Source organism: Oncorhynchus kisutch, linkage group LG14 (genome assembly GCF_002021735.2).
Source record: "Oncorhynchus kisutch isolate 150728-3 linkage group LG14, Okis_V2, whole genome shotgun sequence".
Lineage (NCBI taxonomy): Eukaryota > Metazoa > Chordata > Actinopteri > Salmoniformes > Salmonidae > Oncorhynchus > Oncorhynchus kisutch.
The window spans coordinates 49910753-49982841 of record NC_034187.2 but is presented as its reverse complement, the minus strand read 5'-3'; the positions used below and the strand labels follow the sequence as shown (position 1 = coordinate 49982841).

At 42.2% G+C, this 72089-nt stretch overlaps 1 protein-coding gene across 2 annotated transcripts; it reads left to right on the top strand.

The window, feature by feature from the left end:
* The first annotated feature begins 21775 nt into the window (after positions 1-21775).
* On the top strand, positions 21776-57870 carry nudcd1 (NudC domain containing 1). Of its 2 annotated transcripts, none has more exons than XM_020500704.2 (10): positions 21776-21991; positions 24840-24994; positions 33065-33250; positions 34700-34892; positions 36055-36246; positions 37911-38118; positions 45646-45793; positions 46444-46569; positions 54084-54243; positions 57135-57870. In XM_020500704.2, the coding sequence occupies exons 1-10, from the start codon at positions 21877-21879 to the stop codon at positions 57419-57421; spliced, it is 1770 nt and encodes a 589-aa protein (XP_020356293.1). In that variant the 5' UTR covers positions 21776-21876; the 3' UTR covers positions 57422-57870. The 2 variants fall into 2 exon arrangements, with proteins under 2 accessions (XP_020356293.1, XP_020356292.1); XM_020500703.2 differs by having other exon boundaries at positions 36055-36270.
* The last annotated feature ends 14219 nt before the right edge of the window (positions 57871-72089 follow it).

Genomic DNA, 72089 nt, shown 5'->3' with positions numbered 1-72089 from the left:
TTAGCAACTGAGACTGAGGAGCTGGCCGTTTACAATGGGCACCTTTTCATCCAAGCTACTCAATACTGCCCCTGCAGCCATAAAAAGTTAATGTCTGTGAGTATAACAACTGATTTGGCAGGCGAAAACCCTAGGAAGTTGGATTTTTTGTTTGTTTTATTGTTTGTTTCTATTCAATGCCATTACAGTATCCATTGACTTAGGACTCAAATTGCAGTTCCTATGCCTTCCACTAGATCCACTAGTCAACAGTCTTTCAGGCTTGTATTCTGAAAAATGAGGGAGTAAGAGCAGTCTGAATGAGTGGACCCTGCCGTGTCACAGAGCTTTTTCATGCGTGCGACCGAGAGAGTGCCTTTCTTGTTTACCTTTTATACTGATGACGTTATTGTCCGGTTGAAATATTATCGATTATTTAGGCTAAAAACAACCTGAAGATTGAATATAAACATCATTTGACATGTTTCTATGAACTTTACGGATACAATTTTGATTTTTTTGTCTACCTGTTGTGACTGCGTTTGAGCCTGTGGGTTACTGAAGAAAACGCGTGATCAAAACGGAGGTTTTCAGATATAAAGAGAGACTTTATCGAACAAAAGGAACATTTATTGAATAAAGGAATGTCTTCTGAGTGCAATCATATGAAGATCATCAAAGGTAAGTGATTAATTTTATCTCTCTATTTCTGACTTGTGTAACTCTTCTACTTGGCTGGTTACTGTTTGTAATGATTTGTCTGCTGGGCTATGTTCTCAAATAATCGTAAGGTATGCTTTTGCCATAAAGCATTTTTGAAATCTGACATCTTGGTTGGATTCAGAAGAAGTTAATCGTTAAACCTATGTAAAATAGTTGTATCTTTTCTGAATTTTTATAATGAGTATTTCTGCATTTGAATTTGGCGCTCTGCAATCTCACTGGATGTTGGCAAGGTGGGGTGCTACGCGTCCCACATACCCTGAGAGGTTAACCTCTAGTGTTGAGCAATCCCGTATCCGGGAGCGTAATTATAGCCTCAAACTCATTAGCAACGTTAACTATTCATGAAAATCGCAAATGAAATGAAAGAAATATATTCACTCACAAGCTTAGCCTTTTGTTAACAACACTGTCATCTCAGATTTTCAAAATATGCTTTTCAACCATAGCTACACAAGCATTTGTGTAAGAGTATTGATAGCTAGCATAGGATTAAGCCTAGCATTCAGCAGGCAACATTTTCACAAAAACAAGAAAAGCATTGAAATAAAATCATTTACCTTTGAAGAACTTCGGATGTTTTCAATGAGGAGACTCTCAGTTAGAAAGCAAAGTTTCTTTTTTTCCCAAAAAGATTATTTGTGAAATCGCTCCGTTTGGCTAAGAAAAAAATCTGAAAATGCAGTCTCTACAACGCCAAACTTTTTACCAAATTAACTCCATAATATCGACAGAAACATGGAAAACGTTGTTTAGAATCAATCCTCAAGGTGTTTTTCACATATCTATTCGACGATAAATCATTCGTGGCAGCTGTGTTTCTCCTCGATGCAAACGAAAAATACACGCAGCTGGAGATTACGCAATAATTGCAACGGAGGACACCAAGCGGCCACCTGGTAGATGTAGTCTCTTAAGGTCAATCTTCCAATGATTTGCCTACAAATACGTCACAATGCTGTCGACACCTTGGGGAAACGACAGAAAGTCTAAGCTTATCCGTGACCCATACACAGCCATATAAGGAGACATTGGAACACAGCGCATTCAAAATCTGGGGCACTTCCTGTATGAAATTTCATCTTGGTTTCGCCTGTAGCATTAGTTCTGTGGCACTCACAGACAATATCTTTGCAGTTTTGGAAACGTCAGAGTGTTTTCTTTCCAATGCTGTCAATTATATGCATAGTCAAGCATCTTTCCGTGACAAAATATCTTGTTTAAAACAGGAATGTTTTTTCATCCATAAATTAAAAGAGCGCCCCCTATATCCAAGATGTTAATTACGCTTTTTTGCCAACATTAGCCATCCAACTGTAGTTGAGTGTTCGTAAAATCATCATTCTGCACTCTGGCACACTGCACTCTGGCACACTCAGATGAGAGTGCTCTGAAATCAGAGTAGATGGCCAGACTGAATTTACGAACACACCTGAAATGGTTACTTGCATAGTGGAGTCTTTTGTTAAGACATGTAGTTAGGTAAAAAATGAACCATAATCCCAACTCATTACTACCTTGCGTGAATATGCAAGTCATTAACCAACCAGGTTCAATGTTAGCTAGCTTACATTAGGCACTAATTACACTTACACTAGCCAAGCAAATGGCTCTGAGATACGAATAATAAGATCATACATGTAACATTAGCTAGCGAGCCAGCCAGCTAACATTAGCTAGCTAGCTAACAGTACACTAACCTGAAATGAAAATACTTTATGTCGAAATTAGAAATGTATAATATCTGAAAATGAAGCTAGGTGGACTATCTTACCATAGTCTGCAATTGGAGTAGATAGCCAGAACGAATTTACCATATAATTAATCTATAAACAGTTAATGCATTGGCATTCTATTGAAATGGATACTTGCATAGTGGAGTCTTTTGTTAAGACATGTTTTTTTAATCTTTATTTAACTAGGCAAGTCAGTTAAGAACAAATTCTTATTTTCAATGATGGCCTAGGAACAGTGGGTTACCTGCCTGCTCATGGGCAGAACGACAGATTTGTACCTTGTCAGCTCGGGGGTTTGAACTTGCAACCTTCAAGTTACTAGTTCAACGCTCTAACCACTAGGCTACCCTGCCGAGTTAGCTAAACAACAAACCATGTTTTTTTAAATGTTGTTTTATTTCACCTTTATTTAATAACCAGGTAGGCTAGTTGAGAACAAGTTCTCATTTGCAACTGCGACCTGGCCAAGATAAAGCGTAGCAATTCGACACATACAACAACACAGAGTTACACATGGAATAAACAAAACATACAGTTAATAATACAGTAGAACAAAATAAAACAAAAAGTCTATATACAGTGAGTGCAAATGAGGTAAGATAAGGAAATAAATAGGCCATGGTGGCGAAGTAATTACAATATAGCAATTAAACACTGGAATGGTAGATCGGTAGAAGATTAATGTGCAGGTAGAGATACTGGGGTGAAATGAGCAAAATAAATAAATAAATACCAGTATGAGGATGGGCTGTTTATGTAACAGGGTTATATTGGTGATTCCCCTTGCCACTTTATTGTTAAGCCAATGGGGTTTTGGTTCGAGTTTGTCTTGCCTTCACCTACTCAACATGGCATCTTATTGGCTGGTTTGCGTAGCTTGCTTACGAGGGGGGATGTTCCAGTTAGAATCGTCCCAGTGAACAAGCACCAAACCAGCGGTAAGTTGTTGGTTGCAAAGCACTGTACATCAAAAGTGATTTTTATACTGTCAAGTGATGATTTAAATGTACAATTTATATCAAATTGTTTGTAAATGTTATTCGAACATCACACATAAGATGCAGCGGTTTTTGGAGAGTATTTGTTGTGCATTTCGTTGTAGAGAATTCCCGCCAGTACTAGCTAGCAACTTACTGTGTCTGGTGGGGGGGGGGGGGGGGGGTTCATATATTTTGTACAGTGTGTGAATGCAGAGTTGGATGGTGAGATGTGCATTGCATGACGTACAATTTTGTGCCGTTCCTATCAGAATAAATCTACATGACTGGTGCTACATTCCGTGAGTTCCGTGTCGATGACTAATCAGTCACAACGCGAGAAGAGTACTGTTACATTTACAGATAGGCTAAGTACAGGTGCAGTGATCTGTAAACTGCTCTGACAGCTGGTGCTTAAAGCTAGTGAGGGAGATGTGAGTCTCCAACTTCAGAGATTTTTGCAATTCGTTCCAGTCATGGGCAGCAGAGAACTGGAAGGAAAGACGACCAAAGGAGGATATTGGCTTTGGGGGTGACCAGTGGAGCATGTGCTACGAGTGGGTGCTGCTATGGTGACCAGTGAGCTGAGATAAGGCGGGGCTTTACCTAACATAGACCCAACTCATGATGTTACTAACCTGCATGAATCTACAGGTAGCTAACTAACCAAGTTTAATGTTAGCTAGCTAACATCAGGCTGTAACTAGCCAAGCAAATGGCTCTCAGATACAAATAATAAGATCATACACATAACGTCAGCTAACCAACTAACAGTACACCATCACTTGAAATTAAACCACTTTCTGTCAAAATTTGAAACATGTAATATCTGAAAATGTAGCTAGCTAGACTATCTTAGACTATCCATCAAAGATGGATGCGTCTCCTGTCGGATTACATGGTTGCAATTAGTTTGAAGATGTAATCCGGAGACCGGTGTTTTCTCCATCTCCTTAGCTATCATACTCGAATTCCACTGATTTCAAAACTCGGTCCTCCAGAAAGTGGAGAGCAACACTTACGCAGTTTTACTATGCGATACGTAAAAATAAAAGCTGCTTTACACAGGATTACCTAGACATACTGACCAGTTTAACCCGTGTGTTGTCTTAACTTCTTGACAGGGGGCAGTATTTTCATGTCCGGATAGATTTGGATAGAAAACACTCTGAAGTTTCTAAAACTGTTTGAATCATGTCTGTGAGTATAACAGAACTTATTTAGCAGGCGAAACCCAGAGGACAAACCATTCAGATTTTGTTTTTTGAGGTCACTCTCTATTCAATGGGTTTTCATTGGGAATCCAGATTTCTAAGGGACCTTTTTGCAATTCCTATCGCTTCCACTGGATGTCAGCAGTCTTTAGAAATTGGTTGAGGTTTTTCCTTTGTGTAATGAAGAAGTACGGCCATCTTGAACGAGGGTAACTTGAAGTGTACTGTTAGAAAGAGGCGCATGACCAGAAAGCTAGCTACAGTTTGTTTTCCTCCTGTATTGAACACAGATCATCCCGTCTTCAATTTTATCGATTATTTACGTTAAAAATGACCTAAAGTTGTATTACAAAAGTAGTTTGAATTTTGGCAAAGTTTACAGGTAACTTTTGAGATATTTTGTAGTCACGTTGCGCAAGTTGGAACCGGTGTTTTTCTGGATCAAACGCGCCAAATAAATTGACATTTTGGATATATACCGACAGAAGTAATCGAACAAAAGGACCATTTGTGATGTTTATGGGACACATTGGAGTGCCAAAAAAAGAAGCTCGTCAAAGGTAAGGCATTCATTATTCTTTTATTTCTGTGTTTTGTGTTGCGCCTAAAGGGTTGAAATATGCTTTTCTCTCTTTGTTTACGGAGGTGCCATCCTCAGATAATAGCATCATTTGTTTTCCCCGAAAAGCCTTTTTGAAATCTGACATGTTGCCTGGATTCACAATAAGTGGAGCTTTAATTTGCTATCTTGCATGTGTGATTTAATGAACACACCTGAAATGGTTACATATCCCAGAGAGGTTAATAAGGGTCAAAAATTACCCGTCACCTATGTTTAACAGCAGATAAAAGCCCCTAAATTATAATTTTTCAACTTGAAATGTAATTACTTTGAAACAAAGCCCATGTTCATATTTCCTTGAAAGCTTACACCCCCAGGGTACAAAGATTGTATTTGGGTCATTTTTGGCAGTTATAAAATCATTTATTTATATATACAGGTGGGGCAAAAAAAGTATTTAGTCAGCCGCCAATTGTGCAATGTCTCCCTCTTAAAAAGATGAGAGGCCTGTAATTTTCATCATAGGTACACTTCAACTATGACAGACAAAATGAGAAAAAAAATCCAGAAAATCACATTGTAGGATTTTTTATGAATTTTGCAAATTATGATGGAAAATAAGTATTAATAAGTATTGGGGGGGGGGGGGGGGTGGAGCTGTTGGCCAAGGTTGGAGTAGCCAGGGGGAAGGCATGGCCAGTCGTTGAGAAATGCTTGTTGAAGTTTTCGATTATCAAGGATTTATCGGTGGTGACCGTGTTACCTAGCCTCAGTGCAGTGGGCAGCTGGGAGGAGGTGCACTTTACAGTGACCCAGAACTTTTTGGAGTTAGAGCTACAGGATGCAAATTTCTGCTTGAAAAAAATGGCCTTTGCTTTCCTGACTGACTGCGTGTATTGGTTCCTGACTTCCCTGAACAGTTGCATATCGCGGGGACTATTCAATGCTATTGCAGTCCGCAACAGGATGTTTTTGTGCTGGTCGAGGGCAGTCAGGTCTGGAGTGAAGCAAGGGCTATATCTGTTCTTAGTTCTGAATTTTTTGAATGGAGCATGCTTATCTAAGATGGTGAGGAAGTTACTTTTAAAGAATGACCAGGCATCCTCAACTGACGGGATGAGGTCTATATCCTTCCAGGATACCCGGGCCAGGTCGATTAGAAAGGCAGAAGTGTTTTAGGGAGCGTTTGACAGTGATGAGGGGTGGTCGTTTGACTGCGGACCCGTAGCGGATATAGGCAATGAGGCAGTGATCGCTGAGATCCTGGTTGAAGACAGCGGAGGTTTTATTTATTTAGGTTTTATTTTTATTTATTTGGAGGGCCAGTTGGTCAGGATAACGTCTATGAGGGTGCCGTTGTTTACAGATTTAGGGTTGTACCTGGATTGGCAAACGTACTGTAAATTAAGAAATCATGTGACTAAACTAAATAAAAATAAACTATACTATGAAACAAAGTTTAATTACATAAAGTATGAGGGTAAAAAAGCTTTGGGGCACCTTAAATAACATTTTGGGAGAAAAAGCCAACTTGGCTCCTTTATTCATTGAGTCAGATGGCTCATTCATCACAAAGCCCACTGATATTGCAAACTACTTCAATTACTTTTTCATTGGCAAGATAAGCAAACTTAGGGATGACATGCCAGCAACAAACACTGACACTACACATCCAAGTATATCAGACCAAATTATGAGAGACAAGAACTATACTTTCGAGTTCCATAATGTCAGTGTGGAAGAGGTGAAAAACATATTGTTGTCTATCAACAATGACAAGCCACCAGGGTCTGACAATCTAGATGGAAAACTTCTGAGGATAATAGCAGACGATATTGCCACTCCTATTTGCCACATCTTCAATTTAATCCTACTAGAGAGCGTGTGCCCTCAGGCCTGGAGGGAAGCTAAAGTCATTCCGCTACACAAGAATAGTAAAGCCCCTTTTACTGGCTCAAATAGTGACCAATCATCCTGTTCCCAACCCTTAGTAAACTTCTGGAAAGAATTGTGTTTGACCACATACAATGCTATTTTACAGTAAACAAACTGACAACAGAATTTCCGCATGTTTATAGGGACGGACAAATAGCAACAAGGAAATTACTGTACACCAATTATTGATCTCATCTACACTGATTCTATACTTGATAATGTCTGAGATTAATTGAGGTCATAATAAGACTCATCGACATCTGAGGGTAGACGATAAGTGATTGAGTTCCCCCAACTCCAATATTGGAGAACCCACCAAGTGTGTGTTTTTCACAGTCATTTTCTCAATGGGTGCATGCTTATTAGTAACTGGAATAACCAATTTCATAAATGTGTCAAGTGCAGCGTCTGGTTGCTCCTCATTACATGCTACAGACAAGCAAATATTCTTTACATCATCAACATATGAATCACTACAAAACTTATTGTATGACCTCTTAAACACTATATTAGGCCCAGCCTTTGGAACTTTGGTTTTCCTAGATATGGCTATTTTATTGTGATCACAACATCCTATGGATTTGGATACTGCTTTAAAGCACATTTCTGCAGCATTAGTAAAGATGTGATAAATACATGTTGATTTCATTCCTGTGCTGTTTGTAAATAGCCTGGTAGGTTGACTGACAACCTGAACCAGATTGTTTTTTCTTGAGTGGGCAGCTTGATGAGTGCCAGTCAATATTTAACAATGGCTGTGTGTTGAGTTATTTTTTGGGGAAAGCACATTTACACTGTTATAGAAGCCGTACACTCACTACTTTACATTGTAGCAAAGTGTCATTTCTTCAGTGTTGTCACATGAAAAGATATACTAAAATATTTACAAAAATGTGAGGGGTGTACTCACTTTTGTGATATACTGTATATCTCCCTCGCTAACTTTAAGCATCAGCTATCAGAGCAGCTTACCGATCGCTGCAGCAGTACAGTACACAGCCCATCTGTAAGTAGCCCATCAAACTACCTACCTCATCACCGTATTTGTTTTTGTTTTTCTGCTCTTTTGCACACCAGTATCTTTCTACTTGCACGTCCTCATCTGCACATCTATCACTCACTCATGTTAATTACTAAATTGTAATTACTTCGCCACTATGGCCTATTTATTGCCTTACCTCCTTACTCCACCCCCCCCCCCCCCCCGCAGCTACTTGCCCAAGCCTCCCCAGCTTCTCCTTTACCCAAATCCAGATAGCAGATGTTCTGAAAGAGCTGCAAAACCTGGAACCATACAAATCAGCTGGGCTTGACAATCTGGACGATCTATTTCTGAAACTATCCACCGCAATTGTCGCAACCCCTATTACCAGCCTGTTCAACCTCTCTTTCATATCGTCTGAGATCCCCAAGGATTGGAAAGCTGCCGCAGTCATCCCCCTCTTCAAAGGGGGAGACACCCTGGACCCATACTGTTACAGACCTATATCCATCCTGCCCTGCCTATCTAAGGTCTTCGAAAGCCAAGTCAACAAACAGATCACTGACCATCTCGAATCCCACCGTACCTTCTCCGCTGTGCAATCTGGTTTCCGAGCAGGTCACGGTACTGAACGATATCATAACCGCTATCAATAAAAGACAATACTGTGCAGCCTTCTTCATCGACCTGGCCAAGGCTTTCGACTCTGTCAATCACCATATTCTTATCGGCAGACTCAGTAGCCTCGGTTTTTCTAATGACTGCCTTGCCTGGTTCAACCACTACTTTGCAGACAGAGTTCAGTGTGTCAAATCGGAGGGCATGTTGTCCGGTCCTCTGGCAGTCTCTATGGGGGTGCCACAGGGTTCAATTCTCGGGCCGACTCTTTTCTCTGTATATATCAATGATGTTGCTCTTGCTGCGGGCGATTCCCTGATCCACCTCTACGCAGACGACACCATTCTGTATACTTCAGGCCCTTCCTTGGACACTGTCCTATCTAACCTCCAAACGAGCTTCAATGCCATACAACACTCCTTCCGTGGCCTCCAACTGCTCTTAAACGCTAGTAAAACCAAATGCATGCTTTTCAACCATGCTAGGTAAAGCTCCGCCTTATCTCAGTTCACTGGTCACGATGGCAACACCCACCCGTAGCACGCGCTCCAGCAAGTGTATCTCACTGATCATCCCTAAAGCCAACACCCCTTTTGGCCGCCTTTCCTTCCAGTTCTCTGCTGCCTGTGACTGGAATGAATTGCAAAAATCGCTGAAGTTGGAGACTTTTATCTCCCTCACCAACTTTAAACATCTACTATCTGAGCAGCTAACCGATCGCTGCAGCTGTACATAGTCCATCGGTAAATAGCCCATCCAATTGACCTACCTCATCCCCATACTGTTTTTATTTATTTACTTTTCTGCTCTTTTGCACACCGGTATCTCTACCTGCACATGACCATCTGATCATTTATCACTCCAGTGTTAATCTGCAAAATTGTAATTATTCGCCTACCTCCTCATGCCTTTTGCACACAATGTATATAGACTCTTTTTTTCTTTTTTTTCTACTGTGTTATTGACTTGTTTATTGTTTACTCCATGTGTAACTCTGTGTTGTTGTCTATTCACACTGCTATGCTTTATCTTGGCCAGGTCAAGTTGTAAATGAGAACTTGTTCTCAACTAGCCTACCTGGTTGAATAAAGGTGAAATAAAAAATAAAATAAAAACTTGGGCTGGCAGACTTAATTGCCAAATACCTTTTGCCTCATCCCTCTCAACCATACCATTTTTCAATTTCTCATCAATCTAAGAGGATTTAACAGTGGGATAACAGCAAGGGGATTTAACAGATGGTGTGACAAAAGCATTTCCTAACAGACCTGTTCACTTTTTTTTTTACTTTTAAGATTGGAACCAACATGCAGTACCTCCAGCAGGAAGAGGCAAGAGCCATTCTTTCGCCAGCTCATATTACAGGATACTTCAGAAAGGGCCAAGGTTATTAATTAACGTTCTGCTTATGAAGGTTCTCTCATGATCCACAGGTTACTGTTAGGGTGGGGACTGGTATTTAAATGGGTTGATGGACCTGCAAAGTTTGCGTTTGTGTGTGTGTGTGTCCGAACCAAGATGATTTAGAGTAGTCCAACCTGAGACTACTGCACCTTCTTGTCCCATGCTGGAGACCAAGACTTGATGACAACCTGTTATAATGGTGCCAACATTTTGTGGTTGATCTTTCAGTGGGGGAGTGGGTGAATGTGTCAAAGACCTGACTTGGCCCATCACTGTTTTTGTTGTTTGCGTGTTTGTGTCCTGAGGAAATTAGTTCCAGAAGTAAGACACTTTCAATTACTTTAGGTTGTGGATTTTCATCAAGGTAAGTGTTTCTTGGTGTAACGTCATCCCCAGGCTATTGCACAGCATATAAACTCAGCAAAAAAAGAAACGTCCCATTTCAGGACCCTGTTTTTCAAAGATAATTCGTAAAAATCCAAACAACTTCACAGATACTCATTGTAAAGGGTTTAAACTCTCTTTCCCATGCTTGTTCAATGAACCATAAACAATTAATGAATATGCACCTGTAGAACGGTCATTAAGACACTAACAGCTTACAGACGGTAGGTAATTAAGTTCACAGTTATGAAAACTTTGGACACTAAAGAGGCCTTTCTACTGACTCTGAAAAACACCAAAAGAAGGGTCCAGGGTCCCTGCTCATCTGCGTGAACGTGCCTTAGACATGCTGCAAGGAGGCATTAGGCCTGCAGATGTGGCCAGAACATTAAATTGCAATGTCCGTACTGTTAAACGCCTAACAGCACTACAGGGAGACAGGATGGACAGCTGATCTTCCTCGCAGTGGTAGAACACATGTAACAACTTTTGCACAGGATCGGTACATCTAAACATCACAACTGCGGGACAGGTGCAGGATGGCAACAACAACTGCCCGAGTTACACCAGAAACGCACAATCCCTCCATCAGACTGTCCGCAATAGGCTGAGAGAGGCTGGACTGAGGGCTTGTAGGCCTGTTGTAAGGCAGGTCCTCACCAGACATCACCTGCAACAACGTCACCTATGGGCACAAACCCACCATCGCTGGACCAGACAGGACTGTAAAAAAGTGCTCTTTACTGACAAGTCAGTTTTTTCTCACCAGGGGTGATGGTTAGATTTGCGTTTATCGTCAAAGGAATGAGCGTTACACCGAGGCCTGTACTCTGGAGCAGGATCGATTTGGAGGTGGAGGGTCCGTCATGGTCTGGGGCGGTGTGTCACAGCATCATCAGACTAAGCTTTTTGTCATTGCAGGCAATCTTAATGCTGTGCGTGACAGGGAAGACATCCTCCTTCCTCATGTGGTACCCTTCCTGCAGGCTCATCCTGACATGACCCTCCAGCATGATAATTCCACTAGGCATACTGCTCATTGAGCACATCTGGGACCTGTTGGATCGGAGGGTGAGGGCTAGGTCCATTCCCCCCAGAAATGCTCAATATATAAAATCAGTATCCTATAACGATGTTTATCATCAGCGCTGTTTGGCGCGTTGGTAACACATTTACCTTTTAGATTAGACGAACGGAGTTCTAATCTCACACAGTATCATGATTAATGAAATCTCATTCTAACCAATAATGGGCCGTGCTCATTATAAACACATTGAGATTTAGTTTTGGTATGAGACTAACTTTTCTTATGATTTTGTTTGCAGAGCATATAGGCTTGCAGTTTATCGCCAGTTCACCCTATAGGCACAAGAGAGAATTGGACAAGGTGTAACACCAAACCCAAACATCGTGCGCAATCGTGCATTTGTCCCTCTACACCAAACGCGATCACGACACGCAGGTTAAAAAACAAACTCTGAACCAATGACATTAATTTGGGGACAGGTCGAAAGGATTAAACATGTATGGCAATTTAGCTAGTTAGCTTGCACTTGCTAGCTAATTTGTCCTATTTAGCTAGCTTGCTGTTGCTAGCTAATTTGTCCTGGGATATAAACATTGAATTGTTATTTTACCTGAAATGCACAAGGTCTTCTACTCTGACAATCAATCCACACATAAAATGGCCAACCAAATCATTTCTAATTATCTCTCCTCCTTCCAGGCTTTTTCATCTTTGAACTTATATGGTGATCGGCATCTAAACTTTCATAATATTACCACGACAACCGTCAAAACAGTTCGTCTTTCAATCACCCACATGGGTATAGCCAATGAGGAGATGGCACGTGGGTACCTGCTTCTATAAACCAATGAGGAGATGGGAGAGGCAGGACTTGCAGCGCGATCTGCATCAGAAATAGAAATTAGTTCTATTTTAGCCCTTGGCATCACAGACGCTGGCGCACACGAGCAGTGTGGGTGAGATAATTGAATAACATGGATTTCTACATTTATTTTGTGAAGCTTGCGCACCAGACGTGTCCGGTCTGGTCAGGATGTAAGGCGTGTGTTGTTTCTTCCATAAGGCGCGAATAGCCAGAAGCAAAGACATTGAATACAAGTTTGAATAAAACAAGTTAATTTAGTAAATCTAGCCTAGCCTAAGACATAGACCTAATGCCTGCGCCTTAATTATGTAAAAAATAGTATTAGTTAGCTTGTCCACTATAACAACAGGTTCAAGCGTAGCCAGAATAACTTGCTTTGAAGATGAAACTACTTTCAGTGCGCACTAATCCCGTGCCCCTGTTGCTGGAGGAGTGACTTCAACTAGCATTGGCTGCCATGTATTGGAAAGGAATGGTAACTACACTGGGCAGATAGTTGTCAGAGTCAAAGTAGACTTAAATAATATATGTAATTTAGCAGACGTCTTCATCCAAAGAGAATTGAGTATATGGTAGTGGAAACTGTCACGCCCTGGCCATAGAGACATTTTCATTCTCTATTTTGGTTAGGCCGGGGTGTGACTAGGGTGGGCAGTCTAGTTTCTTTCCTTTGTGTATGGCCGGGTGTGGTTCTCAATCAGAGGTAGCTGTCTATCGTTGTCTCTGATTGAGAATCATACTTAGGCAGCTTTTTCCCACCTGTGTTTTGTGGGTAGTTGTTTTCTGTTTTGTGTCTGCACCAGACAGAACTGTTTCGTTTAGTTCTACTTTGTTATTTTTTTTCAGTGTTCAGTTTGAATAAATTATCATGAACACGTACCATGCTGCACTTTGGTCCTCTTCTTCAGACGGACGTTACAGAAACAGGATTACAATTTTGATATCATGGATGGTCAGTCCTTGAATCTATTGCTCTGTCTATGAATTTGAGAGTGGTTACATTTCTCCAGCCTCATCCCACATCTTTTTACCGAAAGAGGAGCAGGGAGACAATTTGCCACTTTAATTAAGAAGTTAAGATGCAGATTCAATACACACCAAAATACAGTTGAAGTCAGACGTTTACATAGACCTTAGCCGAATACATTTCAACTCAGTTTTTCACAATTCCTGACAATTCAGTTTTAGGTCAGTTAGGATGACCACACAGTCGTCCGGAACAGCTGATGCTCTCATGCATGCCTCAGTGTTGCTTGCCTCGAAGCGAGCATAGAAGTTATTTAGCTCGTCTGGTAGGCTCATGTCACTGGACATCTCTCGGTTGTGCTTCTCTTTGTATCTTTGTAGTCTGTAATAGTTTGCCACATAAGACGAGCATCGGAGCCGGTATACTATGATTCAATCTTAGCTCTGTATTGATGCTGTTTGATGGTTCGTAGCAGGATTTCTTATAAGCTTCCGGGTTAGAGCCCGCACCTTGAAAGCGGCAGCTCTACCCTTTAGCTTAGTGTGAATGTTGCCTGTAATCCATGGCTTCTGGTTGGGGTATGTACGTACAGTCACTGTGGGGACGACGTCCTCAATGCACTTATTGATAAAGCCAGTGACTGATGTGGTGTACTCCTCAATGCCATCGGAAGAATCCCGGAACATTGTTCCAGTCTGTGATAGCAAAACAGTCCTGTAGTTTAGCATCTGATTCATCTGACCACATTTTTAAAGACCGAGTCACTGGTGGTTCCTGCTTTAATTTTTGCTTGGAAGCAGGAGAGCTTTGTACGCTTCTCTGTGTGTGGAGCACAGGGGATCTAGAATTGTTTTCCTCTGGTTGCACATTTAACATGTTGATAGAAATTTGGTAGAACTGATTTAAGTTTCCCTTCATTAAAGTATCCGGCCACTAGGAGTACCGCCTCTGGGGGAGTGGTTTTCTGTTTGCTTATTTCATTATACAGCTGACTGAGTGCGGTCTTAGTGTGGTGGTAAATAAATAGCCACGAAAAGTATAGCTGAAACTCTCTGGGCAAGTAGTGTGCTCTGCAATTTATCACAATTATACTCTACTTCAGGCGAGCAAAATCTAGAGACTTCCTTAGATTTCGTGCACCAGCTGTTGTTTAAAAATATGCACAGACCGCCCCTCCCTCGTCTTACCGGAGTATGCTGTCCTATCTTGTCGGTGTAGCATATATCCAGCTAGCTGAATATCCATGTCATCATTCAGCCACGATTCCAAGAAACATAGGATATTACAGTTTTTGATGTCCCGTTGGTAGAATATTCATGATCGTACCTCGTCTAATTTATTGCACGTTGGCGAGTAGTATTGATGGTAACGGCAGCTTCCCACTCGCCTTTTCCGGGTCCTGACCAGGCATCCGATTCTTTGTCCTCTGTACCAGCGTTGCTTCTTCTTGCAAATAACTGGGATGTTGGCCCTGTGGGGTGTTTGGAGAATGTCCTCCTTCCTATAGAAAAAAATCTTTGTCTAATCCGAGGTGAGTGATCACTGTCCTCATACCCAGAAGCTCTTTTTTAGCATATGATATGGTTGTAGAAAAAACACATAATAGCACAATTGGTTGGGTGCCCGTTTTGCTAAGACAACTGAACCCAAATAAATTCAGTTAGTATTAACAAGCCACCTGTTGTATGCTTTGTCATTGTCAACACACACACACACACACACACACACACACACACAGCAAATGCAGGGACAGTTATTTTTCAGCAGACATTAGCTATGTCATCTTCAGTCCAGCTTAATGAGGTGGAGCTAACAAAACATTACAAAAACAAATCTGTCAACAAAATGTATTTGACTGAGGTGGAATCTAGCTACAGTAACTAACGTTACCCTGATAAACTGTGTTGCAATGTTAGTTGCATTTCAGTTGCTGGCTAAATTTATTTGCTTTGGGGTGTAGTGTTCACAAAACACTTCAGACGCAATTAGTAAGTTACCTTCAACTAGAGTTGCAACAAAGTTGTCCAGTATCTAACGCTAGCATAGTCAACAACAGTCATGACCAGTTAACGTTACTTCAGGCTCCATTGCATTGACTCCTTCGTTCAGTCGCTTTTGCTTGACATCAAAATCAGCGATGTTGATGATGGTCAATCGGTAACCCCTACACCATAACCCTCGAAATGTCAAATGGAGGAGCAAGGCTTCAACGTAGGCCTATGATTCCTTTCCATTCAGGAACTCCTGGTTGCTGCATCGAAAGTGCCCTTCATCGCAAAGTCTGCCTCCGCGAAATGCTGTCTGCAGATCCTGCTAGCTCGAGCTGGCACGTCCTTCGTCTTCAGGACATGGAGCCACTTCTTCAAAAGTTGTAGGTCCTGGTAGTCAACGGTAGTTTACCGAGGGATTTCTTTGGAGACAATTCATACAGCCTGGCGCTATACAGTTCATGTTTGAATTACTACTTGCTGTTGCCATCGTCGTTGTCTGCCCTAAACTCTCTTCGATTCACTCTCCAGGCGAAATCTCAATACCAAAGAGAATTTTCTGATTCCTGCCAGTCACACACTGACTGGTGTCAGTCGTTACTATGACATTTTAAAATGGCGCTGACCATAGCTCAAATAAACCTTGTCGACGATCAAAATACTAAATATAGAGATGTTTTTGTGTTAAATGCACATTTAGTATTAGTGGATTGAAATCATTTATTTGCTTCAATTTACTTCCCTAAGTGTTTCCATTCCCCTTTAAAGTAATGAAGGACTGTCATTTCTCTTTGCTTATTTGAGCTGTTCTTGCCATATTATGGACTTGGTCTTTTACCAAATAGGGCTTTCTTCTGTATACCACCCCTATCTTGTCACAACCCAACTGATTGGCTCAAACACATTAAGGAAAGAAATTCCACAAATTAACAAGGCACACCTGTTAAATGCATTCCAGGTGACTACCTCATCTACCTTTCTTGATCTACACTTGAACAGAAAATATTTAAAAGTTCAAATTAGTGCTGGTGGATGCCTTTCTCATAAACAGACTAAAGCACCTTATAGACTTACGAACCGTGTCCTTTCAAGTGTAAATGATTTCATGAGTCAAGTCAAAACAGAGGATTCTAATCTTTTAATATGTGTTTCCTTCATGTTAGCGCTCTGACCACATATAAACTGTTTTTGATACGTTTATACTATCTGTTTGGCAATTAAGTGGATTCAGTCAGTGTGGATTCATGATGAAATTCCAATGCTTCTGTGGAATGTCAGGTAGTCTGTCATTTTTTTGTCGACAGGTGTAGACAATACATTTTTATTTTCAGATTTATTAACAGTGAAGACATATTGAGACCTAGGTTCATTTTTCAAAAATGCCCTGTATAATACAACATATTATAAAAAATATGGGACATGCAAATAAAATATCACAAATCACCCAGAAAACAGTTACATTCCTCCACAAATAAGACCCCAGTCAATACTTTAATTGCTCGAACGACACCAGGACATCAAGATTAAATGTATTTTGAATTTTGTTTAAGTAATACGGTGCATTAAAACTAAAAACAGATTTATCTAGCTCAGTGGAGACCCTAGGAACCTCAAGAGTTAACCAATCCTGTGGAACGGGTTAGGCAACTCAGGTGCCTATACTTCAACAGCAAAGTTAAATAAGACTGAAGTTTTTGAAGTAGGGCCTTAATAAAAGAGAGTAATATAGAGATCTATGGGTCTTTAGCGAAGTTCAGCCAACCTTTTGATACAGGATGCAGTGATGAATATCAAAACTGTCACCTCTAACTAAACTAAGGGCACTATGGTTTGATAGCATCCAAAGGTTTAAGAAGCTAACTGCTTCAAAGACACAATGAAAACGTTGATGGACTGTCATACCTGTAAATGACCTAGATTATCCTAATAGTGATGAGCTTACTGTGCCCCTTTCAGTGGCTACGAGTAATTCAGGGTAGGCGGGGGCAGAGCCCCACCTGTTTTGAGCCCCACCTGTTTAACAAAAAAATTCAATAAAATAAAAACATTTTGGTGCCTGTTTTGCATGTTATTTTGGCATTAATACATGTCACATATCAGTTTGCAGACAATGTAAAAATATATATATTGAGTTAATAGAGCCTCATACATGTTTTTGCTTTCTTTGGTAAGGCAGCTCCAAAATGCAGGTGTTTCAGCCTAGATCAGTACTTTATGTGGTGGTGGGGCAGCCAGTGGAAATACAGAGCATGTTGGTAATGTTCTCTAGTTGTGACGTGATTGGCTCAGTGTTCATGGAGACGCAACGTCACCGCAAAATCTACAGGGAGAGCTCGAAAATTTCTACTTGCACATCAGCTTCTGCACATCTATCACTCCAGTGTAAATTTGCTAAATTGTAAATGAGAACTTGTTCTCAAATAGCCTATCTGGTTAAATAAATGTGAAATATAGATATATATTTCTAAACAATAGCATGGTATTCTTACACTGTAATAGCTAATGTAAATTGGACAGTGCAGTTAGATTAACAAGAATTTAAGCTTTCTGCCAATATCAGATATGTGTATGTCCTGGGAAATTCTCTTGTTACTTGCAACCTCATGCAAATCGCATTAGCCTACGTTAGCTCAACCATCCCTAAGGGGAACCACCAATCCTGAAGAAGTTTTAATTATAGATTAGCAATTACACTTACTTTTGCTACATATGTATATTTAAAACCAAATACTTTTAGATTTTTACTCAGGTAGTATTTTACTGGGTGAGTTTTACGTGAGTCATTTTCTATTACGGTATGTTTACTTTTACTCAAGTATTACAATTGGGTACTTTTTTCACCACTGCCTACGTCCTACCACACCATCTTCAGAGATAGCTGCGCACATGGAGATGTTTCCCCCATATTGTGTAGGCACTTGGACGGTCAGCCATTGGCCAATGAGGTTCTGCCACAGCAATGAGTTTTGGCCAGGTTGAAGCCTGCTTCATCAAAGATACGCTTGTGATGGTTCACAGCAGCATCAAGCACCATGACTCTCTAAAAATATATTTAGGTTAGTTCATGGTAAGGCCTCGGTTTGCTACGTGGTCAACAACGATGGCCCAGACTTCATTAGGCACAACTGCCGCCCTGCCGCCTGCCTCGCTCTTTCTGATCTCCACCTCTTTGATATGGCCCATGTCCAACTATATGATGGGGCCCATGCTCACCTTATAAACAGGCCCCTTGTCCATGAGCCCTATGATTTCTTCCTCTCCCTTGCCATCTATCCTGTTCCATATTGAAATAAATTGCAAGTGTTCACACACTCTTTTATATGGTAACCAGTTGTGGTTACCACTATGTGAAATCAATTATCAATAACTATTAGTCATTATGTATGGTTATCATGTATCATCCATGTAATGTAGATGTTAATACAGTGCATTCGGAAAGTATTCAAACCCCTTTTCCACATTTTGTTACAGCGTTATTCTGAAATCGATTAAATTGTTTTTTTCCCCCCTTCGTCAGTCTACACACAATATCCCATAACGACAAAGAAAAAATAGACTTATAGCTTACTTTCTCGTGTTTTTCTTCTTTCTCGTGTGCTTAACAAAACTTCTTCCACACCGATCTAGACAAACCATGTCTGTATGGACGGGAGCATTGTCATACTTAAACATAAAATAAAATAAAATGTATTTACATAGCCCTTCTTACATCAGCTGATATATCAAAGTGCTGTACAGAAACCCAGCCTAAAACCCCAAACAGCAAGCAATACAGGTGGAGAGGCACAGTGGTTAGGAAAATCTCCATAGAAAGGCAAAAACGTAGGAAGAAACCTAGAGAGGAATGAGGGATGGCCAGTCCACTTCTGGCTGTGCCGGGTGGAGATTATAACAGAACATGGCCAAGATGTTCAAATGTTCACAAATGACCAGTTCCATAGCTGCAGGCAGAACAGTTGAAACTGGAGCAGCAGCACGGCCAGGGGGACTGGGGACAGCAAGGAGTCATCATGCAAGGTAGTCCTGAGGCACGGTCCTAGGTCTCAGGTCCTCCGAGAGAGAGAAAGAAAGAGAGAAAGAGAAAATTAGAGAGAGCATACTTAAATTCACACAGGACACCGGATAAGACAGGAGAAATCTCCAGATATAACAGACTGACCCTAGCCCCCCCGACACAAACTACTGCAGCATAAATACTAGAGGCTGAGACAGGAGGGGTCAGAAGACACTGTGGCCCCATCCGACAGGACAGGGCCAAAAAGGCAGGATATAACCCCACCCACTTTGCCAGAGCACAGCCCCCACACCACTAAAGGGATAACTTCAACCACCAACTTATCATCCTGAGACAAGGCTGTGTATAGCCCACAAAAATCTCCGGCGTTGTTTCCAGAGGAAGTTTGGAACTCTGTAGTGAGTGTTACAACCGAGGACAGACAATTTTTACACGCTAAGCACTTCAGCACTCCACAGTCCAATTCTGTGAGCTTGTTTGGCCTACCACTTCACAGCTGAACTGACTTGTTGGAATGGTGGTATCCTATGTCGGTCCCATGTTGAAAGTCACTGAGCTATTCAGTAAGGCCATTCTACTGCCAATGTTTGTCTATGGAGATTGTAAAACGTGTGTGCTCGATTTTAAACACCACAGACGGCTGCTGAGGGGAGAATGGCTCATAATAATGGCCAGAACGGAGCAAATGGAATGGCATCAAACACCTGGAAACCATGTGTTTGATGTATTTGAAACCATTCCACTGATTCCGCTCCACTCATTACCTCGAGTCCGTTCTCCCCAATTAAGGTGCTACCAACTTCCTGGTCTCTAAACCTTTCAGCAAGGGGTGTGGCTGAAATAGCCAAATCCACTTATTTGAAGGGGTGTCCACATACTTTTGTAGATGTATTTGTCTTTTACATTATTATAATTTATTTTGGTAAGACAATATATGTGTCCCATGACACAGTGCTATATTTGAACCATATAGTGTTCAGGCACCCTATTTTAAGCTGTTTGACCACAGTAAAAGTCCAGCAACCCTTCCTATGACCCTACTGAGTATTTTTCACCCCACTTTAGCTGAGACAGGTAATAGACAGTCCAATACACTGTATATTGCATTAGCATGTATGGAGGGGGGCGAAATAAAAGCCAGCAACATTATGACACAGTCCCCCTGCATAACTAAACATATTTGGTTAGTAGTAATCTCTAGTGGACAGATTAATGGTTAGTGACACTTCTGCAAGAATTTTACTTCTCGGTAACTGAGATTAGGTTAGTAGAGACCGTTCGTAGTCCTTTCCACCTCACTTTAGCGCTCTACAGTTCAATATGTGTTCCATTGTTATGTTCTATGTTCTGTTGCATGGGTAAATAGTCACACACTCTGAAAGACCAAATAATTAGCATTTATTAGCAAAAGATAGTAAGACAACTGCTGGACACAGTACATAGTGTTATGGTTTCACAGAACTAGGATAAGACACAAGGCTTTAAGCCACGAGGATAAAGATAGCCACTATTATTTTATTAATTTAACCTTTGCAGAGCAAGGGGAACTACTACTTCAAGGTCTCAGAGCAAGTGACGTCACCGATTGAAACGCTATTTAGTGCGCACCACCGCTAACTAGCTAGCTATTTCACATCCGTTACATAGGCAGATCAGATAAGAACAAATTCTTATTCTCAATGACAGCCTACCAGGGAATAGTGGGCTAACTGCCTTGTTCAGGGGCAGAACTGCAGATTTGTTTTACCTTGTCAGCTCATGGATTCAATCCAGCAACCTTTGTTACTGGCCCAACGTTCTAACCACTAGGGTTCCTTCAGCCCCACCACTAGGGCCATATAATCATCCAGGAATACATCTCAAGAAAACTGGAAAGATTTAAACTGTGATAGGATCTGTAAGAACCAAGAAACACCTTGAAGCACAGAACCACTCATATACATAACTTAGCCATTTTTCAATGTGCTCCACCTTACAATATTATTTATCTTATGTAAAGTTGTCATTCTCTTTAGTGCACTATGACAATGCAAAACTGCAAAAAAATATTGATTTCTTATCATACACAGCGTTTAAACAACAGATGTTTATTTTGAAGGCAAATCGGAAAACCGGAAGTTTTAATGTTGCTGCCTTGACGCTAATAAAGACCAACGAAGCAAGCAGTCCCTACACATAAACCTTCCGGTGAAGAACACGAAAGCGCGAAGGTTCTGCCTTCGAGAGTGTTGAACCACGCATGGTTGTTTGCATTCGTTTTTTATCAGTCATGATCCATTAATAGTGTCTAAAACTCAACAGACACTTTTTATTTATTTATAAGTGAATTATTTTCATAATTTTTCACGTCCTGCAAGATTTCAATTTCCCATACCTCCCTATATGTCCGTCCGTAAAATATTCCGACTGATTCATACAGGAAGCACATTAAGTTGTGTGCAGTTCAGCTCCTATATATTTCATCTTAAACATATTGTCAATTTATCAATAATTCTGAAACATGGCTGTATCGAATTATTCATTGAAGGTCAACAGACAGCTTTTGGATCCCAGCTTTGAGAGTTACAGACTGTCTCTGGAGCCCATACCAATTTACAACGTAGAGCTAGATGCTGGTGAGAAACTGCCCGCCACGTCGCATTATCCTTAGAGCATGCTAATATTGCCATTATTTTTTATTTAGCTAGAGGGCTGCTAACTTTTGACGAAAGCTTGGCGTGAGTGTGATTTGCTATGTGAATTTCATTTCCCCTAACACAACCAATGTTTTAAATGTAATTTCCTGCAATTCAATTTATTCTTACAAAAAAAAAAAATCACAGGTCAGCAGTGTTCAGGATGCTTTCAACATTAAATGAACACTCAAAATTGGATGACTTTGTTACTTAGCGATTTTTGGGGGGATGAAATTTGCTAATAAAGTATGCTAATATTATTTCAATTGTTTAATGTGGTTTTACATTATTCAGGCAGTAATTAAATACTAAAAACCGTGGGAAGATTGGAAGCAGAGATTGATCCCTGTTCTTATGCAACACGTGTCAGGGAGTGTTACCAATACACCAAGGCTCTGCACAGGAAACATTCATGTTTAATGGCAGTGGGTAACCAAATCATAGATTGCAGTTGACTTTTCTATATACTGCTTTCAAGATAAGGATACAAACATTTTGTAATTTGGGTGAACTCTCTTGAAGAAAGGTCTCTAAGAAAATCCTGCTGCTCTCCAGGAGGGTTGGCCACCACCCCTGAACTATGTTTCCCAAGTGCCGGGTGATTGAAATGTTTTTCTTATTACAATTAATTTCTCAAAATCACCAAACCTTGAAGAAAAATCTGATGAATTTGGGTGGTTTATACCTACTAGGTGAAGATCCTTGACATCATCTTACTCTACCTAGACACAATATTATGCTTTATGAGTTGCCTAGAATGTAGACGATGAAAATAAAACCTAATATAACTCAAACGGAAAGCATTTGCATTTTTGCGCAGTCCAGGCAGTGCTGAGAGGGATAGTTTGGCCTGCTATTTGTCTGGTTCTGGTTGGATGTCTAGTAAAATGTCAAATTATATTTGATTCTTGGAGCATTTTACTATCCAATGCTTATTTGTATGACTTGTTCATGAATGGCTGCAAAAATACATGGCCTCATAATTAATTTCCAAAGACACAAGTAGGCATATGAGATTTCTTATATATGGTTACACTGGCAAAATTGGGAAGAAGTGGAATAATAAAACACGTGTGGGGAATAACAGCACTGTTCTTGCTGACAAGCACAGTAATTACCCTATATTTTAGCCCATTGTTAGGAATGCACATTTTTCCACTGATCAGACTAAATATAGTAAATGGATAATAACATCCATTGATGACAAATCTGCCCCTACACTTAACCAAATTATTTTCCTATTGTCCCCCATCTAGAATCAAATGTACACTTTTTGGTTCACAATCAGTTTAACAAAATTATTTTCATAGTTACAAATCAGGTCACCCTACCAAACCTCCCTGCTAAAACATACTGTAGGTCTGTCTGCTTCCTTTTCGTCACAGGCTAAATGCCAATCCCCAAACGAGGGGACTAATGTAAATGTGGAACAACTTTAGTACATGCTGACAAAGGGCTGCAATTCTGCAATAAGGACGGGAGTAAAAGCAACCTAATTTTGTCGACAACATTGTACATAAAACAGCGCTACCGTGCTACTCTTTTTACAGTTTTAGAAACTCAGTGGAGAACGTTCTAGCTCGCCATTCAATTTCACTCTAATCTTGAGGGGTGTTTCTTTACAACATGATTCCTTACATAACTAGACCAATCATAATGGTTCAATGTTTAAAGGAAGTAGGAGGTTGTTTCGCGAGCCAATAGAGATCAGTGGCGACTATAGGCTCCCACTCCGCCATGGCTCATTGGCCAAAGCCTATGGAAATCATGTTTTGTTGTTGTTGGATTAATGGCAAAAATAAGATCTGTGGTAAACAGCCTTAAGAGATTTTCTACGTTTTGTTCTGAGAATTTTCATCAGCTAGTCACTTTTAGCGAATGTTGAAGCATTTATATAATAAAAGCAAGCACATAAAGCACACAGGCTTAATAATTCATAAAGGCCATGTTAACTGATAATAATTTCACAAATGCAAAATATACACTTACTGTACACAGTTTTAACATTTGTGACAGTATTTTTTTTCCGTGATGACACGTTTGTGGTGTCTCTTCTATTCATACATAGGTGTTCAGAGACGCAGATATCATCCCGGTAACGGGATGTCAGCCCAAAGAGGTTATTAATAGCACAGGTAGTCGTCTCGGTCTTCCGTCTGTTTTGCATAAACAAACGTTGTAACGTGGAAATATGGCTGTGCGGGAACCCTATCCCTATGAAGATGTGTAGTAATTTAACCTTTTTTTTATATTTTTTCTCGCTGATATGAAAGATGTTTCCAAAACCGTGCTGCAAGCGATGCGTTTTAATGTTTAAATCAAATGTCGGGGCTCTTAACAAAAACTCCACCAGCCAGAAGATCGTCAATAGGAGCTAAAGGTACTTAGCAACTTCCTTCAAACTGAACGCAGAGACATTAAATGGTATCCATGAGTTCATCGGACTCTGGGGAAGTGGATAAAGGGCCTCATTGCCAAAATCCCGAACTATCCCTTTAAGTCAATGGCAAAGTATTGCTGAAACATATCTGGGCTGTAGATTTATTTCTGGGGTTTATTCACTTCAGATTGCTCACACTATTTGGCATATACTCAAAAAATAAGAAGTGTATGCAAGAAAATTATTTGTGCTTCACAGCTAAGAGTTGCAACATCATCTATGCAGAATGATTGTACCTTTTTATAGGTTATGCCATAAAAACACTAGCCTAGATAATATTCATCAATGGTATAGCACCCAGTTTTTTTAAATGACATTTCACAAATTTACATTACCTCCTCTCTATAGCTGTGGCGGAGGTGAAACTGAAGGACAGTCAATACACCCTGGACCATGTGCGTGCTTTTGGCATGTACAACTACCTGCATATAGACCCCTGGTATGAGGACAGTGTTTTCTTTGTTGACTGCAAAGGGCGAGTGCTGAATCTTACGGTTACCCTGGTAAGTATCTCTCAAAATGTCTTGTAAATTTCTTCTGAAAAATGAATGCTGCTTCACAGTGGAATTTTTTATTTATTTTTATACCAAGAGCCCAACACCTCTCAGGACATTGCTTCAGTTATACCTCCATCCAACTTGAAATTGATGCCTCCATAATGCATAGCTTTTGAGAAGTATTATAAGTGGAGCAAAGTCTATCTGATACTAATATTCTGACTTGTCCACTCAATGCACTGGTAAAACAGCACATGGGTAACCCACTTAATATGTATATACTGTATTCTAGTCAAGGCCTATCCTATATAACTAGTGTTGTACATAGCTTTTTATATTCCTATACTGCTCTTGTCTATCTATACACACCATCATATACATACAGGGCATTCGGAAAGTATTCAGACCCCTTGACTTTTTACACATTTTTTACATTACAGCCTTGTTCTAAAATTGATTAAATGTTTTTCGTCATTAATCTACACACAAAGCAAAAACTGTTTTTTTAGAGTTGGTGCATCCCGTTTCCATTGATCATCCTTGAGATGTTTCTACAACTTGATTGGAGTCCACCTGTGGTAAATTCAATTGATTGGACATGATTTGGAAAGGCACACACCTGTGTCGTGGAAATTTCCTCTATTTACCAAATCATGGGAGCAAACCACACACACAAGTCAGAGTTAGTTATAAAAGTCCATCTTTAATTATATGAGCTCTATAGCATTTTGACTTTCAACATTTCAGTGTCTCTAATGAAAAGTTGAGAGTCCCCCCACAATGACAAAATGGGATCCTTTATAGCAAAGATCACACATAGTCAGACAGCATAGACATAATTCATCGTTCAGCTTTGTCTCCTTTCCCAAACCCCAGAACCATAAACCAATCCTCCATATCAACAGGCATATATCAAATTGTCATTTAGATACAACCCACTCTAAATACAAACTCCTGGACAAACTCACGGAGAGGAGAATGAGGCTATAGGTTAAGATAGAAACAACATTAGAGGGAGCATAGAATGATCCCAGACACTGCCACCCTCCTTTCTCCACTAGAAAAAGGTAGGGAGTGAAAGATATGTTTACACATAATAACACTTTGACCTCTCCCCTCTCAGCGGCCCATGCAACTTAGTGTTGACATAGAACAGATAACTGCAACCTCGCCACAGTATTATCAAAAATACCATTCTGATGAGAAGTAACTTACACACATTTGATGAATATTAAACATCTTACAAATGTTACCAACAAATTCTGAATCTTCCCTAACACCTGTCTATAAGGTCCCACAGTTGACAGTGCAGTGCATGTCAGAGCAGAAACCAAGCCATGAGGTCGAAGGAATTGTCCATAGAGCTCCGAGACAGGATTGTGTTGAGGCACAGATTTGTGGAAGGGTACCAAAAAATGTCTGCACCATTGAAGGTCCCCAAGAACACAGCCAACCTGAGCATTCGGGGGAGAAGGGCCTTGGTCAGGGAGGTGACCAAGAACCCGATGGTCCCTCTGACAGAGCTCCAAAGTTATTTTCTGTGGTGGTAGAACCTTCCAGAAGGAGAACAATTTCTGCAGCTCTCCACCAATCAGGCCTTTATCTTAGAGCCATGAGATCGAAGGAATTGTCCGTAGAGCTCTCGAGAGCAAAGAAATTGTCCGTAGAGCTCTGATACAGGATTGTGTCGAGTCACAGATGTGGGGAAGGGTACAAAACAAATTTAGCTTCTTTGAAGATCCCCAAGAACATAGTGGCCTCCATCATTCTTAAATGGAAGAAGTTTGGAACCACTAAGACTCTTATTTAGAGCAGGCCCCCCGACCAAACTGAGCAATCGGGGGAGAAGGGCCTTGGTCAGGGAGGTGACCAAGAACCTGATGGTCACTCTGACAGGTGTGGCTTTGGTACAAGTCTCTGAATGTCCTTGAGTGGCCCAGCCAGAGCCCGGACTTGAACCCTATCGAACATCTCTGGAGAGACCTGAAAATAGCTGTGCAACAACGCTCCACATCCAACCTGACAGAGCTTGAGAGGGTCTGCAGAGAAGAATGGGAGAAACTCCCCAAATACAGTGTGCCAAGCTTGTAGCGTCATACCCAGAAGACTCAAAGCTGTAGTCGCTGCCAAACGTGTTTCAACAAAGTACTGAGTTAAGGGTCTGAATACTTATTTAAATGTGGTATTTCCGTTTAGAATTTGTTTTACAGTTGCAAACAATTTTAAAAACTGTTTTTTGTTTTGCTATTATAGGATGTTGTATTATAGGATATTTGATTAGGAGAAAAAACTGTTTATTACATTTTAAAATAAGGCTGTAACATAATAATGTGGAGAAAGTGGAGGTCTGAATACTTTCCAAATGCACTGTATATATTTATATTCCGGACTCTGACATTGCTCGTTCTAATATTTCTATATTTTAGAATTTCTATGTTTTACATTTTTTGGATTTGTTTGTATTGTTAGTTATTGTTGGAGTTACACTGTTGTTACACTGTTGGAGCTAGGAACATAAGCATTTCGCTACACCTGAGATAACATCTGCTAAATATGTGTACGTGACCAATACAATTTGTTTTGGGTAAATCCATTTGAATTTAACCACTTTTTGACAGTATCCCTTTTGATTCCAACAACACTTTCCATATGTTTTCCCATGGAAGAAGTGGTCAGAAAATGACCTTTTGTACCTGAATGCCAAAACATTCAGTAGATAAAGCTGCTAAAATTTGACCCATTTTGTACACCCCACTATATCGTGAGATCCATGTCTTCATCACTGGAAAAGGTATACAGTTGAGTTTTATATAATTTATAAGCTTACAAACAGGGTTGTCCTTATTTAAACTTTTTTTTTCATAAAAAAAGAATGAATCGTTTGAACCTTGAACATCACTTATCTAAAAAAGCATAAACTAATTCACATATGTTGAAGCTTAGACCCTACTTTACATCATCTGAGGTTTTTGTATTGTGCCCGCCATCGGTTGAGACACAACATGCTCTTGAAAACAGGGTGGGTCTCATTTCAGTCATAGAAATAGAATTCATAGAATTGACTATCCCTTCAAACCACTGCAATTTAGTTGGTACACCATTGAAATGTAAATTGAATTGACATTTTTACTTCTAATTACTACCACAAAGATGGCCACTGGTCCACCCACTGTCAAATGTCAACTTAAGTGGTCATGTCTATTCTATTATCTATATTTCTATGGTTTCCTATGGTGGATTGACAGTATACTTTAAAACAGCGATATTCCCATTCAAGTCAACATTCTCTGATGTGTGAGCCTCCAACCATATTTGTGGTACCATTTAAAAGTTAACATTTTCAATTGTATTCCCATTTTAGTACGTTTATCAGCCGAAACATGACACCCACCCTGTATTCAAGAGCATGTTGTCTCAACCGATGATGGGCACAACACAAAACACATCAGATGTCAAGTAGGGCTTAAGCTACAACATATGCGTTTTTAGATCATTGAAGTTTAAGGTAACAAAAAAAAGACAATGTTTAGGAAAGGGAAATTTTACCGCTAGACACTATTTAGTTTTTTAACCGAGTCTTTGTACATAATTATGAGTAGTGAAAGGTGTTTCAGACATAATTATGCATCATAGTGGTATTTTAATTTTTTTTGCGTTGTGAGAGTTCACCCAATGACGTCATTAGTTGATTGAGCCTGCTGTCTGATCTAAAAATGAACGGAGTCATGTTTTGTAGCAATTATTGTGGCCTTTTTTTTGCCGATTGCATGATCACGCTAGCAGCGTGTAAATATGGTTGTCCTTGTTTAATAGAGCCATTGTACTTGTCTCAACGACGTTGCTATCTGCCAAGACATTGCAGGATATCTAGAGTGACACCTTTGCCCTGGCTTTGTGAAGACTACCGCTGACGGGAGCCCTAATTCCTTGTCCAATTGTGTTTCCATCCTCCAAGGGAGGCTTTTAAAAATGGATAGTACTAGTTTCTACAGGTTCACGGGAGCTACAGTGGGGCAAAATAGTATTTAGTCAGCCACCAATTGTGCAAGTTCTCCCACTTAAAAAGATGAGAGGCCTGTAATTTTCATCATAGGTACACTTCAACTATGACAGACTAAAAGAGGAAAAAAAATCCAGAATATCACATTGTAGGATTTTTTATGAATTTTTTTTCTAATTATGGTGGAAAATAAGTATTTGGTCACCTACAAACAAGCAATATTTCTGGCTCTCACAGACCTGTAACTTCTTTAAGAGGCTCCTCTGTCCTCCACTCGTTACCTGTATTAATGGCACCTGTTTGAACTTGTTATCAGTATAAAAGACACCTGTCCACAACCTCAAACAGTCACACTCCAAACTCCACTATGGCCAAGACCAAAGAGCTGTCAAAGGACACCAGAAACAAAATGGTAGACCTGCACCAGGCTGGGAAGACTGAATCTGCAATAGGTAAGCAGCTTGGTTTGAAGAAATCAACTGTGGGAGCAATTATTAGGAAATGGAAGACATACAAGACCACTGATAATCTCCCTCAATCTGGGGCTCCACGCAAGATCTCACCCCGTGGGGTCAAAATGATAACAAGAACGGTGAGCAAAAATCCCAGAACCACAAGGGGGGACCTAGTGAATGACCTGCAGAGAGCTGGGACCAAAGTAACAAAGCCTACCATCAGTAACACACTACGCCGCCAGGGACTCAAATCCTGCATTGCCAGACGTGTCCCCCTGCTTAAGCCAGTACATGTCAGTACAAGTAAGCCAGTACAAATGCTAGAGAGCATTTGGATGATCCAGAAGAAGATTGGGAGAATGTCATATGGTCAGATGAAACCAAAATATAACTTTTTTGTAAAAACTCAACTCATCGTATTTGGAGGACAAAGAATGCTGAGTTGCATCCAAACTGTGAAGCTTGGGGGTGGAAACATCATGCTTTGGGGCTGTTTTTCTGCAAAGGGACCAGGACGACTGATCCGTGTAAAGGAAAGAATGTATGGGGCCATGTATCGTGAGATTTTGAGTGAAAACCTCCCATCAGCAAGGGCATTGAAGATGAAACGTGGCTGGGTCTTTCAGCATGACAATGATCCCAAACACACCGCCCGGGCAATGAAGGTCCTGGAGTGGCCTAGCCAGTCTCCAGATCTCAACCCCATAGAAAATCTTTGGAAGTCCATGTTGCCCAGCAACAGCCCCAAAACATCACTGCTCTAGAGGAGATCTGCATGGAGGAATGGGACAAAATACCAGCAACAGTGTGTGAAAACCTTGTGAAGACTTACAGAAAACGTTTGACCTCTGTCATTTCCAACAAAGGGTATATAACAAAGTATTCAGATAAACTTTTGGTATTGACCAAATACTTATTTTCCATCATAATTTGCAAATAAATTCATTAAAAATCCTACAATGTGATTTTCTGGATTTTTTTCTTCTCATTTTGTCTGTCATAGTTGAAGTGTACCTATGATGAAAATTACAGGCCTCTCTCATATTTTTAAGTGGGAGTTCTTGCACAATTGGTGGCTGACTAAAAACCTTTTTGCCCCACTGTATTTGGCTGTCAGGAGCTAGCTAGCAATATACGCTTTCTTTTCAAACAATGCAGTGTTGTTCAGTCAGTACAGTATAATTTTGTGATAGATTTGGACATAACGTGGCTTGCTAGTACCACTACAAGCAAGTTGAGCCAGCTAGCTTTGTTTGCTATACCCAGAATGTATACAAAGGGAATACTTGCATTTGGTGTGGGGGGTGCAGTGAGGTGTTTATAGTCACTTTGATATAAGGGGAGATTGTAGCCTAATGTTGTAGCTATGCATCTCATTAGTAGCAAAACTGGAGAAATGTTTTGACGATGATGACGAAGAGTAAAGGAATGACTTTGGCTTCGACTCAAATCAAAGCTTATACCTGTGTGTTCTAGCCAACGGGTGGCTGTGAGATGTGTAATATACTCCCATCGTGCTGTGACAGTAGCAATACAGACAGTACACAACGATTGCCCATGAAAGTCTAATAGCATTTTTTTTTGTAATTATTTTACAGACAATACCGCTTGGTGGCCTACATATTATTTTTGGTGTATGTGGGGAGAAGTTAGGCAGCGAACACCGAATCCCAGTCCCAAAGCCACTCCTGCATTGTCTTGGCTGTGTGCTTAGGGTTGTTGTCCTGTTGGAAGGTGAACCGTCACCCTAATATGAGGTCCTGAGTGCTCCTGGGGCAGGTTTTCGTCAAGGATCTCTCTGTACTTTGCTCCGTTCATCTTTCCCTCCAACCTCCGACAAGTCTCCAGGTCCCTGCCGCTGAAAAACATCCCCACAGCATGATGCTTCCACCGCCATGCTTCACCGTAGGAATGGTGCCAGGTGTCTTCCAGACATGCCGCTTGGCGTTCAGGTCAAAGAGTTCAATGAGAGTATCTTGTTTCTCATCGTCAGAGTCCTTTAGGTGCCTTTTGGCAAACTCTAAACAGGCTGTCATGTGCCATTTTACTGAGGAGTGGTTTCTGTCTGGCCACTCTACCATAGCGGCCTGACCGGCCATAACGGCCTGAAAGCCAACTGACATTTACTCCTGAGGTGCTGACTTGTTGCACCCTCGACAACTACGGTGATTATTATTATTTGACCATGCTGGTCATTTATGAACATTTAAACATCTTGGCCATGTTCTGTTATAATCTCCATCCGGCACAGCCAGAAGAGGACTGGCCACCCCTCATAGCCTGGTTCCTCTCTAGGTTTCTTCCTAGGTTTTTGCCTTTCTAGGGAGTTTTTCCTAGCCACCGTGCTTCTACACCTGCATTTGCTTGCTGTTTGGGGTTATAGGCTGGGTTTCTGTACAGCACTTTGATATATCAGCTGATGTAAGAAGGGCTATCTAAATAAGTTTGATTTGTGTTGGTGGAGTTCTGCAGAGATGTTGGTCCTTCTGGAAGGTTCATCTCCACAGTGGAACTGTCGAGCTCTGTCAGAGTGACCATCGGGTTCTTGGTAACCTCCCTGACCAAGGCCCTTCTTCCCCGATTGCTTAGTTTGGCCGTGTGGCCAGCTCTCAAGAATCTTGGTGGTTCCAAACTTCTTCCATTTAATGATTGAGGCCACTGTATTCTTGGGGCCTTCAATGCTGCAGAAATAGTTTGGTACCCTTCCCCATATCTGTTCCTCAACCCAATCCTGTCTCGGAGCTCTACGGACAATTCCTTTGACCTCGTGGCTTGTTTTTTTCTCTGACATGCACTGACAACTGTGGGTCCTTATATAGACAGGTGTGTGCCTGTCACGGTTCATGAATCCACTGCCTCCCTCTCTCTCTCTCTCTCTCTCTCTCTCTCTCTCTCTCTCTCTCTCTCTCTCTCTCTCTCTCTCTCTCTCTCTCTCTCTCTCTCTCTCTCTCCCCCGTGTTTGTGTGGGCGTGGTTCCCAATCTCGGCCTGATTGTCTGTGCCAGCTGGAATCACTTATCTTCCCTTTATATGTTCTGTAACCAGTGTTTCTTGTTGTCAGATCGTTGTTACTTCTCTGAGTTTGTGTCGTGTGTCCGTGCTCATCTCTCACCGCCCTTGTGTGGATTATCTGCTGTGCTCCCTCCTACCCATCCGGACACAATCCCCTGGATTTCTCAGCACGCTATCATCGGAAGATGCGCCCTAGTCCCTGGGTCGGATTCCGTCTGAGTACAGTCTGTCTGTCCTGTTGCTGCTGTAAACTGTATTCATTAAACCATCGTTGCTTGCATCTTGCATCCGCCTCCGTATTGTCACAGTGCCTTTCCAAATCTTGTCCAATCAATTGAATTAACACAGGTGGACTCCAATCAAGTTGTAGAAACGTCTCAATGATGATCAATGTAAACAGGATGCAACTGAGCTTAATTTTGGATCTCATAGCAAAGGGTCTGAATACTTACGATGTGCAGTAGAGAGTAAAACAAAAAAAACTTGGGGGCCAAATAAACCCTGGCTTATACTATTTCATTCATAAACATAATTCATAACAGAGATGAGGTTCTGTAGAAATCCTCCATTGATGACAGGAGACTGACAGGTCTTTGTATTTTGTTGACAGGACACCGCACTGGGGAAGCCCATAGAGGTCTTCCACATGCCGTCTGACCCCACTGTGTGTGAGGAACGTCTCTGTGCCTCTCTTAGCTTCACCTCTGCCACCTGGGCATCTCTCTCTGACGGTGCGGGCAGACTCTACCTCCTCAGAACCAGCATGAGAAGGGAGAATTGCAGTCTGAAGTGGGAGGTAAGAAGACTTGGACATGCAATATACTCATAATCAATGTTCAGATATTTACCAACAACATTGCATCCACTTTCCTTTTAGTTTTTTCCCAGATTATTTTTACATCCCATTTTAAATAAGGTCAGCAGTTATATCTCGCTTGAAAAAGAGTTATCAATCTCAAGTTACTTATAGTGTTTGTCAAATTAACCTACCATAAACCCATGGTGGAATATATTAATCCAGGTCTGTTTTATCTTGAGTCCTCTTTTATATACCATTTGAAGATCAGGTTTAGCATGTTGATAAGCTTGAAAGAAATTAATAACCTCTACTTAATCACAAGCTCAGCAATTCCAGCCAGTTAGACATTTGGGTAAAGTGTTACATTAAATTTATCCGCATTAATAACATAGGTTACCCAGCGACAAGAAATTCACATTAAATTAACATTATACATCATCATTTATAAAAGCTTTATAATGTATTTGACATGATTATTTATGGTATAAATGCACAAAAGATGTAGCTTGTTATATGAAGCTTTACTAACGCTATGTCACATACTCAGTGGACAGTTTGTTAGGTACACCACAGTTTGCTAGGTACACCACCCCATTCATGAAAAATGATTAGCTCCTACAGTGTGAGTCACGTGGTCGTGGCTTGCTATATTTAGCAGGCAGATGGGCATCCAGACATTATGTTACTGTTCGATGTAACGTTAGAATGGGCAAAACGAGTGACCTAAGTGACATTGAGCGTCGTATGATCGTCGGTACCATGCTTTAGTCCCAGTATCACAGAAATGGCCGACTTCCTGGACTTTTCACGTACGACAGTGTCTAGGGTTTACCGACAAACCAAAAACATCCATTTAGCGGCAGTCCAATGGGCGATGAGAGGTCGAAGGAGAAAGACAAGAATTGTGCAAGCAAACAGGCGGGCCACAAACCGACAAATAACGGCGCAGAATGGGATCTCGGAACGCACAACTCGTCGGTCCTTGTCACGGGTCGGCTAATGCAGCAGACCGGGTTCCACTCGTATCAGCTAAAAACAATAAGTAGTGGTTCCAGTGGGCACACAATTACCAACAATTGAGGCGTGGAAAAACATTGCCTGGGCTAAGGAATCCCGCTACCTGTTGCGTCATGCTGATGGCAGAGTCAAGATTTGGCGTAAGCAGCATGAGTCCATGGTGCCATCCTGCCTGGTGTCCTGGCACACATTAGATCCCTTGATACCAATTGAGCAACGTTTCCATGCCCTGATGAATTCAGGCTGTTCTGGAGGCGATGTGAGGTCCGACCCGGTACTAGATGGGTGTACCTAATAAACGGGTGTACCTAATATCTTGTTCTTATAGATACTACATTTCGTACCCACTGTGCATGGATTGATCTTAAAACTTAGAACACATTTCTGTCTGTGAACTAACTAGACTTGTTGATTTTGTGTGTTTGTCAGCCCTTGTTCAGTGAGGAGATGGGGGAGCCCTTCACCATCCTCCACAGCATATCTCACGTCCAGGCTGGGGTCCACTCCATGGAGGTCCTGCTCCTCCGCATCCAGAAAGACCCATCATCGGACTCTGATGCAAAGGGAAGTGGCTACTCTGTTTCTTTGGAATGGATCACAGTCTCTAACACTGCAGAACAGGGTGAGTAGGGTGGGGCACTGTTTCTGCGTCCCAAATGGCACCCTATATTCCATATACTGCTCATAACACTAGGGGATGACGAAACCTAACTCTTCTATATGGATGATGGTATAATGAGGGAGTTGGGAATAGTAACTAAGTCATTCAGTATAATTTTGTGCCTCAGTTAAATTAAACATCTTATTCATATGGAGATGGATCACTTCATAGTTTTTTTTTTGTTTCTCAGTGAAAGAGCATAATAAGTTGATGACGACTAGCTAATTAGCAGATTAGCTATGTGAGCATTTGTGGCATGTTTACCACCTTCATGCCCATCATTTATATTATCAATGGCCATAATTTCTATTATCAAAGGTTGACCTACAGAAACAACATTTACTTAGGGTTTGGGAAAACGAAATGTGCGTTAATTGACTTTAATTTGCTCTGATATCTCAACTGTAGATCTGTGTCTTCCAAAATAAATGTTGCTAAGGAGAATCTTCATAAAAATTCTGTGCATTCGACCTGAAATAGTTGCAAAGAAAAAGCCATATCTCAGACTGGCCAATAAAATATTAAGATGGGCAAAAGAACACAGACACTGGATAGAGGAACTCTGTCTAGAAGGCCAGCATCCCGGAGTCGCCTCTTCACTGTTGATGTTGAGACTGGTGTTTTGTGGCTACTGTCTCTGGCTGCGTGGTGAAGAGTAATCCACGGAGACTCTGTGCCACAAAATGAGTGACAAAACATTACAAAACCTGGCCAAATAATTTCAAGTCATCAGTCTCAAGTCAAAGACGAGTCCCGAGTCTTGAGGCTCCAAGTGAAGTCGAGTCTCAAGTCATCAAATGTGAGACTCAAGCCCAAGTCATGTGACTCGAGTCCACACCTCTGAAATTGCATGTTTCTTTTGAGTCCGATAGCCTATGCGTTCATTTTTGTCAGTACGAAAATGTAACAATCCTCTCTGTAAACAAGTATTTTCTTAATTTGTATCCTAGACAAATATTTAGAGGTAATAACTTGAATAATAATAAAAACGTGTAATGGTAATAGTGAAGTTGCAGAGAAAATACATGTATTCTGTATGAGAATTAAACCTGGAAATTGCAATCAAATCAGTCTAATAATGCTTGCACATGTATTCTGTGTGTGCTGTATCGGCCATTTTCAGGTCAGGAGAAGAAGTACAAGGTAAGGAAGAGGAAGATGCTGAGGGGGAAGTCAGTGCCCCACTATGCAGCGTTGGAGCCCCAAGGGAAAGGGCTAATGGTGGCTTCGGAGAAACCTTTTGTTTTCACACATGTGGACGGGGCACTGCTGGAGCAGCCTGCGGCACACGCCATGGAGGTGGAGTCGAGCGCTGGTGGGTCAATGCTACAGGTCACAGGTAAAAGCTACATAGGAAATATAACATATGAAGAAACTTTTAAGTATGCCATTGTTTCCACTGCTCAGGATTTGATAGAACATTGAAAGGTGCTGTAAAAGGGTTTGTGAATGATCACAGTTTGTATTTGAGATTGGATGGACGGGCGTGCTTATGTGAAATACGTATGTGAAATAGGGAAATAATATCATGAAATGGGTGACAGGCAACATTAGACTAAATTCATAGATTTAATATTCTGAATGCATTGTCATTCCAGTGTCTGAGTTTTGTGATGAAGTGGCCCTTTGGTGTTTGAAATCATGATTCAAGCATGGGGGAAACCTAATAGGCTAATAAACTTTTGCTAATGTTAAACAAGATGCATTTGCCATTGTTAAGGAGATAGCCTAATATGTTTTATTATATGGGCCTAAGTCATTATAATATTTTCTGACTGGTTTATTCCCTCTACACAACAAATATTAGGCTGCCATTTATCCATCTCTCATTCAATAACCAAGCATGCTCAAAAGTAATAGACTGGTAGCCTAGACAGTACATAGTGCCTTTAGAAAGTATTCAAACCCCTTGACTTTTTCCACATTTTGTTTGGTTACAGCCTTATTCAAAAATTAAGTCGTTTTTTTTTCTTCATCAATCTACACAAAAACTTTGTACATTTTTTTTTTTAGAAATGTTTCCTAATTTCTTAAAAATTAACTGAAATATCACATTTACATAAGTATTCAGTACTCAGTACTTTGTTGAAGCACATTTTATCAGCGATTACGGGTTCAAGTCCGGGCTCTGGCGGGGTCACTCAAGGACATCCAGAGACTTGTCCTGAAGCCAATCCTACATTGTCTTTGCTGTGTGCTTAGGGTCGTTGTCCTGTTGGAAGGTGAACCTTCGCCACAGTCTGAGGTCCTGAGCACTCGAGCAGGTTTTCATCAACAATCTCTCCCAGTCCCTGCTGCTGAAAAACATCCCCACAGCATGATGCTGCCACCACCATGCCTCACCGTAGGGATGGTACCAGTGTTTCCTCAAACGTGACGCTTAGCATTCAGGCCAAAGAGTTCAATCTTGGTTTCAGCAGACCCGAGAATCTTATTTCTCATGGTCTGCGAGTCTTTAGGTGCATTTGGCAGACTCCAAGCGGGCTGTCATGTGCCTTTTTACTGAGGACTGGCTTCCATCTGGCCACTCTACCATAAAGTCCTGGTAGGTAGAGTGCTGCAGAGATGGTGGTCTTTCTGGAAATTTCTCCACAGAGGAACTCTGATTGCTCAGTTTAGCTGGGCGGCCTTTTATTTATTTATATATATATATATATATATATATATATATATATACAGTGCCTTGCGAAAGTATTCGCCCAATTTTTCAGTTTTTGATTTGTTAAAAAAGTTTGAAATATCCAATAAATGTCATTCCACTTCATGATTGTGTCCCACTTGTTGTTGATTCTTCACAAAAAAATACAGTTTTATATCTTTATCTTTGAAGCCTGAAATGTGGCAAAAGGTCGCAAAGTTCAAGGGGGCCGAATACTTTCTCAAGGCACTGTATATATTAATCAGATACGAGTCTATAGAAATCTTAATGTACTCAACATTATTGACATTTCATTTTTATTTCTCCCCCATGCCATTCAGATCCAATCTACTTCTGGCAGCAGACAATAGAGGATATAACAGTATCTGTGCGTATGCCCGAGGGCATCACCAAAGACGACGTGCTCTTCAAGCTCTCCATGGAAAATGTGAGTGTGGGGGTGCAGGGTTTTGCCCCCTTGCTGGAGGGGCAGCTGCATGCCCCTGTGGACCCCGAAGCCAGTGCCTGGATCATCAAAGACGAGAAAAGGTTAGCGGCCTTGCTCAAAAGTAGTGCACTACATGGGGAATAGGGTGCAATTTCGGATGCAGGCACACATCTGCTTTTACTCAGCCCAGAGTCATGAGTCGGATTTCCTTTAATGGTGAATTCGCTTTTGTGAAAATATCAGAGCATCTATCTATCCATCTAACCATCCATCCATCTAACTATCTACAAACAAACAGGAAACTATAGTTTGACTCATATGAGAGTTAGTTTTTGTTCTCTATTTGTTAGATACCATTCAAATACAATTAGATTTTATTCGTCACATGGTTCGTAAACAAACAGTGTAGACTAACAGTGAAATTCCTTCTACGGCTCCTTCCCAACAATGCAGAGGAGAAAATAGAGCAATAAAGGAAAAGTTATAACATGTAATAATAAATACACAATGAGTATAACGATAATTTGGCTATATACTGGGGGTACCAGTACAATGTCAATGTGCAAGGGGTACAAGGTAATTGAAGTCAGTATTTAGTGTGTGTTTCTAGTGTGCATTTACTGTGAACACAGGCTGTACCCGCTTTAAGTTACAGTTTTAACAGTGTAGGCTACTGTGACTAACAAATGCATTATTATTATCATACCATTATTACAGAGAATGCGACAATTTATGCTACCATCTGCCTGTTGGCTACTTAGTTTATTCAAGCCTGTCTCAAAATACAACACTGTCCCTTTAAGACAAACAAAGCTCTTTACTAAAATACAACACTGTTACTTTTTCAAAGATGTCTAGAAACGCTCTTGTTGGAAGCAATCACTCCCTTATTGCTGACTGCAAATGATCTAAAACTGGGCTAATAACGCAATAATTAGCAAAGGATTTGAACAAAATGCTGCTCTCGCTTTGATCTCAAAACAGGTGCTTCTACTCACTGAAAGCACCGCCAGCATTCAAAAGTGACCAAAACATCAGCCAGGAAGCATAGGAACTGAGAAGTGGTCTGTGGTACCACCTAGACACCCCCAATAAAGGAGTGGTTCTGCAGGTGGTACCACAGACAAATTCTCAGTTCCTATGCTTCCTGGCTGATGTTTTGGTCACTTTTGAATGCTGGTGGTGCTTTCACTCTAGTGGTAGCATGAGACGGAGTCTACAACCCACACAAGTGTCTCAGTTAGTGCAGCTCATCCAGGATGGCACATCAATGCGAGCTGTGGCAAGAAGGTTTGCTGTGTCTGTCAGCGTAGTGTCCAGAGCATGGAGGTGCTACCAGGAGACAGGCCAGTACATCAGGAGACCGTAGGAGGGCAACAACCCAGCAGCAGGACCGCTACCTCCGCCTTTGTGCAAGGAGGAGCACTGCCAGAGCCCTGCAAAATGACCTCTAGCAGGCCACAAATGTGCATGTGTCTCTCGAACGGTCAGAAACAGACTCCATGAGGGTGGTATGAAGGCCCGACGTCCACAGGTGGGGGTTGTGCTTACAGCCCAACACCGTGCAGGACGTTTGGCATTTGCCAGAGAACACCAAGATTTGCAAATTCGCCACTGGCGCCCTGTGCTCTTCCCAGATGAAAGCAGGTTCACACTGAGCACATGTGACAGAGTCTGGAGACGCCGTGGAGAACGTTCTGCTGCCTGCAACATCCTCCAGTCATGGTGTGGGGTGGCATTTCTTTGGGGGGGCCGCACAGCCCTCCATGTGCTCGCCAGAGGTAGCCTGACTGCCATTAGGTACCGAGATGAGATCCTCAGACCCCTTGTGAGACCATATGCTGGTGAGGTTGGCCCTGGGTTCCTCCTAATGCAAGACAATACTAGACCTCATGTGGCTGGAGTGTGTCAGCAGTTCCTGCAAGAGGAAGGCATTGATGCTATGGACTGGCCCGCCCGTTCCCCAGACCTGAATCCAATTGAGCACATCTGGGACATCATGTCTCGCTCCATCCACCACAGACTGTCCAGGAGTTGGCGGATGCTTTGGTCCAGGTCTGGGAGGAGATCCCTCAGGAGATCATCCGCCACCTCATCAGGAGCATGCCCAGGCGTTGTAGGGAGGTCATACAGGCACGTGGAGGCCACACACACTACTGAGACTCATTTGAACTTGTTTTAAGGACATTACATTAAAGTTGGATCAGCCTGTAGTGTGGTTTTCCACTTTTAATTTTGAGTGTGACTCCAAATCCAGACCTCCATGGGCTGATAAATTTGATTTGTGTGATTTTGTTGTCAGCACATCCAACTATCTAAAGAAAAAAGTATTTAATAAGAATATTTCATTCATTCAGATCTAGGATGTGTTATTTTAGTCTTCCCTTAATTTTTTTGAGCAGTGTATATATCTTTTATTTTATTTTTTATTTGAGTTAGGCTATATGATCAAACCGGTAATAGATCCATTGTTGTATTATTTGTGAAGCATAGCAGAGTCAGCATACATTTCAATAATATTTTTTTTTATTTTACTTGGGTGATGGTGCCTGCATCTGATGGTTAGTATTAGCGTATTAGCAGCACACTGCTGGTCCACCTCTCAACATCCCTCCCTTGTCCCTTTCCTCCACTGACACTGACCAAAAAGGGACAGCGTTTTCCAACTTATGGGGCTTCATTATTTCTGCCTCGTGCACAAATTCATGTTACTCCTATGAACAGAGAAAGTTAAATATTCCTTGATATTAAAAAAGACCCAAGCCGCTAATAATAACAACGCAAGCCTATAGATACTTTCCTACTCAATCATTACTGCTGCAGTGCTTGTTGTAGCACTAAGTGGAAATAGGAAGAACGTGCATTTGAACGTGCATTGGAAAGTATTCAGACCCCTTGAGGTTAGGTCATAGCCTAAAATGTATTAATTAGTTTTTTTTCACATCAATCTATCAATCTGCCCAGTTAAATAAAGGTTAAATAAAAAAATAAAAACATAATACCACAACGACAAAAAACAAACAAAGAATTACAACTGAAATCACATTTACACAAGTATACAGAATCTTTTACTCAGTACTTTGTTGAAGCACATTTGGCAGCGAGTCTTCTTGGGTATGATGCTATAACTTGGCACACCTGTATTTGGGGAGGTTCTCCCATTCTTCTCTCCCATTCTTCTCTGCTAATCCTCTCAAGCTCTGTCAGGTTGGATAGGGAGCGTTGCTGCACAGCTTTTTTCAAGTCCGGGCTCTGGCTGGGCCACTCAAGGAAATTCAGAGACTTGTCCCGAAGCCACTCCTGCATTGTCTTGGCTTTGTGCTAAGTGTCGGTGTCCTGTTGGAAGGTGAACCTTCGCCACAGAACGGGGGTCCTGAGCACTCCGCAAGTTTTCATCAAGGATCTCTCTGTTCTTTGCTCCGTTCATCTTTGCCTCGATCCTGACTAGTCTCCGAGTCCCTGCCGCTAAAAAACGTCCCCACAGCAAGATTCTGCCACCTCCGGGCTTCACTGTAAGGATGGTATTGGCCAGGTGATGAGCAGTGTCTGGTTTCCTCCACATGTGACGCTTGGCATTCAGGCCAAAGACTTCAATCTTAGTTTCATCAGACTGGAGAATAATGTTTCTCATGGTCTGAGGGTCCTTTAGGTGCCTTTTGGCAAACTCAGAGCGGGCTTCTGTCTAGCCACTCTCCCATAAAGGCCTTATTTGTGGAGTGCTGCAGAGATGGTTGTCGTTCTGGAAGGTTCTCCCGTCTCCACAGAGGAACTCTGGAGCTCTGTCAGAGTGACCATTGGGTCCTTGGTCACCTCCCTGACCAAGGCCCTTCTCATCCGATTGCCCAGTTTGGCCAGCTCTAAGAAGAGTCTTGGTGGTTCCAAACTTCTTCCATTTAAGAATTATGGAGGCCACTGCGTTCTTGAGGACCTTCAATGCTGCAGAAATGTTTTGGTACCCTTCCCCAGATCTGTGTCTCGACGCAATCCTGTCTTGGAGCTATACGAACAATTCCTTCAACCTCGTGGCTTAGTTTTCACACTGACAACTGTGGGACATTATATAGACAGATGTGTGCCTTTTCAAATCATGTCCAATCAATTGAATCTACAACAGGTGGACTCCAAACAAGTTGTAGAATCATCTCAAGGATGATCAATGGAAACAGGACTCACCTGAACTCAATTTCGAGTCTCATAGCAAAGGGTCTGAATACTTATGTAAATAAGTTATTTCTGGTTTTTATTTTTGATAAATTTGCAGTTTTTACTTTGTCATTATGTGGTAATGTGTCTAAATTATTGTGGATGTTATTTGATCCATTTTAGAATAAGGCTGTAACGTAACAAAATGTGGAAAATTTGAGGGGTCTGAATACTTTCCGAATGCACTGTACATATGAAGTGGGTAAAACAGTATGTAAACATTAAGGTGTTCAATGACCATGTACATAGGGCAGCAGTATTCTAAGGTGCAGGATAGAGTACCTGGTGGTAGCAGGCTGGTAACAGTGACTGACTAGTTCAGTGCAGGATACTGGGCGGAGGCCGGCTAGTGGTGACTGTTTCACAGTCTGATGGCCTGGAAATAGAAGCTATTTTTCAGTCTCTCGGTCCCAGATTTGATTCTCCTGTACTGTCTCTGTCTTCTAGATGCTAGCGGGGTTAACAGACTGTGGCTCGGGTGGCTATGTCATTGCAGTGGTGTAAAGTACTTCAGTAAAAATACTACAGTAGTATTTTTATTTATCTGTACCTTTTACTATTCATATTTTTGAGTACTTTTACTCCTTGTGTTGAGGATCAGTGTAGCGTAGGTGTTGTTGCTTACCATCACCACCTCGGGTCGGCCTTTCAGGAAGTCCAGGATCCAGTTGCACAGGGTGGGGTTCAAACCCAGGGCCCTGAGCTTACCGATGAGCTTGGAGGGCACTGTAATGTTGAAGGCTGAGCTGTATTCAATGAACAGCATTCTTGCATAGGTATCCCTCTTGTCCAGATGGGATAGGGCAGTGTGCAGTGCGATGGGCCAGTGTGCAGTGCGTGGATCTGTTGGGGAGCTATGCAAATTGTAGTGGGTCTGGGATGTGCTGATGACAGAAGGGATTGCTAGTCATTTAGTTCACTTACCTTAGCTTTCTTGGGTACAGGAACAATGGTTGACATTTGAAGCAAGTGGGGACAACAGACTGGGTTAAAGAGAGATTGAATGTCTGTAAACACACCAGCCAGCTGTTTGGCACATGCTTTGAGGATGTGGCTTGGGATGCTGTCTGGGCTGGCAGCCTTGCAAGGCTTTTTATTTATTTATGTTATTTAACCTTTATTTAACTAGGCATGTCAGTTAAGAACTAATTCTTATTTACAATGACGGCCTACGCCGGCCAAACCCGGACGACGCTGGGCCAGTGAGCCCCTATTGGTTAACACTCTTAAATGTCTTAATCATGTCTGCCACAGAGAACAAGAGCTCACAGTCCTCCCCCTGTGATGGCTAATTTCTTTATTATCAAATGAGGAGAGACAAACTTATCACACAAGTCAGTTATACTTACACAAAATATTTAATCACTTATTAATAAGGGAGCAGGTCAATACAACGCACACATATAAAGTGAATCAATTGAGTGCTCTACGACAATGATGGCTGGTCGACGATTCACGCTCAGGTGATTCGTTAAGAGCCCCGAGACAAAAGTACAAAGGTATTTTATAGCCAAGTCAGATAGGACATCTACTTTGTGCATGACACAAGTAATTTGTCCAACAATTGTTTACAGACAGATTATTTCACTTATCACAATTCTAGTGGGTCAGAATATTACATACACTAAGTTGACTGTGCCTTTAAACAGCTCGGAAAATTCCAGAAAATGATGTCACGGCTTTAGAAGCTTCTGATAGGCTAATTGACACACCTCCAATTGACTCAAATTGTATCTGTGGATGTATTTCAAGGCCTACCTTCCAACTCAGTGCCTCTGCTTGACATCATGGGAAAATCTAAAGAAATCAGCCAAGACCTCAGAAGAAAAGTTGTAGACCTCCAAGTCTGGTTCATCCTTGGGAGCATTTTCCAAACGCCTGAAGGTACCACGTTCATCTGTACAAACAGTAGTACGCAAGTATAAACACCATGGGACCACGCAGCTGTCATACCACTCAGGAAGGAGATGTGTTCTGTCTCCTAGAGATGAATGTGCTTTGGTGCGAAAAGTGCAAAAAGTGCAAATCAATCCCAGAACAACAGCAAATGATCTTTTGAAGATGCTGGAGGAAACGGGTACAAAAGTATCTATATCTACAGTAAAACGAGTCCTATATCCGCTCAGCACAGAAGAAGCCACTGCTCCAAAACCGCCATAAAAAAGGCAGACCTCACATGGGGACAAGATCATACATTTGGAGAAATGTCTTCTGGTCTGGTGAAACAAAATTTTTACTGTTTGCCCATAATGACCATCGTTATGTTTGGAGGAAAAAGGGGGAGGCTTGCAAGCCGAAAAACACTATCCCAACCGTGAAGCACGGGGGTGGCAGCATCATGTGGGGGTGCTTTGCTGCAGGAGGGACTGGTGCACTTCACTAAATAGATGGCGCCATGAGGAAGGAAAATTAAGTGGATATATTGAATCAACATATCAAGACATCAGTCAGTAAAAGCTTTGTTGCAAATGGCCCTTCCAAATGGACAATGACCCCAAGCATATTTCCAAAGTTGTGGCAAATGGCTTAAGGACAACAAAGTCAATGTATTGGAGTGGCCGTCATAAATCCCTGACCTCAATTCCATAGAAAATGTGTGGGTAAACGGAAAAAGCGCGTGTGTGCAAGGAGGCCTACAAACCTGACTCAGTTACACCAGCTCTGTCAGGAGGAATGGGCCAAAATTCACCCAACTTATTGTGGGAAGCTTGTGGAAGGCTACCCGAAACGTTTGCCCCAATTTAAAGGGAATGCTACCAAATACTAATTGAGTGTATGTAAGCTTCTGACCCATTGGGAATGTGATGAAAGAAATAAAAGCTGAAATAAATCATTCTCTCTCCTACTATTCTGACATTTCACATTCTTAAAATAAAGTGGTGATCCTAACTGACCTATGACAGGGAATTTTTACCAGGATTGAATGCCAGGTACTGTGAAAAACTGAGTTTAAATGTATGTAAGGTGTATGTAAACTTCCGTCTTCAACTGTACATGACGAACAACAGATGGGTCACAAGGTTAGTATAGAATGGGTCACAAGGTTAAGATTTGTATGAAAGATGCCTATAATTCATAACAGACAGTATCTGCTGTTAAAACAGCCATCTTTGTGTATAGACCAGAGTCTGGCCCTGGGGTCATCTCTCCCTGGTACCATATAGAACAGAAACATTAACTCATGCTCTGGAATGCTCTTTAGGTTTTACCACCCAAAAGACATCTTAAATCTCCTGTCAGTGTTATCTCCCAGAGGTCAATCCTCAGTAGAACACACACACAATATTTATGAGAATCCTCTATTCTGTTGCATAAAACAACCATTTGATGCAATAAAAGTATTATAACATAATCTTGCAATTTTCCACCATACCCCTCACCCAGTATAGTCCTACCGCCCTGTCTGTCTGTGTGTGTGTTCCTAGCCTGGAGGTGACTCTCCAGAAGAGGAGCGAGGGGCCCATGTGGCCAGAGCTGCTGACTGGAGGAGACGGGAGAGGAGAGTTCCTGATGAGTGAGGAGCAGACAGCCTTGCTCCACGAGAGACTGACATGCCTCACTACTGAGGACATGGTGAGACTCACTGACATACGCTGAGCCTGGTCTTTTAATTTTGGGTAGTGTTCATTAGTCATAAAATGGAAGAAAAAGGAGTGAAACAGGGAGTGATTTCTTTACCTGAAATGCATCTTTCCATTTTCCATTGCTCTAATGAACATGACCCTGGGTTACTGATGATGAATCCAATCCTGTGCTCTCATCAACCCCCTCAGTCTTTATTTATCCTTTATGAACACCTAATTTGCTGTTCATCTCTCTATTCTCCTTTTTACCTCCAATCTTGATGTTACTTTCTGTGCCTCTATGCATCTAATCTCCCCTAAATTGACTCCCCTCCAACCCCCTCTCTGAGCCCTCACTTTTTGCCTCTTGTTGCCCCTTTCCCCTACCTTCAGGTCTTTTCCTCACTCTCACCCCTCCCTCTTTAGTTTCTGAAAGCAGCTCTACTTCTCCCTCACACCATCATGTCCAGTTCTCTTGAGCTGCCTCAGTCTCAGCTTCCTATTTTTTATGATATTTTCAGTCCCAACTTGTTTAACCACTCACTGCTCATTTAGGGATTTAGCGTTCCCATCGCCATTAGCTTCTAATGAATGAATTCAATGCATCCTCTCACTGTTAACGCTACCCAATCACTCTGCTTCCATCTCTCTTGAGTTCAGAATGCCAACCCAGACATGGGCAAGCCCCCGTGCAACGCCCAGGAGCTGGAGGACTGCGATGGCTTCCCAGAAGACAGCTCCAACCTGACACGCTTCGATGGAGAGTCGCTCAAGCCCACTCACGTGGTGAGACCCTTTTCACCACCCACCTTTACTCCACTCCCTCCTTCATTGTTATCAGCGAGCCCCTATTGGTCATATCGACAGTGGCGCAGTAGACATGCACACCTTCTCCATTTGCGTTGTCAGTGACGCTTGTCTTGATTTAATGAACATGGAAATGACCACATAAATATCTTGGGGTTCTTTATTTGAAATGAAGAGAGCTATCCATTAGGCTCAATTAGGATGGCTAGAATGTCTCAATTCAGATGCCTAGAATGTCTCAGGCTGCTGTGTGAGTAGAACCAATTGAGTACACTTGGCATTGCCTCAGAGCCACCAGAAAACATGTGGCGAGACAGCATTTGCCACAGTAATATTATATTTGGTGCTGCGCCGCCACACCACTTTCAAAGCAGTGGCAGCGACCGGGCTATTTACTTCTCAGCGCATTTTGCGGTCCAGTTCAACATTTACCTGCTCTGTCGCGGTCTACCATGGAAAACCATTGAAGACTACACGAAAAATAGTCGTGCTCTTTGTATATGAGCAATATGATTGGCCGTTCATTCAAATACAGCATTCTACTGCAAGTCACAACTTCTCAATCAGTACAGAAGTTGATAGCTACATTCACACAGCACCTGCGAGCTGTCCTGAGCAAAAAAGCAGCACCCATCAATCTACTCACTGATATTATTTATTTTAGGGAAAGTGATTTACAAAAGTTAAACCTTCAATAGTTAACATAGCAGCAATATGCTGGCCACTGTTGATAGTCACTCTTTACACTTTAGCATTGGCTAGCCTACTGCAGCCAGGTCGATATCTCTTTCAGAAACGGAATTGTCTTAAAGGGGCAGCATTCTATTTTGAGAGGGGGGGATATTCTCAAAATTACATACTTTAGAAACAAAAATGAATGCAATTAAGACAATGCAATTATTAAGAATGGAGTAATGACTTACGTTGCTAAATTATATTAAACACAAATTCTGTTCGGCCAGTAGATATTTGGCCAACTTGCCCGGTCGGGTCATTTGTAAAAACGTTGGACTGTCATATCCTATAAATAGGACCCAGAGTTTTACCTGACCAGGTCATGAGATAAGGAAAAACTCCAGGCCACAGAAAAGACACGTAAGAATTTTTAATTAATTAATTGGCTTAACAAGCTGCTGGTAGAATCCTGCTGTTAATGTTTTTTTTCTGGATTTATGCCACAGCTGAGACCTATGTGGGTGTTACAGGTGTAGTTGCATCATCTGACTTCTTCCGTATTGAGCGAGGCACTGGTACTTCCTGCTTTGGTTTTTGCTTCTAAGCAGGAATCAGGAGGACAGAATTACATGCCAAATGGAGGGCGATGGAGAGCTTCTCTGTGTAGAGAAAAGGTGGTCTAGAGTTTTTTTTCCCTCTGGTTGCACATGTGACATGCTGGTAGAAATGAGGTAAAACCGATTTAAGTCGGCCTCCATTAAAAGCTCTTAGAGCTACCCCCCTACTTTGTGCAATTTCCACCTGAAGACATACCCAAATCTAACAGCCTGTAGCTCAGGCACAGAACCAAGGATATGCATATTCTTGGTACCATTTGAAAGACGGCACTCTGAAGTTTGTGTAAATGTGAATTGAATGTAGGAGAATTTAACACAATAGATCTGGTTTAGATAAAACAATGAAAAAAAAACATATGTTTTTTATTTTTGTATCATCATCTTTAAAATGAACAAGATAAAATAAACATTCAGATAGGATGATGGGGACAATTTCTGTGAAAAATATAAGAGGGCAACAGTACTTGTGCAAAGTTTCAGAATGATAACTTCCAAAATGAGTGTGCTTACATGACATTTATCATGAAGTCACCCAGGTGTCCCACACAAGTAGCCCAAATGTACCCAAGTGGCCAAATTGGTGAAGGTATACATTTTGAAACAAATAACTATATACAAATACCAAAATGGTATTCTAACACACCCCCCCCCCCCAAAAAAAATTTGGGGAAAAAATGGGGGAAAAAATATATACATTTACAAAATAACATGGGTAACTATTTACACACTTTCAATATTTGGAAGACCCTCAGTCCTCTATCAAATCAAATCAATTTATATAGCCCCAGCCTAAAACCCCAAACAGTAAGCAATGCAGGTGTAGAAGCACGGTGGCTAGGAAAAACTCCCTAGAAAGGCAAAAACCTAGGAAGAAACCTAGAGAGGAACCAGGCTATGAGGGGTGGCCAGTCCTCTTCTGGCTGTGCCGGGTGGAGATCACAGTGGTTGTAGAGGGTGCAACAGGACAGCACCTCAAGAGTAAAAATGAACAGTTTAGGGTTCCATAACCGCAGGCAGAACAGTTGAAACTGGAACAGCAGCAAGGCCGGGTGGACTGGGGACAGCAAGGAGTCATCATGGCAGGTAGTCCTGAAGCATGGATCCAAGGGCTCAGGTCCTCCGAGAGAAAGAAGGAGAGAAAGAAAGAGCAGACTTAAATTCACACAAGACACCGGATAAGACAGGAAAAGTACTCTAGATATAACATACTGACCTTAGCCCCCACCCACTTTGCCATATAACCCCACCAACTTTGCCAAAACTCTCGACAATATTCTGCTGCTGATGCCAGATGTTATAGCAGTCTCTTTCTGATGTAAAGCAGAGGGTCACTGAGCATGTGGTGCATGTGATGGGAGACTTCATCTTCCAAACAACACAGCAACGCCTCCATGCTGTGCCCTTTTGGCCCTTAGGCACATCCATGCCTGCACAAATATATTTGGGCAGATGAACACTCGTGGCAGGAGCAGAAGGGACAGGGCTTGGTGCAGTGGTGCTGTAGCCAGCAAGCTCCTTGATGAGCTGCTCTCTGAAGGCTTTCTGTGAAAGAAAATGTTCAGTTCGAATAGTTTCACATATGAGCCCTGTATCAACAGGTATAATAAACATATACAGTGGGGCAAAAAAGTATTTAGTCAGCCACCAGTTGTGCAAGTTCTCCCACTTAAAAAGATGAGAGAGCCCTGTAATTTTCATCATAGGTAGACTTCAACTATGACAGACAAAATGAGAAAAAAAATCCAGAAAATCACATTGGCAACAGCCAATTTAAAATATTACATTTCATAACACATTAAGTGTGGCTTCTCAGGCCTCTACTCACATATCTACAAAATCCGTGTGTGTAGAGTGCATGTCTTTATCATGTGTATGTGTGTCTGTGCCTTTGTGTGTGTCATTTCACAGTACCCGCTGTTCCATAAGGTCTTTATCTGTTTTTTAAAATCTGATTCTAATTCTTGCATCAGTTACCTGAGGTTTTATAGAGTTCCATGTAGCCATGGCTCTATTTAGTACTGTGTGCCTCCCATAGTCTTTTCTTGACTTGGGGATTGTGAAGATACCTTTGGTGGCATGTCTTGTGGGGTATGCATGGGTGTACGAGCTGTGTGCTAGTAGTTTAGGCAGACACCTCTGTGCATTCACTTACAAAAACAAGTAGTGATGAAGTCAATCTCTTCTCCACTTTTAGCCATGAGAGATTTACTTGCATATTATTGTTAGCTCTACGTGTACATTTAAGGGCCAGCCGTGCTACCCTGTTCTGAGCCCGTTGTAATTGGACAGATTTCTTCCCATCTTAGCTACTGTCGCGTGATGACTAGGTAATTTATCGAATAATTACCTACTACGTAAAATGTTTACTCAACTTAAATGAATCATGTAACAATTAACTCATTAGAAATGTGGGGCACCATGGGAAAAGTTTGTTTAATGAGTTACCGTCTCCCGAATTAAATCAAGAATATATAGATATCATATCAGTCACCAATTAATCATTTCCTCATATCAGTCTCATTCTGAATTTTGTGAGGCCCTTCTCCCCTGATTGCTCAGTTTGGCTGGGCAAGCCAGCTCTAGGAAGAGTCTTGGTGATTCCAAACTTCTTCCATTTAAGAATGATAGGGGCCACTGTGTTCTTGGGGACCTTCAATGCTGCAGAAATGTTTTGGTACTCTTTCCCAGATCTGTCTCTCGACTTAATCCTGTCTCGAAGCTCTATGGACAATTCCTTCAACCTCGTGGCTTGGTTTTTGCTCTGGCCTGCACTGTCAACTGTGGGACCTTATATAGACAGGTGTGTGCCTTTCCAAATCATGTCCATCAATGGAATTTACCCTAGGTGGACTCCAATCAAGTTGTAAAAACTTCTCAAGGATGATCAATGGAAACAGGCTGCACTTGAAACCTTTTGTAAATAAAGAAATTCTGAACCTGTTTTCACTTTATGGGGTATTGTGTGTTGATGAAGAAAATGTTTTATTTAATCTATTTTAGAATAAGGCTGTAAACGGAAAACAAAATGTGGAAAAAGTTGATGGGTCTGAATATTTTCTGAATGCACTGTATGTTGATTATGACGTTACTTTAGCAAATATGATGACAATGATTTAGGCCAATGGTTCCCAACTTTTTTCGGCTACTGTACCACAAACTGTTGCTCTGCCCAGAGTACCCCTGAAGTACCCCCTCCATGTTCATTTTACCAGTTAGCCTATGGTCTCATGGGTATTTCTAGTACTCCCTGTGGATAGGCCAAGATGCAAGAAGGAATACAACATGGCTGCTATGAAAGTGAACTGTGTTTACGTGTTATCACGGGTGTATTCATTCTGCTGATTCTTTTGAAAAACGTTTCTGAAATGGGGATAAACATCCCTGAATTTGTCCAATAGAAACTCTCGTTTGAAACTGTTGGACTGATGGACTGTTGGACTGATGATTACACCCTAGATGCTGTCATGAGTGTGTCACTGTCTGTCACCTCATATTTTTCTCTCGACCTGTGTGCATCTACATTGTAAACATTCACTCATAGACTAGGTTGTAGCAACCTTATGATGATGGGTATAGGGAAAATGTGAGTATCATGTAGTAGCCTAAACCTATCGATGTCGAACTGGGTGATTGGAATGAGAATGACGTTCATCCAATATGCTGTAATACAAATAAGGCCATACTCGTCAAAAAAACGTCCTTCCCTCATCTTAAACGGGACCGATCACCACTGGCATGGCGTCATGTGGGCAAGTGGTGTGCTGATGTCAACGTTGTGAGCATAGTGCCACAGGGTGGCTTTGGGGTTGTGATGTATGGGCAGGCATAAACTACAGACAGCGAACACAATTGCATTTTATCGATGGAAATTTGAATGCACAGCGATACCCTGATGAGACCCCAGAGGCTCATTGACGTGCCATTCATCACCTCATGTTTCAGCAGGCTAATGAATGCTCCTGTGTCGCAAGGATCTGTACACAATTCCCAGAAGCTGAAAATGTCTGGTCTTTCATGGCCTGAATACTCACCAGACATGTCACCCATTGACAATGTTTGGCATGTACGACAGCGTGTTCCAGTTCCCGCCCATATCCAGCAGCTTCACACAGCCATTGAAGAGGAGTAAGACAACATTCCATAGACCACAATCAACAGCCTGATCAACTCTATGTAAAGGAGATGTGTTGCGATGCATGAGGCAAATGGTGGTCACACAAGATACTTACTTGTTTTCTGATCCACGCCCCCTGCCTTTGTTTTAAGGTATCTGTGACCAACATATGAATATCTGTATTCCCAGTCATGTGAAATCCATAGATTAGGGCCTAACAACACAAAAGCATGCATGAGAGCACCAGCTGTTCCGGACGACTGTGTGGTCACGCTCTCCGTAGCTTTAAACAGGTCAACATTCACAAGGCCGCAGGTACAAACGGATTACCAGGAAGTGTACTCAGAGAATGTGCGGACCAACTGGCAAGTTTCTTCACTGACATTTTCAACCTGACCGAGTCTGTAATAGCTACAGTGAGGGGGAAAACGTATTTGATCCCCTGCTGATTTTGTACGTTTGCCCACTGACAAAGAAATGATCAGTCAATCATTTTAATGGTAGGTTTATTTGAACACCCCAGGTGGTAAGGGTGGAAAACAGCACATCTGCCACGCTGATTCTATACACGGGGGCTTGCTTAGTCCCTTCCTGTGCTCCCTGTTTACCCACGACTGTGTGGCCAAGCATGACTCCAACACCATCATTAAGTTTGCTGACGACAACAGTGGTAGGCCTGATCACCGACAACAATAAGACTATAGGGAGGAGGTCAGAGACCTGGCAGTGTGGTGCCAGGACAATATCATCTCCCTCTACATGAGCAAGGCAAAGGAGATGATTGTGGACTACAGGAAAAGGAGGGCCGAACATGCCCCCATTCACATCGAAGGGGCTGTAGTTGAGCGGGTCGAGAGTTTCAAGTTCCTTGGTGTCCAAATCAGCAACAAATTATCATGGTCCAAACACACCAAGAAATTGGTGAAGAGGGCACGACAATGCCTTTTCCCCCTCAGGAGAGTGAAAATATTTGGCATGGTTCCCCAGATCCTCAAAAAGTTATACTGCTGCACCATCGCGAGCATCCTGGTCGGCTGCATCACCGCCTGGTATGGCAACTGCTCGGCATCCAACCGAGCAGAGGGTAGTGCTTTACTCTACTCTTACATAATTTATTATGTTTGAACGTCGTTGCAGACTTTAAATTACGGCCAAAGCTATTGTCGACAACATTCATTGTCATTCTATTTACACAAACAAGACTTCTGAAATCCCAATTGGCTGATTTGACATAATGTGAGGGACGCAGCCACAAAAAAGGGAACTGTAGCTTTGAGGATTGTTCCACGTCCATGGACCAACCGCCAACTATCAATCACTTACAGGCCTGTTTATGATTAAAATGTTAAATAGATGTCAAGTGAGCATGGAAACTGGAGGGGAGAACTGTCTACCAATAAAACTTGTTGGCAAAGAGATTCACATGTGAAACACTGGATGATCAGACCTTTCAATACAATAATAGCACAAGGTTGTGTATAAAGAGAACAAGGTCATGGTATAAATTGTCTGAACATGTGCTTCAAAATGGGACTCAATCATTCTCTGGCTTTCTCTTTGTCTTTCTAAATTTATCTTTTTCTCTGATTCTATCTCTCTCTGTCACGCTCGCTCTCTTTTACTTTCGCCTTCTCTCTTCCGGCCTCCGCTGCGGGAGGAATAATGAAGGCAGACTGATGCATTCAGAAAAACTGGTTGCATGCACTGGTTCCATGTCCTCTCCTGATTAGAATACTTTGATTCTCTGTCCCTATTGATTGTTTTTCTGTCCTCCAGTTAATAGACACTTAATTTGGAATGTTGTGTATGTTTCATGGATGGTGTTAATCCATAATTGATTAAAAGGAACCATAATGGTTTTGTTTGAGGGAACTATTTTACTTTTTTTCTTTTTTTTAATCGAGTTGAGATTCACTGAGCTCTAAAAGCTATGATTGGAGGGATGAAGAGATGCCAGAAGAAGAACTGCATATCTTTAGGTTACGGATAAGGGTTAGGGTTAGTGGAAAGTTAGTTGAAATGTCTACATCTACAAACCATATATTTGGGACTAATAAAGTCTTACTACAGTATATCTCTTTCTCCAGGTGAACTTGGGGAGCCATCAGTACCTGTTCACGGTGGACTTGAACCCATCTGAGATGCCTAGTTTCTGCCTGCGTCATGACGTGGATGCCCTGCTGTGGCAGCCCCGCCCGGACCAGCCCAGCAACATGTGGGAACACATCGCCACCTTCAACGCCCTCGGTACGTGTAGAAACTTTTTAGATAAGTAATTATTAGTACTGGCAGTTCTGTCAACACCTCAGACACACCTCTTACAACTCTAAATCAGGGAAACAAATTTGTTTTCAGATGGCATCTTTGTGCTAGGACATTGCCTCAGACTGAGTTTATTTAACATGTTCAAAACACTCAGCAAAGGTGGTGCTACAAAGTATTAACTTAAGGGGGCTGAATAATTTTGCACGCCCAATTTTTCAGTTTTTGATTTGTTAAAAAGGTTTGAAATATCCAATAAATGTCGTTCCACTTCATGATTGTGTCCCACTTTTTGTTGATTCTTCACAAAAAAATACAGTTTTATATCTTTGTTTGAAGCCTGAAATGTGGCAAAAGGTCGCAAAGTTCAAGGGGGCCGAATACTTTCGCAAGGCACTGTATATAGTGCAGCAGCCTCTAAGGTGCAGGGTTGAGTAACTGGGTGGTAGCCGGCTAGTGATTTACTATTTAGCAGTGACGGCCTTGAGATAGAAGCTCTCTTTCAGTCTCTCGGTCCCAGCTTTGATGCACCTGTACTGACCTCGCCTTCTGGATGGTAGCAGGGTGAACAGGCCGTGGCTGTTCATTATATATTTGGCCTTCCTGTGACATCGGGTGCTGTAGGTGTCCTGGAGGGCAGGCAGTGTACCCCCGGTTATGCGTTGGGCAGACCGCACAACCCCTTGGAGAGCCTTGCAATTGCAGGTGGTGCAGTTGCCGTACCAGGTGGTGATACAGGATGCTCTCAATTGTGCATCTGTAAAAGTTTGTGAGGGTCATCGGGGCCAAGCCAAATTTCTTCAGCCACCTGAGGTTGAAGTGGCACTGTTGCGCCTTCTTCACCACAGTGTCTATGTGGTGGACCATTTCAGATTGTCAGTGATGTGTACCCCGAGGAACTTCTCCACTGCGGTCCCTTCGATGTCGATGGGGGCATGCTCCCTCTGCTGTCTCTTGAAGTTCACGATCTGCTCCTTCGTTTTGTCAACTTTGAGGGAGATGTTATTTTCCTGGCACCACTCCGCCAGGGCACTCATCTCCTCCCTGTAGGCTGTCTTGTCATTGTTGCTAATCAGGCCTAATACTGTTATATCGTCTGCAAACTTTATGATTGAGTTGGGCGTACAGGAGGGGGCTGAGCACGCACCGTTGTGGGGCTCCATTGTTGAGGATCAGCGAATTGGAGGTGTTGTGTCGTACCTTCACCTCCTGGGGGTGGCCTGTCAGTAAGTACAGGACCCAGTTGCACAGGGCGTGGTTCAGACCCAGGGCTCCGAACTTACGTGGTTGGTTTTCACTTTGTAATCTTGTCTGTAGACTCTGCCACATACGTCTCGTGTCTGAGCCGTTGAATTGCAACTTCACTTTCTCTGTACTGACATTTTGCCTGTTTGATTGCCTTACACAGTGACTAACTCCACTGTTTGTATTCGACTATATTCCCAGTCACCTTTCCATGGTTAAATGCAGTGGTTTGTGCTTTTAGTTTTGCGCGAATACTGCCAACTATCCACGGTTTCTGGTTTGGTTAGGTTTTAATACTCCCAGTGGGAACAACATCCCCTATACACTTCCTGATGAACTCAGTCACCGTGTTCGTGTATACGTCAATGTTATTCTAAGAAGCTACCTGGAACATATTCCAGTCCGCGTGATCACAACATTCTTGAAAAATGGATTCCGATTGGTCAGACCTGCATTGAATAGACCTTACGATGGGCACTTCCTGTTTGAGTTTCTGCCTATAGGAATGGAGGAGCAAAATGGAGAAGTGATCTGATCTGAAGGGAGGGTGGGGGAAGGCCTTGTAGGCATCCCAGAAGGGGGAGTAACAGTGGCCAAGCTTTTTTTCAGCGCGAGCACTATAGTCAATCTGTTGATAGAGCTTAGGTATCGTGTTCTTCAAATTTGCTTTGTAAAAATTCCCAGCTATAATAAATGCGGCCTCAGGATATGTGGTTTCCAGTTTGCACCAAGTCCAGTGTAGTTCCTTGAGGGCTGTCGTGGTGAGGGGGAATATACAAGGCTGTTACTATAACCGAAGGGAATTCTCTTGGGAGGTAATGCGGTCAACATTTGATTGTGAGGTTTGTGAGGTTTCTAGATCAGGTTAACAAAAGGACATGAGTTTCTGTATGTTGTCACAATCACACCATGAATAGTTAATCATGAATCATACAGCACGACCTGCCTTCTTCCTGAAGAGTTCTTTATTCCTGTCTGCGCGATGTACTGAACACCGCTGGCTGTACAGACGGGGACAGTATATCTGGAGAGGGCAATGATTCCATGAAACAGAGTATGTTACAGTCCCTGATGTCACTCTGGAAGGAGATCCTTGCCCTGAGTTTGTCTACTTTATTGTCCAGAGACTGAACATTAGCGACTAATATACTCTGAAGCAGTGGATGGTGTGCACGTCTCCTGAGTTGGACTAGAAGTCCACTCCGAATACCTTTTTTCTGCCGGTGGTGTCTTGGTGCAGCCTCTGGGATAAGTTCAATTGCCCTGGGGGATCCAAAGGATCCAATTCGGGAAAGTCTTATTGCTGGTCGTAATGCTGGTTTACCGCCGCTCTGATATCCAAAATTTCTTTCCGGCTGTATGTAACGACACAAAAGAAACGTTCTGGGCTAATAATGTAAGAAATAACACAAAAAAAGAAAATACTGCAAAGTTGCATAGGAGCTAGAAGCAGAGCTGCCATGTCTTTCGGCGCCATCTTGAGCTAGTTCAATGCTAATTCCTGTGTGGCTGATGTTTGTCACAACAAGCCCTGCGTTTCTCAGTGTCTTTGGAGATGAGTAGAAGGTATTCTACCAACGTGATTTTCTTCCAACTTACTAATTTTCTTTCTCATTTTTCGGATCTCCTAGGCTACGTCCAGGCGTCGAAACGTGACAAGAAATTTGCCACCTGCCCCCCAAACTTCTCCTATGCCGCTTTGGGGGAGTGTCTTCGCCGGGTGTTCATCTACCGGCAGCCGTCGCCGGTGGACACAGTCCTGTTCAACAGGATGCAGGGTCGTCAGGTGGGCCAGGTCGCTAAGCAACAGGTGGCCAGCCTGGAGTCAAACAACATTGTCCTTGGCTTCAGAGCCACCAATGAGAGACTGTTCGTCCTGACCTCTAACAACCTATTTGTTCTGAAGATCAACAATTAGATCTGGGACTACTTTTATGGCCAGTTTTACGGACACATCCGGGATGGAGAATCCCCATTGAGATAGCATTTTAGTCCAGGACTATAAGCTTAATCTGTGTCCGGGAATCTGCCCCTTAGAATGTTTCCATCCACCATACACACTGTCCACCCCTGAGACAGAGCTATACCATTCCACAAAGTAAAAGGAGTGTATCTAGAACCTACAGTAAGTGTGGTAGTGTAATGTCATTTGTGGTAGGGGTCTGATCTGTCAGCAATATGTCTACACTTTCAAATGTCTGTCTTCATATTTGTATGTTATTCTGTGAATATCCTACTGGTGTTGACACTGTATAGGTGCCCAAATGTAGTATGATTCATGTTCTCAAATTAAATTATGCCCTCAGAAGCTTTGACCAATAGAAGCAGAATGTAATGAAAATATTCCATTAAAACCAAACAACGTTATGAGTTTTGTACCTTTATACCTGGGCTGTCAAACTCAATTCCTGGAGGACCATGTGCCTGCAGATTTTTGTTATTTCCTTTCAATTTGTGTCCAATTTAAGACCTAGTCAACCAGTTTATAATTAATCAATTACCTTAATTGATCAATCAAGAACAAGGAAGGAGTGGGCTGGTGGGAAGCCTTGTGATGTCAGAAGCTGAGTCCCAAATGGCACCCTATTTATTCCCTTAATAAGGCACTACTTTTGACCAGGCCCCCTAGGCACGTATCCAGAGCCTCTGAGCACAGGAACTCACGAAAGCCCAAAATGTGTCATCATATCCACCTGTGCTTTTCTGTTTACTCCTTTGTATTTTGACATGCCTGGGTAAGAGAAGGATAAATTGAAAAAGTATTGCTTGCGTGATATCAATATAGGATGTGCCCATATACACTAAGTGGCCAGTTTATTAGGTACACCACCCTGTTCACAAATGGTTCGCCTCTACAGACAGTGAGGCACGTGGCTTGCTATATAAAGCAGGCTTGAAGGCATTCAGTTACTGCTCGATTGAACATTAAAATGGGCAAAACGGGTGACCTAAGCAACTTTGAGGATGGTATGATTGTCGGTGCCAAGTGCGCTGGTTCCAGTATGTCAGAAACGACCGTCCTCCTGGGCTTTTCATGCTTTTCACATGTGTAAGGTTCACTGAGAATGATGCGGCAAATAAAACATCCAGTCAGAGGCTGTCCTGTGGACGAAAAAGGCTTGTGATAAGAGGTCGAAGGAGAATGGCAAGATTTGTGCAAATAACTGCGCAATACAACAGTGGTGTGCAGAACAGCATCAGTAAGTTTATATAGGATGGCTTCTGTCAAACTGTCAATCATATCTTGTTATTTATAAGGGGGGCGGGACTTCCACCAAGGTTTTGAATATCACACCCTGGAGTGACTTCACACTTGGATGGAAATATCATACAACACGTGGGTGTGATATTTACATATTTATTGAGGGACAATGTGGACCGTCCGGACTTTCAATGTGTCAAATGTTTGCTCGCAGAGGAGACAAGGGTGAAGTGGCTACTCTTAGCAAACAAGTAGCAAACTTACACAAGCTACTTGGGAATCCACTTCCGCCTACTTTCTCGTCTACTCAGGTAGCTGAACGCCGATTTGACCTGATGATGGGAGTGTCGCTGCAGCGTCGTCTCTCCGTAACCAACCAGCTGGTGCTCTGCAGGGATCCCTCCCCGAAGGGGTCTCTCCCTTCCCTGGAAAATGTAATCCTTTTTGATGAGTTAGTGGATGTTCCGATTCATGACCCTGCCAACCAGCCAGGGAGGCACATCACTCACCATAGAAGTCAAAAGCAGCAGCCTTTGGCAGGATACAAACTTCAAACAGCCCTGGATACAGAGGTGAGTTCAAGTACAGTCGCAAAAACTATCAAGCGCTGTGATGAAACTGGCTCTCATGAGGACCGCCACAGGAAAGGAAGACCAAGAGTTACCTATGCTGCAGAGGATAAGTTCATTAGAGTTAACTGCACCTCAGATTGCAGCCCAAATAAATGCTTCACAGAGTTCAAGTAACAGACATCTCAACATCAACTGTTCAGAGGAGACTGCGTGAATCAGGACTTCATGGTCAAATTGCTACAAAGCCAATAATAAGAAGAGACTTGCTTGGGCAGAGAAACACGAGCAATGGACGTTAGACAGTTGGAAATCTGTCCTTTTGGTCTGATGAGTCCAAATTTTTTATTTTTGTTTCCAACCACCGTGTCTTTGTTAGACACAGAGTAGGTGAACGGATGATCAACGCATCTGTGGTTCCCACCATGAATCATGGAGGAGTGGTGATTTGTGCTTTGCTGTAACACTTTGTGATTTATTTTGAATTCAAGGCACACTTAACCAGCATGGCTACCACAGCATTCTGCAGCGATGTGCCATCCCATCTGGTTTGCGCTTAGTGGGACTATCATTTGTTGTCAACAGGACAATGACCCCAAACACACCTCCAGGCTGTGTAAGGACTCCAAGGAGTGTGATGGAGTGCTGCATCAAATTACCTGGCCTCCACAATCACCTGACCTCAACCTAGTTGAGATGGTTTGGGATGAGTTGGACCGCAGCCAACAAGTACTCAGCATATGTGGGAACTCCTTCAAGACTATTGGAAAAGCATTTCTCAAGAAGCTGGTTGGGAGAGTGCCAAGAGTGTGCAAAGCTGTCATCAAGCCAAAGGGTGGCTACTTTGAGGAATGTAAAATATATTTTGATTAGTTTAACACTTTTTTGGTTCCTACATGGTTCCATATGTGTTACTTCATAGTTTTGAAGTCTTCACTATTATTCTACAATGTATACATTTTTTTTTAGAAAAACTCTGGATTGAGGATGTGTGGAACAGGTCAGTACCTCCAGGAGTAACTGTCAGTTGGCTTTTCATATCCTAGCATTCAGAGGTCGAGACAGCAGAGAGAGAGAGAGAGTCGAAAACAACAGGTCCGGGGACAAGGTAGCACTTCCAGTGAACAGGTCAGGTTACCATAGCCGCAGGCAGAACAGTTGAAACTGGAGCAGCTGCACAACCAGGTGGGCTGGTGGTAGAAACATTTTGTGTATGTTATTTTTTACATAATGTTTCTACCACTGAAAATAGCTTCTAGATATCAGGACAGCTATTACTCACCCCATACTGGAGGAATACTTTTTCTTCAATGAGTCAGACAGGAAGGATTTACTTCAGACACATAACAAAACCAAAATTCGCAGGAGAAAGTGACGGAGGTATCATGGACAAAGATATGGGTGCCTTATTAAGATCTGACGCCGAGAGGGTAATCACCTTTACCATCGGTCCTATTAGCCAACATACAATCAATCGATAATAAAATAGACAAACTATGATCACGTATATCCTAACAACGGAACATTAAAAATGATAATATCTTATGTTTCACAGAGTCGTGGCTGATCGACGACATTAACATACAGCTGGCGGGTTTTCATCTTTTTCGGTAGGATAGAACAGGCGGCCTCTGGTAAGACGGGGTTGCGGTCTATGTATATTTGTAAACAACAGCTGGTGTACGAAATCTAAGGAAGTCTCGAGGGTTTTGCTCACCTAAGGAAGAGGAAGCTATAGACCACACTATTTACCAAGAGAGTTTTCATCTGTATTTTTCAGAGCTGTCTACATTCCACCACAAACCGATGCTGGCACTAAGACCACACTCAATGAGTTGAATATGGCCATAAGTAAACCAGAAAGTGCTCCTAGTGGCCGGGGACTTTAATGCAGGAAAACTCTAACCTAATTTCTACCAGCATGTTAAATGTGCAACCAGAGGGGAAAACTCTAGACCACCTTTACTCCACACAGAGAGACGTGTACAAAGCTGTCCCTCGCCATCCATTTGGCAAATCTGACCATAGTTTTATCCTCCTGATTCGTGCTTGCAAACAAAAACTAAAGCAGGAAGCACCAGTGACTCGGTCAATAAGAAAGTGGTCAGATGAAGCAGATGCTAAGCTACAGGACTGTTTTGCTAGCACAGACTGGAATATGTTCCGGGATTCTTCCAATTCAATCGATGAGTACACCACATCAGTCATTGACTTCATAAATATGTACATCGATGACGTTGTCTCCACAATGACCGTACGTACATACCCAAACCAGAAGCCATGGATTACAGGCAACATCAACACTGAGCTAAAGGGTAGAGCTGCCGCTTTCAAGGAGCGGGACTCTAATCCGGATGCTACACCCTCTGACGAACCATCGAACAGGCAAAGCGTCAATACAGGACTAAGATTGAATCATACTACACCGGCTCCGATGCTCGTCGGATGTGGCAGGGCTTGCAAACTGTTACAGACTTCAAAGGGAAGCATAGCTGCTAGCTGCCCAGTGACACAAGCCTACCAGATGAGCTAAATTACTTCTATGCTCACTTTGAGGCAAGTAACACTGAAGCACGCATGAGAGCATCAGCTGTTCCGGACTACTGTGTGATCATGCTCTCCGTAGCCGATGTGAGTAAGACCATTAAACCGTTCACAAGGCAGCAGGGCCAGACGGATTACTAGGACATGTACTCCGAGCATGTGTTGACCAACTGACAAGTGTCTTCACTGACATTTTCAAACGGTCCCTGACTATGTAATCCCAACATGTTTAAAACAGACCACCATAGACCCTGTGCACAAAACACTAAGGTAAGTTGCCTAAATAACTACCGAGCCGTAGCACTCACATCTGCAGCCATGAAGTGCTTTAAAAGGCTGGTCTTGGCTCACATCAACACCATTATCTCAGAAACCCTAGACCCACTCCAATTTGCATACCGCCCCAACAGATCCACAGATGATGCAATCTCTATTGCACTCAACACTGCCTTTTCCCACCTGGACAAGAGGAACACCTATGTGAGAATGCTATTCATTGACTACATACTCAGCATTCAACACCATGGTACCCTCTAAGCTCATCACTAAGCTAAGGACACTAAACACCTCCCTCTGCAACTGGATCCTGGACTTCCTGACGGGCTGCCCCCAGGTGGTAAGGGTAGGTAACAACACATCCGCCATGCTGATCCTCAACACTGGAGCCCCTCAGGGGTGCGTGCTCAGTCCCCTCCTGTACTCCCTGTTCACCCACAACTGTGTGGCCAGGCACGACTCCAACACCATCATTACGTTTGCAGACGACACAACCGTGGTATGCCTGATCACCGTCAACAACGGGACAGCCTATAGGGAGGAGGTCAGAGACCTGGCCGGGTGGTGCCAGAACAACAACAACCTCAACGTAACCAAGACTAAGGATATGATTGTGGACTACAGGAAAAGGAGGACCGAGCACGCTCCCATTCTCATCCACGGGGCTGTAGTGGAGCAGGTTGAGAGCTTCATGTTCCTTGGTGTCCACATCACTAACAAACTAGAATGGTCCAAACACACCAAGACAGTCGTGAAGAGGGCACGACAAAGCCTATTCCCCCTCAGGAAATTAAAAAGATTTGTCATGGGTCCTCACATCCTCAAAAGGTTCTATAGCTGCAACATCAAGAGCATCTGGTTGAATCATTGCCTGTTACGGCAACTGCTCGGCCTCCGACAGCAAGGCACTACAGAGGGAAGTGCGTACTGCCCAGTGCATCACTAAGCTGCCTGCCATCCAGGACCTCTACACCAGGCGATGTCAGAGGAAGGCCCTAAAAATTGTCAACCACCCCAGTCATAGACTATTCTCTCTACTACCGCATGGCAAGCGGTACCGGAGCGCCAAGTCTAAGACCAAAAGGCTTCTGAACAGCTTTTACCCCCTAGCCATAAGACTCCTGAACAGGTAATCAAATGGCTACCTGGACTATTTGCATTGTTCCTCCCCCCAACCCCTCTTCTCTGCTGCTGCTGCTCTCTGTTTGTCATATATGCATAGGCACTTTAACTATACATTCATGTACCTACTACCCCCCCACATTGGCTACCCGGACTATCTGCATTGAGTCCCACCACCCGCCAACCCCTCTTTTACGCCACTGCTACTCTTTATCATACACGCATAGACACTTTAACCATACCTACATGTAAATACTACCTCAATTAGCCCAACTAACCGGTGCCTGTATATAGCCCCGCTACTGTTATTTTTCACTGTCTTTTTACTTTTGTTTTTATTTCTTTACTTATCTATTGTTCACCTAATACCTATTTTTTACTTTTACAAAAGCATTTCACTATATAAGGTTTTATTTGGCGCACGTGACAAATAAACTTTGATTTGAAAAGAGAAGCATGTCACATCTGTAGCAGAGGTGTCAGTGCTGTTGTAACGATTCTCATCCTCCTCTTCTGAGGAGTAGGAAGGATCAGAGGACCAATGCGCAGCAGGGTATGTGTCCATGTTAGTAGTTAATAAATCAACTGAACACTGAAAAATACAATATAACAAAGTGAAAGACAGAAATGAAAACTAAACAGTTCTGTACGGTGCAGACATAATATAATCACCCACAAAACACAGGTGGGAAAAGGCTACCTAAGTATGATTCTCAATCAGAGACAACGAACGGCACCTGCGTCTGATTGAGAACCATACCAGGCCAAACACAAAACCACAACATAGAAAAAAGAACAGACTACCCACCCCAACCAACCTAAAACAAAAACATAACAAACGAACTAAGGTCAGAACGTGACAGCTATCTGGAGAGAAAACATCTACTGCTGCAGTAAGGAAAAGACGGGGCACGGAAGTCTGTGACAGAAACAGTAACTGTGGAAACTTTGGAAAGGTGAGAAATAACAGTCCACTGCGTCAAGGAAGATCATTCCTTTCTTACTGGCCTTTTTGCCCAAAATTAGCTTATTAAGCAAACTGGCTGTTGCAGTCAATGGATTCAATAGGATTAGAACGATAATTTTTTGTCCCAGGGCCCCTTATGACTTTTAACCAACTGTATACTTTGTCACTTTTAGGACAGGTGGTGTTTCATTTCATCATTCACATTTTTTTTAAAGTCTTCACAGCGAGAAAGAACTTGTCTTCTCCCTGAAATAGGGTACCATGCAGCTTTCCTACCAACAGTGATTCAGATGTCTATAAATGTATTGTATGGTGTCCTCATGCCATTCTCGCTAGTGCTCTTCAGGCAGGCATGGAGCGATGTGGTTGGTTGATAAGGATGAGCTCTTTTCACAAAAGGGGTAAATCTGGCACCAAGACTGTCACTAAGGACAGATGGCACGCATAGTTCACTAATACAATGAGGAGGACAGCCAGCAGTACTACCACCCTCGTTCCTTGTCCACAACCATCCAAGCTGCAAGTGGGAGACAAACAAACTAATGTGGTGCTCAAACAAATTACTTTTCACTGGAAGATGAAATGTAAGGGCTTAGAATGTCAAAACCTCAGGATTCACTCCAGAAGTGTGTTAAATGCCATTTTGCCATGGACATTTTGGATATCATATGATGGCTCTGCTTAGCCTGGCTGACACAACTCACGTGACTCACAGTAAGGGAGAGCTGTGAGAGACTGGTCTGGACAGGAGGCCATTATTAAATTAAGTATGCATGCAGAGTTGTGCACTTTAATTGGTTATCTTTTTCTTTCCTGGGGGGGTTGAGAACTCACCTTGTTTGGATTGGCCCTCGGGCTGTGTGTGGTTGTCCACCTGGGTTTTAGTGAGAAAGACACAGAGGAGAACCAATCAATAAAAAATCACATCCCTCTCATTATCAACGCATCATGCCAACAACATCAAAATAGCTTTTCCAGACTCTGAATTCAGGAGGACTTTGAGTTAAGTGTAAACCAGATTCTGGCTAGGGAGGTTAACATCTGACCAGAATGTTAATAAACAAACCTCTACCGTCTAGGGATTCAATTGTTTGAAAAGTAATTGGAGACGGTAACATAATTATTTTCAATTTTTTACAATATAGACCTATAGCCATATCAGTAATGCACTATGATAATTCCAAGTTATGTGCATTGTATCCCAGGTCAGGTGTATGGCAAAGATAACCTGAATAGTCCCTCTTCTGGTATGGCCACACTCTTTTCATGACACTTCGAGAGGTAGTTGCTTCCTTATCGAAGTGGCATGAAAATAGTGTTCCTCATGTACAGATGCTGATTTAGCTGAGGTCAGCAAGAATGGGTCTGGCAGTGCAGCTGAACCATCTTATCTACAGGGTTAACATACCAAGTGGCACCCTATTCCCTATATAGTGCACTACTTTTGACCAGAGCCCAACAATATAAAGAGAATTCAGGAAGAAGTTTACGATTTTACACTGTTATTCCCACTGAGAACAGACCAGTTGATGATCGGTGTAGACCAATAAGAAATAAAATGCATAGTGTCCTGTGCAGTAAAGTGGAATATTTAGCATTGTTTGCTATTTTTTTCCTAATCATATTCATCATCCCGCTAACTGAGTTATTACATTCCATAATAGTGCTTCTAGAATTAGCTATACAGTCTGATCTCATAATTTTGCCCATGTGCCTCTGCGAACCTATCCATGAGATGGGAAAAAGAACCTGCAAAGAATATTTCGTTTGACAGTGTATGCTATGCCATGTATATCTCTTGTATACTACTAATACTACTACTAATAAAATTTAACCTATATACTTTACATGGCTTGATTCAATCATCACTTGGCGGGTGGTGTGTGGCTTCCGCTAGCAGTGCAGATTCAGCAAAGCAGGTCATCTTCACCGAGCCTCTCGACTCACCAGCTTTTTAAACATCCCAACGCCTGATACAGACCAAGGCGCTGCCTTTCGAAGGCTCTTTAAATTTAAACAGGGATTTTGTGAAATGGGCCGGTGGACATTCGCAGGTCAACCAGGTAGCGGTATTTATGGATGTATAACAAGTACCGTGGTTGGAGAGGTACCGCGGTTGGACCAGTGCAGTCAAGGTTGTTAACATGAGTATAAAAACATCCACTGTTTTACCAAATGACTCATATGGTGGGGACATCTTGCTGCATCATCGATGCGGTTTAGTAGGCTATACTGTGGGCTTATGTCATCCCATATTGTCGAAAACAAGCTATAATTTGTGTTTTTGGAGCATGACTTTGATCATGCAATAGTATTAGCAATCAAAGTCAAATAGGAGGTGTACAATAATAATCCAGCATGTAATTTCGCTACAAACTAACGTCGTCATACATCTGGAATGGTACACACAGTATGAAGAAAACAAAAATGTTTTTTTGCATGAATGTCCTGCGACTGTTTAGGAGAAATGTAATACATTTTAGTGCTGTCTTTGAAATAGCTTAAGGAGTCATAAAGTTATGGGAAAGAGGAAGATTAAGAAAACACAAACTACTACCAATGTAAATCTGTGCAGATAGAGCCAACAGATAGTTGTGGTGCAGTAGTTCCCCTCAGAAGACAATTAGATCAGTGGGCTTCTCAAGATTGTAATAGAATAGTAGAACCGTTTCCGCGACCTCTGTTATCATACTGCATAGGTGATAAAATATGGTGCTATCCTTTCCCCTGTCAAGGACCGCTACAAACTGTGTTTACATTATCCAATTATTTGCTCTGTCATCTGAGAGTGATTCGTGCCCTGCCAAAGTTATTCCACTGGGATTCTCTGCCTCTAACCCTATTACAGGGGCTGAGTCACTGGCTTACTGGGGCTCTTTCATACCGTCCCTAGAAGGGGTGCGTCACTTGAGTGGGTTGAGTCACTGATGTGATCTTCCTGTCTGGATTGGCGCAACCTTGGGTTGTGCCGTGGCGGAGATCTTTGTGGGCTATACTCGGCCTTGTCTCAGGATGGTAAGTTGGTGGTTGAGGATATCCCTCTAGTGGTGTGGGGGCTGTGCTTTGGCAAAGTGGGTGGGGTTATATCCTTCCTGTTTGGCCCTGTCCGGGGGTGTCCTCGGATGGGGCCACAGTGTCTCCTGACCCCTCCTGTCTCAGCCTCCAGTATTTATGCTGCAGTGGTTTATGTGTTGGGGGTCTAGGGTCAGTTTCTTTTATCTGGAGTACTTCTCCTGTCCTATTCGGTGTCTTGTGTGAATTTAAGTGTGCTCTCTAATTCTCTCTTTCTTTCTCTCTCTCGGAGGACCTGAGCCCTAGGACCATGCCTCAGGACTACCTGACATGATGACTCCTTGCTGTCCCCAGTCCACCTGGCCGTGCTGCTGCTCCAGTTTCAACTGTTCTGCCTTATTATTATTGGACCATGCTGGTTATTTATGAACATCTTGGCCATGTTCTGTTATAATATCCACCCGGCACAGCCAGAAGAGGACTGGCCACCCCACATAGCCTGGTTCCTCTCTAGGTTTCTTCCTAGGTTTTGGCCTTTCTAGGGAGTTTTTCCTAGCCACCGTGCTTCTACACCTGCATTGCTTGCTGTTTGGGGTTTTAGGCTGGGTTTCTGTACAGCACTTTGAGATATCAGCTGATGTACGAAGGGCTATATAAATAAAAACTTTTTTTTCCTTTTTTTTTTCAAATGGACCTGATTGATTTTCCGTGTTTATTTTACATCCAGAGAACTTTCAGGAGTAGCATAACCTGTTTTGCCTAGGAACTCAAACAGTTGCCTTCACCTTAGACATGCTTGGGTGCAATCTAGGCAGAATGCAATGCTGCTCTAAATAGAATAATGTCATTTAGGGATATGGAACTATTTTGGGGATGTCTTCCCAAGAGGGGTACTTGTAATATCTTGGTGGAAAGTGGACACACACTGATGACTCTGACCTGGACAAACATATTAGTTGTTGATAGGGTATAAGAGCAATAGAGTCCCAGTGGAGGTGTCATAATACCCATAAAACCTAGCGGTCAAACAGGGAAATGGTTCCAATGGTTTTCCACCATTCATTTTTCCCATAATAAATTTTAGTAACACTTAAAATAAGGGCTGTGTTTCGTGTAGGCTTTCCCTGGCGTGACGTTTTGATAACCATGTAAATCTCTATCGGACAAGGTGGCTTCATCAACATATTCAGCTCTATTTACTCTCAGATCTGATAATGCGAATTCGCATCAAAGTAGACATGCAAGGCTGTTAGTTCCTGCACATCATTTCTAGCTGACACCTTTGCTAACAGGTATTGTGGCAATTTAAAACTTGCACAAGACAGTTCACAGAATTGTCAATTTAAAGAAATGCAGCCAATTAATTAATTAATACATTTAGCTAACATTAGATCCAGAGTCTTAACCTTTGCCTCGTTTCGGCAGTCTTGTCCAGATCATCAAGGCATTTGTAGTTCTTTATGCTAGCCACATTAGCAGCTAGTTAGCATTTAATTTTTAGGGAGTAAATACAGTCGAATATATTGATAAAAGTCACCTTGTCCTAGAGAGATTTACACAGTTATCAAAATGTCATGCCAGTCCTTATTTTAAAATGAAACACAGCCCTTATTTTAAGTATTTCTAAAATCCCCTATGGGAAAAATGTGCGGTGGACAAGCGATTGGAGCCATTTCCTTGTTTGACCCCTAGGCTTTATGGTTATTATGACTCATAATGTGGTACTCTATCCCTTGTGATTTAGATTTGTAGGCAGGCCAGTGCTGTTATTTTCAGTGCACCTTCAGCAGGACTCTCAATGTCAATAATTCAAGAACCTGGCATAACACGGTTGCTGCACAGGTCTCTTCAGAGATGTTCTATCGGGATCAAGTCCAGGCTCTGGCTAGGCCACTCAAGGAAATTCAGAGACTTGACCCAAAGCCACTCCTGCGTTGTCTTGGCTTTGTGCTTAGGGTTGTTGAACTGTTGGAAGGTGAACCTTCGCCCCAGTTTGAGATCTTGAGTGTGCAGGAGCAGGTTTTCATCAAGGATCTCTCTACTTTGCTCCGCTCATCTTTCCCTCGATCCTGACTAGTCTCCCAGTCCCTGCCGCTGAAAAACATCCCCACAGCATGATGCTGTCACCACCACGGTTCACCGTAAGAATGGTGCCAGGTTTCCTACAGACATGACGCTTGGCATTCAGGCCAAAGAGTTCAATCTTGGATTCATCAGACCAGAGAATCTTGTTTCTTATGGTCTGGGAGTCTTTAGATTGCTTTTGGGAAACTAACTGGGCTGTCATGCGCCTTTTACTGAGGAGTGGCTTCCATTTGGCCACTCTACCATAAAGGTCTAATTGGTAGATTGCTGCAGAGATGGTTGTTCTTCTGGAAGGTTCTCCCATTTCCACAGAGGAACTCTAGAACTCTATCAGAGTGCTGCAGAAATGTTTTGGTACCCTTCCCCAGATATGTGCCTCGGCACAATCCTGTCTCGGAGCTCTCCGGACAATTCCTTTGATCTCATGGCTCGGTGTTTGCTCAATTTCTACTTATGTAAATAAGGTATTTGTTTTTTTATTTTAATATATTTGCAAAAATTTCCAAAAATCTGTTTACGCTTTGTCATTATGGGGTATTGTGTGTAAATTGATGAGGAAAACAAACATTGTAATCCATTTTAGATTATGGCTTGTAACGTAACAAAATGTGGAAAAATCCAAGGGTCTGAATACTTTCTAAATATAGTGTATATTTCCCCTAATGTTATTAGTGTACCTCTTCTTTCTCTCTCTTATTGCTTCATTCCTTCCTCGCGTTCAACAAAATACATTTAGTTTTCCTTATCTTCATCATTCTAATGATATCCTTGAATAATAAAGGACTAGATTTAGATGCAGAATACTTTCACTTGTCTTCACGAAGATTGATTGAGTGGTTATGGGTCTGAATAAATAACTGCTATGTATAGCTTACCCCCATAGTGTGTTCGCTCTTCTTTCAAACTGCCCATGAGTTCTATTATTGGCTGCTATATTTAACATTCAGAAAAAAAGAGGTTAAGTTCCTCTTCGAATAGTCAATTGGTATAAGAAATGCAACAAAAAAAGTAATAAGGTACAGCAAGCTATTTTAGAGCTATTCTAGTCTAGCTTTTACTACATGGGACTCCAAGAGCTAAACTTTTTTAAGGAGAGGCCAGCAGAACACAGCTGCTTGCATATTGCGCAAGAGACCGAGGCTATAAGTTATAAGGTAATTATGCATAACCCATCATTAATTAGCTAATTATAAGGCTAATACTGAATTTAATTTATTACCTGAAAGAGGTAGGCTAGGATATCAATATACAGTGGGGAGAACAAGTATTTGATACACTGCCGATTTTGCAGGTTTTCCTACTTACAAAGCATGTAGAGGTCTGCAATTTTTATCATAGGTACACTTCAACTGTGAGAGACGGAATCTAAAACAAAAATCCAGAAAATCACATTGTATGATTTTTAAGTAATTAATGCATGACCTACCAACCAGTAAGAATTCCGGCTCTCACAGACCTGTTAGTTTTTCTTTAAGAAGCCGTCCTGTTCTCCACTCATTACCTGTATTAACTGCACCTGTTTGAACTCGTTACCTGTATAAAAGACACCTGTCCAAACACTCAATCAAACAGACTCCAACCTCTCCACAATGACCAAGACCAGAGTGCTGTGTAAGGACATCAGGGATAAAATTGTAGACCTGCACAAGGCTGGGATGGGCTACAGGACAATAGGCAAGCAGCTTGGTGAGAAGGCAACAACTGTTGGCGCAATTATTTGGAAATGAAAGAAGTTCAAGATGACGGTCAATCACCCTGGGTCTGGGGCTCCATGCAAGATCTCACCTCGTGGGGCATCAATGATCATGAGGAAGGTGAGGGATCAGCCCAGAACTACACGGACGGACCTGGTCAATGACCTGAAGAGAGCTGGGACCACAGTCTCAAAGAAAACCATTAGTGACACACTACGCCGTCATGGATTAAAATCCTGCAGCGCACGCAATGTCCCCCTGCTCAAGCCAGCTCATGTCCAGGCCAGTCTGAAGTTTGCCAGTGACCATCTGGATGATCCAGAGGAGGAATGGGAGAAGGTCATGTGGTCTGATGAGACAAAAATAAAGCTTTTTGGTCTAAACTCCACTCGCTGTGTTTGGAGGAAGAAGGATGAGTACAAAACCAAGAACTCCATCCCAACTGTGAAGCATGGAGGTGGAAACATCATTCTTTGGGGAGGCTTTTCTGCAAAGGGGACAGGACGACTGCATCGTATTGAGGGGGGGGGGGGGGGGGGGGGTTGGATGGGGCCATGTATCGCAAGATCTTGGCCAACAACCTCCTTCCCTCAGTAAGAGCATTGAAGATGGGTCGTGGCTGGGTCTTCCAGCATGACAACGACCCGAAACACACAGCCAGGGCAACTAAGGAGTGGCTCCGTAAGAAGCATCTCAAGGTCCTGGAGTGGCCTAGCCAGTCTCCAGACCTGAACCCAATAGAATATCTTTGGAGGGAGCTGAAATTCCGTATTGCCCAGCGACAGCCCCGAAACCTGAAGGATTTGGAGAAGGTCTATATGGAGGAGTGGGCCAAAATCCCTGCTGCAGTGTGTGCAAACCTGGTCAAGAACTACAGGAAACGTATGATCTCTGTAATTGCAAACAAAGGTTTCTGTACCAAATATTAAGTTCTGCTTTTCTGATGTATCAAATAGTTACAGTGGGGCAAAAAAGTATTTAGTCAGCCACCAATTGTGCAAGTTCTCCCACTTAAAAAGATGAGAGGCCTGTAATTTTAATCATAGGTACACTTCAACTTTTTAAGTGGGAGAACATGCACAATTGGTGCCTGACTAAATACTTTTTTTGCCCCA

What these genes read in the sequence shown, in the direction of transcription:
- nudcd1 (XM_020500703.2), top strand. Translation starts at nt 21,877, where the DNA reads ATGGCTGTATCGAATTATTCATTGAAGGTCAACAGACAGCTTTTGGAT. An exon ending in CTCTAACACTGCAGAACAGG is followed by an intron (nt 34,893 to 36,054) that starts GTGAGTAGGGTG and finishes GGCCATTTTCAG; the next exon opens with GTCAGGAGAAGAAGTACAAG. An exon ending in GCCTCACTACTGAGGACATG is followed by an intron (nt 45,794 to 46,443) that starts GTGAGACTCACT and finishes TCTTGAGTTCAG; the next exon opens with AATGCCAACCCAGACATGGG.